General features: G+C 46.6%; 1 protein-coding gene across 1 annotated transcript; it reads right to left on the bottom strand.

The window, feature by feature from the left end:
* Positions 1-44,023: 44,023 nt before the first annotated feature.
* LOC135330355 (ankyrin repeat and MYND domain-containing protein 1-like) lies at positions 44,024-68,172 on the bottom strand. The gene is made up of 16 exons (XM_064523526.1): positions 68,028-68,172; positions 65,103-65,249; positions 63,397-63,833; positions 62,417-62,633; positions 61,388-61,552; positions 59,940-59,998; positions 58,318-58,489; positions 57,713-57,853; positions 54,774-54,944; positions 53,966-54,073; positions 52,212-52,343; positions 51,247-51,360; positions 49,425-49,590; positions 48,520-48,586; positions 46,146-46,300; positions 44,024-45,952 (listed from the first exon to the last, which is right to left on the bottom strand). Exons 1-16 carry the CDS (start codon positions 68,127-68,129, stop codon positions 45,921-45,923), a joined length of 2,385 nt encoding a protein of 794 aa, XP_064379596.1. The 5' UTR covers positions 68,130-68,172; the 3' UTR covers positions 44,024-45,920.
* Positions 68,173-71,762: the final 3,590 nt, after the last annotated feature.

The following is a 71,762-nucleotide window of genomic DNA, read 5'->3' as shown; positions in this document are numbered from 1 at the left end:
AAAATATACAGCCGGGAGGGATAAAATTAGTACTAATGGGCTCATGTGTTGTGGCTGAGACACCAGAGCCAGAGACAACTAATCTGCAAATTCCCATAGGTTTAGAATCAGTTCCTGGGAAGTTATGGAGCTCTTGAGGAATGGATGGTGGACTGTTGAAATCAGCTAGCTGAGTCTCGATAAAAGCAAAGGGGGGATTGCCTGCCACGGTTAAACGATACCCTACCCCCAAAGAAGCCAAGAAGAGTATCTGAAAGCAAACGGATCACGATGTAAAACTGGGTCTCCTTAGGGTCTGTGAATCCCCATACAACACTCCGATTGTGCCAGTTAAAAAGCACGGGCGGGATTCTGATGGCGATCCAGAATACCAGTTTGTCCAAGATTTGCGAGCAATCGATCAACGTGTGGTGACCCCTCCCCCAGTAGTGCCTGATCCTTCCACAGTGCTTTTACAAATGCCACGTTGGGCAAAATGTTTCCCTGTAATTGACCTAACTGCTGCTTTCTTTAGGATCCCGCTTGAGGAAAGTAGTCAACCCTTGTTCGCCTTTACATGGAAAGGGCAACAGCGGACGTGGACACACCTCCCACAAGGGTTCACTGGCTCTCCCACCCTTTCCTCACAAGTGTTAAGGAATGATTTAAAAGATGTAGAATTACCGGGTGGGTCAACTCTCAGGCAATATGTAGATGGTTTACTGATAGCGAGTAAGGATGAGGATACCTGTATAATGGACTCTGCATATCTGTGTCCTACTTTAACAGAAAAAGGGTCACCGGGCATCTCCGTCTAAACTCCAGCTGTGTCAAAAAGAGGTAGAGTACTTGGGGTTCATTCTAAGAGAAGGGCAACGACTCCCAGAGACCCAGAGAGAGTAAATGCTATCATAAAACTCCCCCGTGCAGTAACACAGAAACAGTTAGGAGGATTCCTTGGATCTGGGGGATTGTTGCAGACCATGGGTTCCTGGGTTGGGAGAATTAGCAAAACCCCTGACAGAGGCCACTAGAAATGAAGCAGCAGAACCCATTGCGTGGGGCCTCGAAAGAGAGCAAGCTTTTAGAACTATGAAAGGAGCTTTGGCATCCGCGCCTGCTCTCGGGCTCCCAGAATATACAAAGCCCTTCAATTTATAGGTACATGAACGTAAGGGGATTGCCAGCAGAGTAATGAGGCAAAAAGTAGGACCCCACCAGAGACCGGTAGCATATTCTGCTCAGCTAGATTTGGTTGCAGCAGGGGCGCCATCCTGCACCAAATCGGTGGCAGCAACAGCGGCAATAGGGAGAGAGAAGCCGCCCTCTCATTCTGGGGCACCCTGTCACAGTTCATGTGCCGCACAAAGTGGAGATACTATTAAACGATATGCGACCCAGGCATTATGGCCACAACGGGCACACAGATACGAACTGATCCTCCTCATGGCAGATAATGTAGTCCTAAAAAGATGCAATACCCTGAATCCAGCAACTCTAATACCTCTGCCTGATGATGGAGAAAAACATCACCAATGTGAGCAGGTAATGCACACTTCCAGTAAGCCGAGAACCCATTTAACTGATGTTCCTTTGCAAAAACCGGATCTGGTTCTATTTGTAAACAGCTCATCCTGCTACCCACATGGACAACGTCAAACTGGGTGTGCTGTAGTCAGCCAAAAACGAGTAATGGAGGCCGAACTGCTTCCCACATGAATGAGTGTGCAAGGCGCAGAACTAGTAGCCTTGACACGTGCAGGGCACCTAGGAAAAGGAAGCAAGTTGACATCTACAGTGCCTCTCGATATGCCTTTGGGATATGTGAGGCAACTGGGATGTTATGGAAAAAACGAGGATTTTTTTTTTTTTTACATGATCAGGAAAGAAAACAGCTAGTGCAGAAGAAATACGTAATTGGCTGGAAGCAGTCCAAAGGCCCAAAGAAATTGCTGTAATACACTGCCCAGCCCATCCTAAAGACACTACAGAAATCAGTAAAGGAAATGCTTTAGCTGACGCCGCTGCAAAGGCTGCAGCCCATGAACCTCTGAGAGGCCGTGTGGTGGCACTTCCAAGGATGAACCAAAGTGAATGGCCAAATGTCATAGACCCCAGAACCATGTATGAGAAGGCCTGCTCCGTGGAAGAGAAGAAACAATGGGAACAAAGGGAAGTAGAACAAGATGATGATGGAATATTGTTATGGAAATTAGGCTTGTCGGCCACCATAACAGGGCTCGACCCTAGGTTCCCGCAGAAAAATTTTGGAGCCAAATCAAAACAAATTAAATATTAATGACGCGCGTGCAGTAATTACAGCTCGAGCTGGGTGCCTCCGAAGAGGGACCCTAACATAAACAAATCCTGGGCAATTATAGTTTTTTCAACTTACATTTCCCACCCCTCACATGGTAGTTAGACCAATAGTAATTTTTTGGTCTGGGGTCTCCTGCTCCTCATTGGGTCTCATCATCATTCTGAGGTAAGCTGTTTTTCTCCTTATTTTTGTTTTTTGCAGTCTCTGCTGACGGTTGTACCTCTGTTTTTGTGGGGTCTTACTGTTGTGTCTCAAGGTCCTGAGGAGGAGGTGATTCTAAATCATAACAATTAACACTGCCCCAGCAGTGAGCTAAGGCTTTGTCCCTCAAGGTCCTAATGCCCTGCACTGGTCTTACTTCAAAGCCTTGACGCCCTCCCTTTCGGAGTGTGAGACGCATTCCTGCAGACACCCTCCCTTTCGGAGTGTGAGACGCAGGAATGCAGACTGCTTGTAACTTCCTTATCTTCCTAGCTTGAACCAGCTCTGAGGCCCTTTTCTTACTGGACTAAGTAAAAAGTTCATTATTTTATCTGAGTGCAGCCTAAGGCTTCAGCAAATTTAGCTACTCATGCTAAGCAAGTTTTATATAAGTTGTGCTAAGCGGCTACCTCTAGACAGTTTCAGTTCGCTATTCTTTAACAAATATGGACAATTAGGGGGAAAACCAATTCTGCCTCTCCCCAAAATGCAGTTCCTACAGCTAGGTGGTTTCACGAGAAAGCTCATGGGGGAGCAGAGGCGGTAGCTAGGCAAGTACAGAAAGTCTGGGCCAGTGCAGGAATATACGTGGCTGCAAAAAGAACAGGACATTAGACGAAAGAATCGCAAAGGTATGCACACACAGTGGCCTAAAATGGCCAGAAGCCCTAAACTTTGCTCTGTGGGACGTACGAAATGCTCCAGAACAACCCGTAGGACTACCACCAGCTGAAATTCTCTGTGGGAGACCTTTAGCTATACGAGGGACTTCTATTCCAGCTAAGAGCAGCCTGTTAGACGGAAATGAACGACTAAGCCAGTGTGATCTAAGTATGCAAAAAAGGTTTGAAAATCTTAAAAAATATGCTCAGTGGTATCAGTCCCCACCACCTGAAATACAAGTGCCTGTTACACAGCCTGGGGATGAAGTTTTAGTTAAAGTATTTTTATGAAAATCCAAGTTAAAACCCAAATGGGACAGGCCATATACTGTCATACTATGTTCCAAGTTTGCTGTTAAAGTTAGACTGTACTTGTATATATTGGGAAAGGCTGTGTATGTATGAGAACCATTTGTAGTCTTATATTCGTAGAGAACATTGCTGTAAAGACAAGTAATCACTCAAATAGTTGCGTTGGTAACTTAGTTCTTCAGCTCCTGGTACGTCTTATCCATTGTTACAATCTAATTACACACTGAGTCAAGCTTGACTGCTTACCCCCATCGGAATGAATCTTACATTGGTGGAGAAACTACCGCAACGTGATGAGCTGCGTCAGCTGCTAGAGCGCATCCAAAACAATGGACAAAAAGCTCTAATCGCCACTCATCATGATACAGAGGAGATACAGGACGTCTTGGAAAGGGTGAAGCAGGACGGAGCACATCATGGTTGGGAAACTCCTCTGGGATGATCACCAACTGCAACAGGGATTCATACTCACGTGTTGTACCCAGGAGTAGTTGTGTTAAGTTTAACCATGTTATGCCTATTACTTATGATCATATTATACATAAGATTATGGAAAGTGATGGTATGCCTTGACAGCCTTTGAGAACTCTTGTCTAAAGGATTAGCAGGGATGCTTACCAGAAACAAAGGGAGGACTGTTAAAGAATATTGAGCTGGAACTGTCTAGAGGTAACAGCTTAGCGCAACTTATATAAACCTTGCTTAGCATGAGTAGCTAAATGCGCTGAAGCCTTAGGCTGCACTCAGATAACATGAGGAACTGTCAGCTAGTCCAGTAAGGAAGGGCGCCAGGGCCGGTGCAAGGTGGAAAGATAAGGAAGCTTACGAGGAAGCGAAGTCCATCAGCAGAAGCCACCACAATAAAGATAAGGCAAACCAGGCTGCCTAGAGACAGCAGTGGGAGCCACCGAAGAACACGAAGCCCCCAGAGCCAGATATGGTGATTGGTCTGAAGCTTTGCATGGGGTGTGGGGAGCTTAGCTTGTGAGGGTATAATTGCCCAGGGATTTCTTTGTTTGGGGTGCCTCTTGGGAGGCACCTAGCTCCAGCTGCAATTGCTGCACATGCATCATTAAATTGTATTAAATATGCTTTGATTTGGCTCTGAACTTCTCAGCGGGAACCTAGGGTCAGACCCTGTTATGGTGGCTGGCGAGCATAATTTTCCATAGCACTGTGTGCTTTGAAGAACTGGGACACCTGTGGTTTAGTTAAGTGATGGCTTGTAGTCCTGGCAAGAAGGTATTGGCCTGGACGTGTCTCTCTCTGAGAGAGGGGTGAGTGCTGGTGGCCCTGGTGATGAGGGCAACATCACCCTTGGGAAGGGCAGGAAGGAGAAAGGAAGGGCAGGGAGCTTCCTCCATTTTTCCTGTCCTCTGGTAGGTTTGGGATTTGTGGGCTGTGGTGGAGCAGCAGAGCTGAGTCTGCCCAGCTGCCCCTCCGGGTTTTCTAGCAGAAGCACTGACCCTGTCAAGCTGATGTTGAGTGATTCCCGAGTCGCAAAAGCTTGGGTGCAGGGGAGGCAGGAAAGGTCTGCGAGGAAAGAGTCGGTGGCCCAGAAGAACGTGCACAGGCAGGGAGGCAGCTTTATGCAAATGGTATTTCTGTCTTTCCTCATGTTTTGGCTTGTGCGTCCCCTGACTTCTACAATGACATCACGGGAGCGTGAAGGGCTCAGTTGTGCAAGCCTGGCCATAACTAGCACGCAGGGGGATTCTGTCGGTTCCCAGGCTCTGACGTGAATTGTCCTCCTGGAGACGAGTTTAATATGCCCGAGGTGCAAATACTTCTCTTCCTGCAGGACTGAAGCTTCCAATGGCAGGGAGGTGGCTTTGGAAGAAAGTCTGGATGTGCAGGCGCTGGCACAGTGTTTGTTTCTTCTCGGAGCTTGTTGCCTCCTTCTTTGCAGAGGCCAAGGCTGCTCTTCAGCTCTGAGGTACTTTGCTGTGGGCTCTGTTAGACTTGAGGAGGCAAAGAACGCCTCTGCCTCTGGAGGTGGCTGGGAAGGAGGCTCCTGTGCAGTGGGCTGGTCTGAGGGACTTCGTGGCATGATTCCGTTTCCTTCCTCTTCCTGGGAAATGCCATTTCCTTTCCTGTCATTTCCCTGTCCCCAGTGAGCGCTCCTCTGACTCCAAGCCAGTGTTCTTGGGTGTTCTCCCTTGCGGACTCCTTTGAGACGAGGGGGCAGGTGACCGGTTTAATTTTCCCCACCCCAGAGTTTTCAAGCTGGAACCATCTCCCATTGTTAGGGACTTGTTTTTCCTCAGAAGGCAGTTTGGTCTGTGTTCCTATTTCCCCCTTGCCGGGAGGCATTTCTTCTGCTTTGCCGCGGAGCAGTTGTTTGCAGATAAAAGCTGCGTTGCTCACTGCGTTCTGTTTTGGCTGCACGTTCAACAGCACGGGGGTTTAGGATGCTGGCCAGGCCCCTGTAGCTCTTGCTGACCAAAGGAGGCCAGCGTGGGCTTCTCTGGGTGTGTGCCCCCGAGAAAGGGGAGTGTGTGGGCAAAGACATGTGCTGCCTTGCAGGAAAGCGCAGAATTGCTTCAGTAGCAGTCTCAGTGCTCGCCTAGAGTGGCACAGTCACCTTGGCAGCTGTCCGGAGAGAGGACTTCCTCTCCCCAGACATCTGCCTACTTCCAGAACGTTGACTATCTGCATACCAGAGAATTAGGCCGTTGATGGTTATCTTGACACTACCCTTCTGCAACAAAGACATCCCCTTCTGTAGGTGAGCAGAAGGGACGGAGTCACGAATGCCCCAGTCCCGTCACACCTGCCCTCCAACTTGGCCTCTGGGCTTTCTCAGGACAGCCTCTCAAACTCCGCCTAAAACCATTTCAGTTCAACAGTCCTGTGTTATGTATCCCTACTGCTTGTCCGTGGGAAGTATGGTGCTGGAGGGAGGCTCACCTGCTGGGTTAGCCTCACATTGCTGTCTTCCTAGGAAGAATGTGAGAACAACTCCTGCAACTTGGCTTTGAAAGGCTTTGTAAAGGTCATTAACGCACCTTGGCTGGTCTCACGTGCTGCACAGGTGCCGAGCGGACTGAGAGCTGCAATAGCAGAGGCTTTGTGTCGGGCTTGCTCTGGCGATGCTTGGCTTGTGTGAACATGGTGGTTTAGGCAGGGGCCTCCCTGGGCCCAGCGAGTCTCTTGCATCATGTGACGCTGCTGCTCTTCCTCCTTTGGTCTCTGTGTAGGGCCAAGGGGTGTAAGTGCATCCCAAGAGGAAGAGGCGAGCAGGAGGAGGAAAGCATGTCAAGAACCCATCCTCTGCATGTGCACAGAGCTGCCAAAACTTGCTCACTTGTGCCAGCTGCCCCTTAGAAATGTCACCGGGTTCGCAGTACCCACTGCCCCCCTCTGCTGTTCTGCGGTGCTAGTTGCTGCTGTAGGAGCGGCCCAGCGCAAACAGGTCCTTTGGAAGCAAGCAGTGGTTTCAGGCTGGTTTGGCCGGCCTTGTTCCTGCAGCCTGGGACCATGTTGAGGTGTCCTGCTTGCGTGGCTTGGGTCCTGAGCGGTCTCCAAAGTCTTACGGGGTGGCCCGGCAGGTTTGGGGCAGTGGCGCAGGGGCAGTTCCCCTGCAGTCCCATCCTGGGAGCCCTAGGACAGGCTGGGGAGTCCCAGCAGGGCAAGGGCACCGCTCTGCTTAAAAGGCTGAGCTGGGTGTGCTGGAGACGCTGCAGTGTGTGAGCGACTGGTTTCTGCAGCTGCCTTCTCTGCTGTGGAGCTCTCTGGCAAGGGGGTGAAAACAACGATTTAGTACTTCCTCTCCTCCTGCAGTCACTTCTCTCATGCTGCGTTTTCTCCCCCCAGCTTTTCTGTACTCATTCCCTGCCTTGCTGGTTCTCAAATCCCTGCCAGCTCCCCTTAGCCCTTGGGGGAGGGAAAGCCCTGCCTCTGGAAACCTCCCTGCTTCTTCAGAAGCTTGGGCAGTCTCATCATTCTTTAAACCCCAGCAGTGCACAGCTCTACTCCTTACAGCTTGGGGATGGAGGAAACAGAGGCTCAAAGCAAACAAAAGTAACACAGGTAGCAGTATTTGGGTTTGAATTTAACTTTGCCAAAAGAAGAAAAGAAAACTGGTGTCCCTTCTGCTGCAGCAGGGTAGTTTCTAAATATTTATTGTTATATAATCCTTGGCTGCCTCAGCAACTGGACCAAAGTCCCTACCGGGGTCTTGGCCAGAGCCAGCTGCTTCCAGGGGGGCAGGAGGGAAATGCAGGCAGGGGGCTGGGGGGCCGGGGAGGCGGTTTGGGAGGGCGCCGGGCAGCACCAGGCACAGCGGGTGGCAGCGGCTGCATCTGGGCTGCAGCCACGGTCTGCTGGTGCCCAGGTGCTGGGGCAGTGCTGGGGGGCCGCGAGGGCCGTGGGGGGGGCGGGCGGGGCGGGCGGCTGCCCGCGCGTGAGGGCTCCGGTTCTCTGGGGCGCCAGGGTGGGCGGGCCGGTCTTCCAGGTGCGCGTGGCGGCCGCTGGTGTTGCGTCCGGCTCTCCGGAGCACCGGGGCGGGTGGGCCGGTTGTCCTGGCGCGAGAGGCGGCCGCCGGCATCTGGTCTGGATCTCTGGGCTGCGCGGAGGTTCCTGCGGGGAGAGGTGGCTGTTCAGGACAGGCGGGCTGTGGGTCCCAGGGCAGAGGAGAGCCTGGACCTGCCAGGGCTGCAGCAGCCCCGCGGCGTGGACGGGCTCCGAGGGCCGCAGCTCTGGGCCCCGTCGGCCGCCTGGCTGGGCCGGGCCGCAGCTGACGCGGGGGTGCCGGGGGAGCGGCGTGCAGCCCCCGTGGGGCCTGGCACCCTGCCCCTGAGTAGCAGCAGCGTGGTACTGAAAGCTACAAGTAGCAAACAGGGCACACTTGCACCCGCACAGCTTTGGTTTTGCTTCTCTGCACCAGCCACCCAAGCCCAGGGGCCTCTCAAGTCCTTCTTGGCCCATACCACATTGACCTGCCTTCTCTGCACATGCTGGGAAGGGGATCTACGTCTGAGAAACAGCAGACACTGAAGTACGTGCACAGTCTGCCAGAATCTAGGAGAGCTGCAGAGTCTCACTTCGCAGTGTGCCTGACAAAGACCAACACTCAACTTATAGTATTTGACTGACAGCGACTACTCAGGGGATCCTCGAGGAAACAAGATCACAACTTCTTCTGCCATGAATGCCCTTAACACGCTCTTTGCAATATGTATCCAAAGTACAAAATCACTGCCCGCGCTGAAAACACACTCGTTGGGAGTGTCCAGGTTCAGATGTTACAGCGTCCTTTCCCAGAGCCATGCCTAGAGCTGGGAAGGAGTCATCACCATCACCTGAGTTGCTCTGACAGCTAGACTAATTTGGAATTAATGGCATTAGATAACAAGGTGATTTCTCTTCCCAAATTCCCTCAGAGTGGACTGTAGCTACTGCAGTTCTTACTTGCTATGGCAATCTCACCCTTCTTTGTTTCTCTTCCTGACTTGGCTTTGCCTTCGTCTATGGCTGGGTCTTCTCTTTTAGCAACAGTGTCAGTATTAGGTAATACTGGCAACAGTAAGAATGGCTTTCAGAAAAGAATACTCATTGCTATGAACTAAGGGCTCAAATAGAAATTCTTACACCAGAAATCTCAACAGAGTACTGTCAGCAGCTAACTTTGCCCTCCAGAAGACTACATCTGTAAACTCTTCCTTACTAATAGCAGCTGTCTAATACAGAATTTTGGGGAAAAAAACAGTGAACTCACCGTTTCCTCCTCCTCATCAGCCAAATAACTAGGCAACACAACGCTGCTCCAGCCAAGAGGATACCCAAGACCGTTGCAGTGCGTACCGTGCAATGCTTTCGTATGTCTTTTGGCTCTGCGGCAGCTGCACTTCTCCCACCAGCCAAACCTGGAGGAAATTACACAAGGCCATATGTTACTGTGTTCTGCACTGCTGATAATCTCACAGTCTGTTTGACATTCCCAGGAAATTTTCTTTTTCCCTTTCTTAGCATCTCTGAAGGAGGGAAATCTCGGGGACGGCAACACTTGCTTGGTTTCAGTAGCAGCAAAGTCCCCAAGTCATTGCAAATCAGCACGCTTTGGAGTCTCTCTTTAGCCTCTCAGCCTTGTTTACCTTCTGGGATGGCCATAATCCAGGCTTCCCAATTGGAGGGGTTTGCTCTCCCTTTCTGGCAATCCTTCACATCCCACAATCCCTTTGGTGCTCCCTCGCCCTTCTGAGGCTCAAAAGGGCTGTTTCACGGAGGCATCCTCTTGACACTTTGAGACAAGTCAGCCCACTGAACAAAACTCATCAGGCCAGAAGGAGAGCACACAGGGGTGCTCATCTGGTTTACCAGTAACTCCTCTGAGCGACGTGGACAAAAGCCATCCCGGGTCCAGGGAGTGCCACCCTGACTCTTCCCTCCCAGGTCAGCACACTTGCCCCAAGGGAAAAGAGTCCGGCTCTCTTGGGCTCCTGCTTCCATAGCCAGTGACACTGCTATTCCGGGCTACACCACGTCCCGGCTCCAACCGAAATGGTGGGTGCTGGCTGCGCTGCTCAGCCCAGCAGCCAGGGTGGGCACCTCTGCGGCAGCCTGCGGCAAAGACGACACCTGAACCTGGCTCTCTCCCTTTGCCTTTTCTCCAGCACAGGCACCACCTCCCCTTCCTTCGCCCTCTGGTCTTCCAAACACCACTCGTATGCTCCCAGTCTTCAGGACTCCTCTCTCACTTAGGCATCCCTGCAAGACTGCTCAGTACCTCGGTGCTTTGGAAAAAAGGCGTATTTCCTGTCGTGCAGGGCTTCTCCGGGCTGTGACACACTTGGAAGCGCTGTCAAGAATCAGAGAGAGGTAAAGCCTCAGCACTGCTCAGGCACACAGCATGCAGAAGGAGGCATGAGGTTCCCTCCAAACCCCTGCCCGGCCTGTGAATCAGGGCATCATTTAGGACCTCCTTTCACAGCAGGGATCCCACTTGGTACTCCTTTTGTGCCTAGGGCCTCTGGGGACTCCCTGCAAGTTCTGAGATGCAGGTGGGGCAGGAGGTCTAGTCGATTAAGAGTCGTGTTTCCTAACTTGCGCTCAATGTGGTTAAAACTGCCTCCTTCCCCAAACGGCAAAGCTCCGAAATCCCGGGGAGCTGCATGGTGTGGGAAGTGAGGCTATCTCATAGGACCCACAAAGGTTTATATGCACATGTCTGGCACACTAATTGCAATCATCTCCACACACCAGAGGCAAAAAACATCTTCAGAAAGCCGCTCCTGGCTTGCTTTAGAACACTTCCAATGCCCTAAGACTTTAACATTTGGCCGCTGACATGCTGTGCAGTAGCAGGCCCCAAGGGAAGAGCCTGCAGACACACAGGGCTTTTGATTTCCTACAGCGGATGACAATGGACAGCAAGTACCTGGCATGCCTGTTGCTTGAGTTGCCTCTCTCTCTTCATCAGAGGCTGGCAGGCTGTGACTGCCTCCTGCCGGAAAGGTCTCCTTCTCCAGGGTCTCCTGATGATTCTCTTTGGAAAGAAAGCCAGACAGCTTGATCAGAAGGAACTGATCCTCATCACTTCCGCATGGTATCTTCAGGAGGCAATCCTTTTCAAAAGGCTTCAGTAAAAAGCTCAGAAACAAAACCTGGCATTTCGGGGTGGGCACCTGCTCACTAGCCCAATGTGTCCTTTGTAGAGAAAAATCAAAGCGCACAAAATCTTCCAGATAACCAATACAGGCAGCAACACCTGCTGTACGGGTGAGGAGACGAGACAATTGCATGGGAACCTCTCATTCTCATGCCACTTGGTGCCTTTTTGAGAATTGGCAAGTTGACATTGAATCCTTTCCTTCAAAGAGGGCAGGAAAAACCTGTAGCCGGTTCAGCTGGGGAAAAAGGCCTCCTGAGGACCAAGGCTCATCATGCCAACTCCACCACACAGTACGCGTAACAGTCACATACGGTACACTGAGCCCCAAGCTCTTGCCACTGTATTCAGGGCGCATTCACAAACGTGCTGCAGCCTCAGCATCTTTGTCACCAGCAAGGCCTGGAGGAAAGGAGACAATCCCATACATCCCTGGCTTCTGCAGGACTGATAATCTCACTGCGTGTTTGGGATTCCCAGGCAATTTTACATGCCGTGGTGTTATTATGGCTGATTCTGGTCTCTTGGCACCGGCGGACAAGAAAGCTCACTGACACTTCTCAGGGGCAAGAGCCCACCGGCCAGTGAAAGCCTGAACCAGCGCTGCCCCTACCTGTGCCCCTGGGCTTCAGGGAGGGCATGTGTGCTGGGCACCTTGGATTCCCCAGGAGGGCAATAAAAGAGGAAAAAAGAGAAAATACTAATAGAAGAATCAAAAGGAAAGGAAGACAGACTACTTACCCCTGAGATCTCCCTGAGGCTCGAGCAGAGGCTCCAGCCCCTGAGAAGCTGCAGAAGCTTCAGTGACTTGAGGGACATCTGTAATTACACACGGAGGAGAAAAGGGTAGAATACCTGGGGCAATACACGTGTTTGTAAAGGAACTCCAGTGCACTGAAAGGGATGTTGCCATGCCCTGGGTAGGTCTAGATTCGCACAGCGGCCGAGGGGCCTGCCTGACCTTTGGCTAGGCACACGGCGCCTCTCACAGTAAACCAAGAGTCACGCCTCACCTCTGGGATTCCCCAGAGACTAATTGCAAGCATCTCCACACACCAGAGACAAAAGTCATCTTCAGAAAGCCGCTCCCGCCTTGCTTTAGGACACTTCCCACACTCTAGCACCTTAACGTTAACAAACGCGGCGAAGAACACGCTTCTGGAAGAGACCCTCAACAAGCTCTGCGGCTTGCCAATGCCTGCAAGGTGTGACGTGGTGCGTCACTGCGGCGAGGCTCTGATCCATCCCTTTCTCCTGCGTAAGCCACAGCTTATCCATAGCTGTTTCTAAAACCTCACGTTTACAATGATCTCCCTTAACACAGAGCGAAATCTACCCACCAGCTGCTCTCTCGAAGTCCTTCAAGATGTCCTGAAGGAGTTTAGAATATTTCTCAGACGACTTTCCTCTCTGGGCCTTGTACTTTCTGCGCTGAGGACCTAAACAAAGTATTAAGTTAAATTGCACATGAACAACATCCGCACAAGTAAATGCTGCTTCTTTCAAATAACCCAAAAGAGTAGGCAAAGAGTCACGACTCACCTGTACGATTCCCCACAGACACTGCCTGGCCATCCAGACGAGAGGCTGCATAGCCATCTCCTGCGGCCACATCTGCAACCAAAGAGACGAGCAGAGCTCTCGTTACCTATTTCCATATGCTGCTTCAGATTTGAATGGTAGCGAATGAGCATGGAATGTCTCATTACAGCAAGGCACTCGTCTTGCCCTTCCGCTCCTGAGTCTTTGGCAAACACTTATCGGGTGCCTGCACAGGCACCACGTGGCTACAAATCCAAGCATGCTGGGAAAGGATGCCCTGGAGTTCACCTGAGCTCTAAGCTCAACCCCAACAAGCCTGCTGGCTTTGCTGCAGGCACTGGAAAAGCACAAGGCTGGAGCAGCCAGGCAAAGCACCCACCGCAGATCTCTGAAGCCCTCCCAAAGCCCGCTCTGCTCTTTTGCAGGCATGAGCCTCGGCCAAGGACTGAAGCTACACGGCCCACGAACACAACTCTGAAACCACAGGCTCCTCCCAGGAAGGGAATACATCTCCACCACTTACTCCTGGCATGCTGCTGAGGCTCAGAAGTGGGATCCAGCTGAGAAGCTGGAAGGCCCCTGCCTGCAGGAAGGCCTGTAAGCAAACACAGACAAGACAAGTTTTCATTATGTGCTGCAACATACTTCCACAGAAGTGCTTGAACCACCTGCAGAGGAAGTAGGAAGTACAAGTTCACAGGAACAAAATAGTACATAGGAAGTTCTTATTCTTCCAGGGACATAAAAATTGATTACATACCCCTGGGAAGACCTGCAGGCTCAAGAACGGGATGCAGCTGAGAAACTGGAGAACCCTCAACTACAGCCACATCTGTAACCAAACACAGATGGGAGCAGTTCTCATCATGTATTTCCATAAACAACTTCGGATTTGAAGGGTGGTGAATGACGGGGAACATATAATTACACCATACTTCTGCTCATGTGCACCTTGCAAACGCTTAGCGGGTGTCTGCAGTGGCATCGTATGGCCATAAATCTAAGCAGGCACAGAGCTGCTGCGGGAAAGCACACCCCGGAGTTCACACAAGCTGTAAACTCAACCCCAGCAAGCCCGCTGGCTTTGCAGCAGGCTTTGGAAGCAGCACAAAGACCCTGCAAGGCAAAGCACCCCGGGACACATCTCTCAAGGCCTCCCGAGTCCCACTCTGCTCTTCTGTGCCTCTGAGCACCAGCCAACGACTTATTCAGTTACACTCACCACCAGGAAAAGCTGGAAACGTAAAAGCTTCTTCTACAAAGCAAATACATATTCAGTACTTACCCTGGGGATCGTCCCGAGGGTCAGGAAGAGGAAACAGCCAAAATGCTGGATCACCAAAGCCTACAGGCAGAGCAGAAACCCAACACAGAGGTGGCAAGTTTTCCTTAGAAGCTGCTACCAACTTCTTCACAAAGCAGTTGTAATGAATGGAAGGGGGGTCACGTCATCACATGGGACATATATGTAGGTCAATAGTCCCAAAGCTGTGGATGGGCAGAGAGGACCTTTTGCCTGGCAGCTCTCAAAGGAAAGAAATGCTCACAACTTACCCCTGGGACTCCCCTGCGGCTGTAAAGCCCTTGGACCCCAGAGGAAGTATGAAGCACAATTTCATGGGAGCAAAATAGCACAAGGAAAGTTCTTGTTCTTTCAGGGAAGTAAAAACTGACTACGTACCCCTGGGAAGACCTGGAGGCTCGGCAACGGGATGCAGCTGAGAAGCTGGACAATCCTCAGCTTCAGCCACATCTGTAAGCAACCACCGATGGGAGCAGTTCTCATCATGTATTGCCACAGGCAGCCCCCAAGCACCCCCAAGACAAACAAACACGCGGCCCCTCGGCCCCTTCTTCCGCGGAGCTCTCTAAGCTCCACCAAGGAAGCCAGCGCTCTGCAAAGGGGCAACCCTCAGCGCCGGAGGACACGAAGCAGCATTCGCACTGCGGGGGCACGAGAGCTCCCCGGCCAGCGCCAGGCCAAAGCGGCGCCAGGAAAGGCACGCTTCTGCTCTTGCCAGGGAAGCTCAGGTCCCCCGAGGACTCACCTCCAGCCTGTCCGCGAGGCTCGGCGCCGGCGTCCGGCCACGCAGCTGGATCGCCATCGCCGCCGGGCACCGCTGCAACCGCCCGCGGGGACAACAGCTCCCGTCAGCCAGCGCCAGGCGCCGCTCCAGGCACAGCTCTCGCCCCCGGCCCCCGCCGCCCCCCAGCGCACCCCCCTCCCCGCGGCCCCACGAGCCTCGCCCAGCCGCTCCCGGCCCCCGACGCCGCCTCCCGCCGCCCCGGCCGCTCGCCAGCCGGCCCCGCCGCCCCCAGCCTGCCGCGCCGCCTCCGCCTCCGCCTCCGCCTCCGGCGCCGCCCGCCCGCCCGCCCTACCTGGGCCCGGCGCTGCCCGCGGAGCAGCCCGGCTGTCCCGGGCACGCAGCGCCGCCAGGAGCCCGAGCAGCAGCAGCAGGCGCCGCCCGGCGCCGGACGCCCCCCGCGCTCGCACCATGCTGCCCGGCGCCAGCAGCCGCCCCCCGCCGGCGCCCTCGAGCAACGCGCGCGCGGAGCGGCGTCTGCGGGGCGCGGCGCGGCACAGCCCCGCGCAAAACCCCGCCCTGCAGCACCCCGCCCTGCACCGCCCCGCAGCACGACGCAGCGCAGAGCCCCGCACTGCACCGCAGCGCAGCGCAGCGCAGCGCAGCGCAACACCGCGCAGCACGACGCAGCGCAGCGCAGCGCGGGGCCCCTCTGTGAGCTCAGGGCGCGGCGCGGCGCAGCGCGGGGCCCCTCTGTGAGCTCAGGGGCGCCCTCCGCGCGGGAGGCGCAGGGGGCCGCGCACCCCCGCCGCGGCCCGCGCTCCCTCCGCGCGCCGGCGCCGGCGCCGCCCTGTGCGGGCAGCCCGGGCATGCTGGCGGCCGGGGGTGCTGCTGCCGCCCTCGAGGAGCCCCTCGGGGGCAGCCCGGCTCTCTGCCCACACGCTCGCGCCCCTGCGCTCGCCTCGCTGCTCGGCAGCTCCGCGCCAGCGCCTGCTCCGGCCTCGCTCGCTGCTCTCCTTCGCGCCCCGCTGCCGCCGCTCTGCCCCAGCGCCGGCGCCAGCTCTGCGCTTCTGGAGCTGGCCCGGGGGCAGCTGCTGACAGGCGGGGGGGCTCCAGGGCCAAGCCTGTGCCCCAGCTCTCCTCCCCCGCCCCGCTGGGACTCTGCCTGCTAAAGCCCTAAAGAAACACTACATCAAAATGCTGTATTTCTCCGTACGTGTTGCCAGTTTGGCAAAAGAATTGGAGGTGCATCTATCCCTAACTGAACTGTCCTCCATAAAACACAAAAAATCACTCCCACAGGTCCAAAAGCCCCACGCCCGGGTGAAGACCCTTCCCCGAGCATGTGTAGTAGTAAATTGGTGTGTAAGCAGTAGTATAATTGTCTGTACATTACTCTCCAATCAGTGTAAAAGGGAAAGTTGCAAACCTTGCAATGTGTTTGTAAAAATGCTACTTGAAAAGGCGGGGGGTGTGCTTGATTTGTGGGAAACTGTTACAAGACAGCCCTGGGAAGCTCAGAAAGAATGTTCAAACTAGGTAGTTTAGGATAACTTCTATTTTCTGAAAAGAAGCATTCTTTAATCAAGGGCATCCTAGAACTGCTAAAGCCCTAAAAGAAACATTAAATCAAAATGTTTTATTTCTAGGTACGTATTGCCAATTTGGCAAAAGAACTGGAGGTCCACGTATCCCTAACTGAAGACCTTGGGACCTGGACTGTCAATTATTGAACTCAAGCTGTCTAGAGGTAGCCGCTTCGCACAACTTCTATAAAACTTGCTTAGCATGACTAGCTGAATTTGCTGGAGCCTTAGGCCGCACTCCTAGTCCAGTGAGAAAGGGCCCCGGAGCTGGTGGAGGCTGGAAAAATGAGGGAGTTACAAGCAGGTTGCATTCCTGCGCTTCACACTCCGAAAGGGAGGATGTCAAGGCTTTGAAATAAGGCCTGCTTGGGCGCCAGGAGCCTGGGAGACAAAGCCTCCTCTCACTGCGGGAGCAGTGTTCATTAGGAGGTCTGGACTATCTCCTCCTCGTCAGGACCTTGGGAGATAACACCTGCTGTCCCTGCTGGGGCAGTGTCAATTGCTGGAATGACCATCTCCTCCTCAGGACCTTGAGAGACAGGGGCGGGACCCGGGCAATGAAGAAATCCCTGACCAACCAGTGCAAAAGGGAAAGTTGCAAACCTGGCAATGTGTTTGTCTTGATGCTACTTGAAAAGCTGGAGGCGGGTGCTTGATTTGTGGGAAACCACCGAGCACCCAGGCTTGCGCAGCTCTGAGCTAAATAAGCCAATGTCTCTGCTGAGCGTGTAATTATTGGCTTATTGCACACCGGGCAACGAATCCGCGTTTTGGACAACACTCCTGGTGGCTTTGGGTGCTCTCTCTCTCAGCAAGGAGGAGGTGCTGACGCCCTCACATGTATCCTGGCCCCGGAGGCTGGGCTTTGTGAGCATGGCTTGTGTGTCTTGCCAGCCTCCCCTCTTTATGTTGATGCCCATTCCCAAACCGTATGAACACCCGGGATTGTAATGCTTTAAAGGAGTAATGGCAGGCAGTAAAGTCAAGCTTGCTCTTTTCCTATCAGTAACCTGAAGAAGGAATGCAAACGCTTCCTGGTCACCAATGTTAAGGAATTTCTGCTCTTTGGCAAACGCTGGTGCAGGCGAAACACTCCTCTTTGTGCTGTAGTTAAAGAATATTGAACCAAAGGTGTCTAGAGTAAACCACTTAACACAACTTACATAAACCTTGCTTAGCATGAGTAGCTGAATTTGCTGAAATCTTAGGCCGATAACGCAGATAACGTGATGAACCACATTGGCCAAATGTTTCCCTGTAATTGACCTAACTGCCGCTTCCTTGAGTGGATTCGAGTCCCGTCTCGATCCGGCCGGAACGGGGAGTGCGCAGCCGGGTCAGCGTAAGGCGCACCGCCAGACTGTAGAGACAGAAATCTGGAGTCGCTGTGACTGGTGTGAGTGTGAACAGTCCTGTGAGTGTGTGAGTGCGTATAACCTGGGAAGCGAAGGGGGCACCCGTCGGCTGCTAAAGCTGCCCACTGCGACGGGACTGCAGTCCTAGCAGTCAAAGCCTCGGGTGGTGTGAGTGCGGTTCCGAGAGAGAGAGAGAAAGTGTGATCACAGCAGCTGCAGGCAGGTATTGTGGGGGGGAGAGGAAAGAAAAAGAAAAAAAAGGCATATCTGATCACCATAGGATGCACTTTTCAGGAACTCAATGTGGGAAATAATTCTGGCCTAGAGAAGGGGTGGCCCTTGGCTGAAATTTTGCAAAACTGGAGTAAGACTGATGGTAGTAAGAATCAAAGGAAAAAAGGGTTGATCCAAGTATGTCAGGAGGATTGGCCGTTGGTGACTAAGGAGGGTAACCCGGCAGAAGGATGGCCGCCGCAGGGAGCCTTTGATCATCAGGAGTGAACAGTGAATCCTGTGGAAATTGGGGTAAATTCCTGGGATATAGATTTGGATGTCAGGGGGCAGATAGTGGCAAGTCTAGAAGGTCTAGAAGTGCCCTATCTAGTGGATACCGGAGCTACTCTTTCCCTTTTGAGTTTTGAGCCTAAAGGATGCAAATCGTCAGATGAAATAATAGTACAAGGAGAGATGGGAAAAGGCAAATGAGCGTTAACTAAGCCCTTATTGCTCACTGTTGGAGGTAAAGGAGTGTGGGGACATTTCATGATTTCCACAGATTCACCCTCTTGCCTTTTAGGGAGAGATCTCCCGCAAGCCTTGGATACTCAGATCTGCTTACAGCCAGGAGGGATAAAATATACAGCCGGGAGGGATAAAATTAGTACTAATGGGCTCATGTGTTGTGGCTGAGACACCAGAGCCAGAGACAACTAATCTGCAAATTCCCATAGGTTTAGAATCAGTTCCTGGGAAGTTATGGAGCTCTTGAGGAATGGATGGTGGACTGTTGAAATCAGCTAGCTGAGTCTCGATAAAAGCAAAGGGGGGATTGCCTGCCACGGTTAAACGATACCCTACCCCCAAAGAAGCCAAGAAGAGTATCTGAAAGCAAACGGATCACGATGTAAAACTGGGTCTCCTTAGGGTCTGTGAATCCCCATACAACACTCCGATTGTGCCAGTTAAAAAGCACGGGCGGGATTCTGATGGCGATCCAGAATACCAGTTTGTCCAAGATTTGCGAGCAATCGATCAACGTGTGGTGACCCCTCCCCCAGTAGTGCCTGATCCTTCCACAGTGCTTTTACAAATGCCACGTTGGGCAAAATGTTTCCCTGTAATTGACCTAACTGCTGCTTTCTTTAGGATCCCGCTTGAGGAAAGTAGTCAACCCTTGTTCGCCTTTACATGGAAAGGGCAACAGCGGACGTGGACACACCTCCCACAAGGGTTCACTGGCTCTCCCACCCTTTCCTCACAAGTGTTAAGGAATGATTTAAAAGATGTAGAATTACCGGGTGGGTCAACTCTCAGGCAATATGTAGATGGTTTACTGATAGCGAGTAAGGATGAGGATACCTGTATAATGGACTCTGCATATCTGTGTCCTACTTTAACAGAAAAAGGGTCACCGGGCATCTCCGTCTAAACTCCAGCTGTGTCAAAAAGAGGTAGAGTACTTGGGGTTCATTCTAAGAGAAGGGCAACGACTCCCAGAGACCCAGAGAGAGTAAATGCTATCATAAAACTCCCCCGTGCAGTAACACAGAAACAGTTAGGAGGATTCCTTGGATCTGGGGGATTGTTGCAGACCATGGGTTCCTGGGTTGGGAGAATTAGCAAAACCCCTGACAGAGGCCACTAGAAATGAAGCAGCAGAACCCATTGCGTGGGGCCTCGAAAGAGAGCAAGCTTTTAGAACTATGAAAGGAGCTTTGGCATCCGCGCCTGCTCTCGGGCTCCCAGAATATACAAAGCCCTTCAATTTATAGGTACATGAACGTAAGGGGATTGCCAGCAGAGTAATGAGGCAAAAAGTAGGACCCCCACCAGAGACCGGTAGCATATTCTGCTCAGCTAGATTTGGTTGCAGCAGGGGCGCCATCCTGCACCAAATCGGTGGCAGCAACAGCGGCAATAGGGAGAGAGAAGCCGCCCTCTCATTCTGGGGCACCCTGTCACAGTTCATGTGCCGCACAAAGTGGAGATACTATTAAACGATATGCGACCCAGGCATTATGGCCACAACGGGCACACAGATACGAACTGATCCTCCTCATGGCAGATAATGTAGTCCTAAAAAGATGCAATACCCTGAATCCAGCAACTCTAATACCTCTGCCTGATGATGGAGAAAAACATCACCAATGTGAGCAGGTAATGCACACTTCCAGTAAGCCGAGAACCCATTTAACTGATGTTCCTTTGCAAAAACCGGATCTGGTTCTATTTGTAAACAGCTCATCCTGCTACCCACATGGACAACGTCAAACTGGGTGTGCTGTAGTCAGCCAAAAACGAGTAATGGAGGCCGAACTGCTTCCCACATGAATGAGTGTGCAAGGCGCAGAACTAGTAGCCTTGACACGTGCAGGGCACCTAGGAAAAGGAAGCAAGTTGACATCTACAGTGCCTCTCGATATGCCTTTGGGATATGTGAGGCAACTGGGATGTTATGGAAAAAACGAGGATTTTTTTTTTTTTTACATGATCAGGAAAGAAAACAGCTAGTGCAGAAGAAATACGTAATTGGCTGGAAGCAGTCCAAAGGCCCAAAGAAATTGCTGTAATACACTGCCCAGCCCATCCTAAAGACACTACAGAAATCAGTAAAGGAAATGCTTTAGCTGACGCCGCTGCAAAGGCTGCAGCCCATGAACCTCTGAGAGGCCGTGTGGTGGCACTTCCAAGGATGAACCAAAGTGAATGGCCAAATGTCATAGACCCCAGAACCATGTATGAGAAGGCCTGCTCCGTGGAAGAGAAGAAACAATGGGAACAAAGGGAAGTAGAACAAGATGATGATGGAATATTGTTATGGAAATTAGGCTTGTCGGCCACCATAACAGGGCTCGACCCTAGGTTCCCGCAGAAAAATTTTGGAGCCAAATCAAAACAAATTAAATATTAATGACGCGCGTGCAGTAATTACAGCTCGAGCTGGGTGCCTCCGAAGAGGGACCCTAACATAAACAAATCCTGGGCAATTATAGTTTTTTCAACTTACATTTCCCACCCCTCACATGGTAGTTAGACCAATAGTAATTTTTTGGTCTGGGGTCTCCTGCTCCTCATTGGGTCTCATCATCATTCTGAGGTAAGCTGTTTTTCTCCTTATTTTTGTTTTTTGCAGTCTCTGCTGACGGTTGTACCTCTGTTTTTGTGGGGTCTTACTGTTGTGTCTCAAGGTCCTGAGGAGGAGGTGATTCTAAATCATAACAATTAACACTGCCCCAGCAGTGAGCTAAGGCTTTGTCCCTCAAGGTCCTAATGCCCTGCACTGGTCTTACTTCAAAGCCTTGACGCCCTCCCTTTCGGAGTGTGAGACGCATTCCTGCAGACACCCTCCCTTTCGGAGTGTGAGACGCAGGAATGCAGACTGCTTGTAACTTCCTTATCTTCCTAGCTTGAACCAGCTCTGAGGCCCTTTTCTTACTGGACTAAGTAAAAGTTCATTATTTTATCTAAGTGCGGCCTAAGGCTTCAGCAAATTTAGCTACTCATGCTAAGCAAGTTTTATATAAGTTGTGCTAAGCGGCTACCTCTAGACAGTTTCAGTTCGCTATTCTTTAACAAATATGGACAATTAGGGGGAAAACCAATTCTGCCTCTCCCCAAAATGCAGTTCCTACAGCTAGGTGGTTTCACGAGAAAGCTCATGGGGGAGCAGAGGCGGTAGCTAGGCAAGTACAGAAAGTCTGGGCCAGTGCAGGAATATACGTGGCTGCAAAAAGAACAGGACATTAGACGAAAGAATCGCAAAGGTATGCACACACAGTGGCCTAAAATGGCCAGAAGCCCTAAACTTTGCTCTGTGGGACGTACGAAATGCTCCAGAACAACCCGTAGGACTACCACCAGCTGAAATTCTCTGTGGTAGACCTTTAGGGACTTCTATTCCAGCTAAGAGCAGCCTGTTAGACGGAAATGAACGACTAAGCCAGTGTGATCTAAGTATGCAAAAAAGGTTTGAAAATCTTAAAAAATATGCTCAGTGGTATCAGTCCCCACCACCTGAAATACAAGTGCCTGTTACACAGCCTGGGGATGAAGTTTTAGTTAAAGTATTTTTATGAAAATCCAAGTTAAAACCCAAATGGGACAGGCCATATACTGTCATACTATGTTCCAAGTTTGCTGTTAAAGTTAGACTGTACTTGTACTTGTATATATTGGGAAAGGCTGTGTATGTATGAGAACCCTTTGTAGTCTTATATTCATAGTGGACATTGCTGTAAAGACAAGTAATCACTCAAATAGTTGTGTTGGTAACTTAGTTCTTCAGCTCCTGGTACGTCTTATCCATTGTTACAATCTAATTACACACTGAGTCAAGCTTGACTGCTTACCCCCATCGGAATGGATCTTACATTGGTGAAGAAACTACGGCAACGTGATGAGCTGCATCAGCTGCTAGAGCGCATCCAAAACAATGGACAAAAAGCTCTAATCACCACTCATCATGATACAGAGGAGATACAGGACGTCTTGGAAAGGGTGAAGCAGGACGGAGCACATCATGGTCGGGAAACTCCTCTGGGATGATCACCAACTGCAACAGGGATTCATACTCACGTGTTGTACCCAGGAGTAGTTGTGTTAAGTTTAACCATGTTATGCCTATTACTTATGATCATATTATACATAAGATTATGGAAAGTGATGGTATGCCTTGACAGCCTTTGAGAACTCTTGTCTAAAGGATTAGCAGGGATGCTTACCAGAAACAAAGGGAGGACTGTTAAAGAATATTGAGCTGGAACTGTCTAGAGGTAACAGCTTAGCACAACTTATATAAACCTTGCTTAGCATGAGTAGCTAAATTTGCTGAAGCCTTAGGCTGCATTCAGATAACATGAGGAACTGTCAGCTAGTCCAGTAAGGAAGGGCCCTAAGGCCGGTACAAGGTGGAAAGATAAGGAAGCTTACGAGGAAGCTAAGTCCATCAGCAGAAGCCGCCACAATAAAGATAAGGCAAATCAGGCTGCCTAGAGACAGCAGTGGGAGCCACCGAAGAACACGAAGCCCCCAGAGCCAGATATGGTGATTGGTCTGAAGCTTTGCATGGGGTGTGGGGAGCTTAGCTTGTGAGGGTATAATTGCCCAGGGATTTCTTTGTTTGGGGTGCCTCTTGGGAGGCAGCCAGCTCGAGCTGCAATTGCTGCACATGCATCATTAAATTGTATTGAATTTGCTCTGATTTGGCTCTGAACTTCTCAGCGGGAACCTAGGGTCAGACCCTGTTATGGTGGCTGGCGAGCATAATTTTCCATAGCACTGTGTGCTTTGAAGAACTGGGACACCTGTGGTTTAGTTAAGTGATGGCTTGTAGTCCTGGCAAGAAGGTATTGGCCTGGACGTGTCTCTCTGAGAGAGGGGTGAGTGTTGGTGGCCCTGGTGATGAGGGCAACATCACCTTTGGGAAGGGCAGGAAAGAGAAAGGAAGGGCAGGGAGCTTCCTCCATTTTTCCTGTCCTCTGGTAGGTTTGGGATTTGTGGGCTGTGGTGGAGCAGCAGAGCTAAGTCTGCCCAGCCGCCCCCCGAGTTTTCTAGCAGAAGCACTGACCCTGTCAAGGTGATGTTGAGTGATTCCCGAGTCGCAAAAGCTTGGGTGCAGGGTGTTGGGGACCAAGATTGAATGATGCTGTGTAGGACAGCAGAGGATCTCTAAGGCAGAAAGTAATGAAGTGGTAACTATGATTTGTGCCCCGAATGTGTGCACGTGAGTTGCCACTGATCATGTGTCTTCCTGCCTACGTGTCAGCAGCTGCGGTGGGCCTGTCCTGCTGGCCTGTCCTGCCCGCCTGCTAGGCATCAGAAGACACCTTACCCACCTATCACAAGACGCCACAATGCCAAGCAGATACTTGGAGGAGTGGCTGAGTTGATGGCTATATAACCAGCCACTGTGTTTTCCAGAAAGGCATTTTGCACTACACTTCTTGAGGTCCGTGTCGTCGTATGCCACAAATGGCGCCTGAATCAGGATTCCAAAAACAGAAGCCTGAAAAATAGAGTCAAGGAACTTCCGAATGGAAGTACTGAAGAATGAAGCAGGAAAGACAGAACCAATAAATCCGGTGGCATAGCCCAGCTGAACGTCAGGACGGTTGATAGTTGAGCGCTCCCATCACCACCACGGAACGGCAGGTGAGCAGCTGGGAACTATGGGGCAATCTCTTACAAGGGATCACAGAAGTTATATGGAAGTATTACAGAAAGTCTTAAAGACTCATGGGTTTCAGAATGTTGCCCAGCATTCGCTAATGACTCTGTTAGTGTGGACTCGGGATAATTGTCCCTGGTTCCCGCAGGAGGGAACGCTAAGCGTTGCGGTGTGGGAACAAATTGGGGACGAGCTGCGGCGGCAGAGGGATGATAAGGCGAAGAAACTTTTAGTGACTTGGCAACAGGTCTTTTCCACCCTCCTCCGCTTGCAAGCAGTAAACGCGGCTGAACTTTTGCCCTACGCAGCAACGGCCGGTGAGAGCACCGTAAGGTCCTCGATAATACCCGGACCGGACTCCGAGTGTGACGACTCATTTAATTCAGGGTCGAATGATCTGGACCAGGAGGCGGACTTTCATCCACCCCCTACTACGCACTGCGGTGTCCAGCCCACGGCCCCTCCGGAACCACCCCCCGCCTGGCACCGCCCCCCTCCGGAACCACCCCCCGCCTGGCACCGCCCCCCGGGACCGCCCTCCCCTCAAGAGGCGGGGCTGCCCACGAACGCGGACCGCCCGCAGCCCCCCTCCGCCGTCCCGGCTTCCTGGGGAAGAGCTGTTGGCCCGACGCCAGCGCTAGCGCAGTGCTGTGGTGCGCTAGAGCTTTGCCGCCAGGAGGCGCTGCGAAGCGGAGACTCGGACATTCTCCACGCCCTCCCGGGGCGATAGCAGGCAGGGCAACCCACTGCATGGGAGCAGCTGCCTTATGAGGCGGTGAAAGGAGTCAGGAACTCGGTTGAGGATTACGGCCTCCAGTCAGCTTACACCATGAACTGATTTCAAGCTATCGCCGAGGGTTAACCTATGGGGACACTCCAACCTGGGATCCCGCCACCAGCAATGTTACCTGAATCATGGCCTCTTGTTGTTATTGATCGTAAGGGTTGTTTTTTCACTATACCGTTACATCCAGCAGATGCACCACGATTTGCATTTACGGTTCCAGCGATCAACAATCAGGAGTCTACACTTTGCTTTCACTGGACGGTATTGCCTCAGGGGATGCTAAGTAGTCCGACAATATGCCAAATGTTTGTGGCTCGAGCTATCCTCCCTATTCGCAGAGCATATCCCAGTGCTTTAATTTATCACTATGTGGATGATATTTTGATCTCCGCATCCTCGAGGGATGCTGTTCAAACGGTAGTCAAAGAGTTGCGGAAATCTTTGAGTGCTAATGGTCTGTGTATAGCCGAGGAAAAGGTCCAAGTGCAAGCGCCTTGGAAGTATTTAGGGTGGAAAATTACAGACACTGCTATTCTGCCGCAGCCTTTGCGGGTAGCATCTGATATTAAAACCCTAAATGACTTGCAGAAACTACTTGGCACCATTAACTGGGTGCGACCTTATCTTGGCATTACCACACAGGATCTAGCCCCTCTCTTTGCTCTGCTAAAGGGAGAGTCAGACTTAGCATCATCCCGAACATTAACTCCTGAAGCACTGCACGCCCTACAACGGGTGTCCGCAGCTATTCAAAATCGACAGATTCATCGCATCTCTCCAATGTTTCCAGTTCGCCTGATTCTGATTTATAGTGTCTTTCAACCTTACGCTCTCTTATGCCAATGGGTTTCAGGTGACATTGATCCCTTAAGAATTCTGGAGTGGGTGTTTCTAGCACATGCTTTCTCGAGGACCGTGACCACTGGGATAGAGATGATGGTGCTGCTTATTCAGAAAGGGCGCCATCGTTTGCAAAGCCTTTTGGCGCAAGATCCGGCTAGTATCTCTATCGCACTGGCCAAGCAGGACTTCAACTGCATGTCAAGGGTTCTACACAGATAGTGTTACCCATTATCCCTCGTTTGGAAGATTGAAGTATGTTCACGTCTCTGTAGATACCTTTTCCCATTACGCTGTCGCTACTGCCCATGTTGGGGAGAAGAGCCGTGATGTTTGTCATCACTGGCTTGCCTGTTTCGCCGTAATGGGGGTTCCTGCTCAAATTAAGACTGACAATGGTCCCGCATACACGGCACAACGAACACGGGCATTTCTTCAAGCTTGGGGGGTCACTCATGTGACCGGAATTCCCCATTCCCCAGCTGGCCAGGCAATAGTGGAACGTACCCATCGTACCCTGAAAGAAAAGCTTGAGAAACAAAAAAGGGGAAATAGCCCTGGCGCTTCCCCACAAGAGCAACTCTGGAAGGCTCTGTATGTTCTTATCTTCTTAAACCGATATACGGACCAGAGTGCAGTTAATAAGCATCTCTCATGTCCTACAGGGCGAGAACAACCTCGAGATCGCTACAGGGACCTGGAGACAGGTCAGTGGAGTGAACCGGTGGATCTAATAACGTGGGGGAAAGGTTACGCTTGTGTTTCCACAGGTAACGGACTTCACTGGATACCTGTACGACTGATTCGACCTGTTGGTGTGTTCCTCGGGATGCCGGGTGAGGGCTGGGAGCCAGTTGAGATGAACCCATCTTGGGGTATTTTCGGCGGTGTTTGTCTGCCTTGTGCAGGATCGCTGTTGATTTGCAGAGGCTTATTGCATTGATGAGATATAGATAGAATATAGGCTGATAAGTTATAGATAGAATATAGGATAAGTTATAGATAGAATATAACTGCACTGATAAGTTATGGATAGACTGTAAGTGCACTGATAAGTTGTGGATTAGATAGAATTAGAGTGGAAGCCTTTTAAGGGATAGGATTGGACGTTAGGCTTGGGGCATAAGTTAAGAAGGCACTGACGTGTGAATTGGTAATCTTGGTAAGATCTCTAATCCTTGTTATCTGTCTCCCCTACCTGACAAGCTTTGAGTTTAATAAATAAAAAGAGGGGATATGTTGGGGACCAAGACTGAGTGATGCTGTGTAGGACAGCAGAGGATCTCTAAGGCAGAAAGTAATGATCTGGTAACTATGAAGTTGCCAGTGATCATGTGTCTTCCTGCCTGTGTCAGCAGTCACGGTGTGCCTTCCTGCCTACGTGTCAGCAGCTGCGGTGGGCCTGTCCTGCTGGCCTGTCCTGCCCGCCTGCTAGGCATCAGAAGACACCTTACCCACCTATCACAAGATGCCACAATGCCAAGAAGATACTTGGAGGAGTGGCTGAGCTGGTGGCTATATAACCAGCCATTGTGTTTTCAATACAGGCTTTTTTGCACCATTCTTCTTGTGGTCCATGTCATCGAATGCCACACTGCACGCTTTAGAAATGAAGCCTTTGACTTTTCATCAACTCAGCTTGGCTTCTTGTCCGCTAGCCACTGCCTCTGGTTTCTTCACACCGGCTCTCCTTGCACCTCCAAATTGGCAGAGCAGGCTTTGGACTCAGAGATGCCTTCCCACTGCGGATGTGAGAAGACAGGATCCCCTGGGTGAAAACACTTCTGAGGTCTCCCTTTCAGCTCCAGACCTTTCCTGTGGTCATAATCAAGATTTTAGTCTGAAGTCAGTCAAGACCTCAGCTGTGAAGTTCCTGTCAAAGAGGCATTTCTTTGGGGTTGGTGGGGGGTGCTTGGCTACACTTGCGTCTGCTGCCTTTCTTGGTTGGAAGTGCACTGAGTGGTTATGAGCTTGCTGACTCAGAGCCTGACGTATCTATCATTTGCTTTGCAGAGTTCAATAACATCTGGACTTGTACATCCTATTACCTTAGTCTACAGCTCATGCTGTACCAGGTGGGACTTGCCTCCTGTTCCTCCCCTCATACCCTGGTGGTTTCAGTCCTCTTAATATCCCCATGTCATGCAGTGCCATGATTCTTTCTGTCCTTTGGAAGCCAGAAAATGCCCCAGAAGGACACTGTGGTTGACTAATGTGCCACAGACCAGCTTCCCTGTCAATTGAGATAAAAGTGGAAGTCCAAGCGCAGTTTCAGAAAGTGATGGACACTTTCTGGAGCTTCTCTAGTCCCTGCAGAGAGAGCGGAAAGGCCCTTAGGTCTCCTCTAGTCAATGGATAATTGCTCAGCTTTTACTACACCAAACAGTTCTTAGAGGGTGAAGAAGAGGAAGAGGAAAAACTCCAGACTCTGTAGGCCTTTGCCAAAGCTCTCCAAAGTGCCCAGGTCAGGTACAACCTCAGTCAGTTTTTCCATCACAAGAATGCTTCGTATTAGACTTTCTCTTTCTTTTCAGCCTGTCAGAATTGCTGGACTGGGGACATTTGCTGTTGTTAGAGAGCGAGTACAGAATAGAAAGAATGACCTGGTGGTTGTTGAGAGACCAGTGTTTCGTCTTTCAAGGGCTATTGCAAAGGCTTATGATCTCCCATATGACAACAAAGATATTCCTGGTAAGAAGAAAAACCCCTTTGCTCACTCTTGCAGCTGTGTCTGGAGCGATCCTCTCCTTTCAAAGCACCCCACCTTCTCTCTGCTGTGACCATCAGCCTGGTGTCCCCTGGGGAGAGGACACTGACACAAACAGTGGAGACATTTGCAGATAAACTTGGGGGGGTGGGGAGGGGAGAGGGAGAGGAATTCTAAGGGCTGTTGTGAAGTCCTGCTGTTTTCCTTCTTCATTCCAGCCATTTGACATGGCATGGCTAATCTTCTTCAAACCCAGAGTATATGGCCTGAGAGAAGAGATGCAATGGGCAAGCATCCTCCCCCTTGTCATGGGGACTGTCTCCATCCTCCCTGCTAGTCGTGCTGTCCTGTGTACTGTTCGTACCACAGGGCTGAGAGGCTTTCTTCCTATTTCTGTGTTGAAGAAATCATTGCTGTCCCCTTGGCATCTCAATTGTAAGAGAGCTTTGAACTTCCTCCAGGAAGGGATTACAGCACTTACTTTCAGGGAAATTACCAGAGGTACCAACCAACCTATACTCTGTATCACCTCTAGTCCTAGCAGATGCTGACTCTTTAGTTTATTCTGTTTAGCATTTCAGTAACGCTTTCTTCCTCTTGCACTATTTTCCAGATCATAACCACATTGAGCAACTGCAGTATGCTCGGATTGCCTCAGACATCTCCGTTTCTCAGAGGACAGTGGAGGGTTGCATAGAAAAGACCATGCGTCTTTTCTCTCTCTGCATAGAGAATGGCAAGAATGTTGCCTTTGTTTTAAATGATGTCGGCATGCTTGTTATCCAGGGAAAAGATGTGAAAATAAGATTTTATAAAGACTTTCTGAAAAGGCTGAATGGGACTGAAAAGATGCTAGAAGCTCTTCTTGGAGTAAGATTTCCATTTTTCTAGTACTACTTGGAGTTCTTTTGCACTTCTCTTAAAGGACAAGAGAACTCATAGCTCCTCTTTCCAAAAGAGGTCTAGCTTCTGGGGCTAGACATGGACTATAGCTCTCTGTAAAGGCCTTCTCTCACATTCAGAGGTCTTGGCAGCAGCAGGATGTAAGAAAAGCTGTACTGGGTCCAATCAAAGACCCCGTGAGCCCACTCCCATCCCCAAGAAAAAGCCTAAGGGAAAGAGCCTAAGAAAAAGCTCTTTGGGCACCAGCAGAAAAGCTGGTGGGCTTTTCAAAAGCAGAAAAGCTATTTGGGCTGGTGCCACTCTGAGTTAACAGCATCAGGTGACCTTGCTGCTTATTAATGAGTTTCTGCTTTGGCCATGTTTGGGATTCTGAGGTAGTGAGTTTGGCAATTTCACCATCTGCTACACACAAACATTTCTGAGCCCCTGTTAGAAAATGCATGCCTAATCATTTCATGGGACAGCCCTGAGTTCTTGTGTCAGGAGAACTCATCATGCCCCCCTCACCTTCTCCCTGTCCAGCACGTCTTTCACAGCTGCTTCTTGCCTTGGGCGAGACCCAGAGGCACCGGCAGACATGAGCTCCTCATTCCCTCTGAGGGAGGAATGATTTACCCCAAGACGTGCAGCCAGGCTGCAGCACAGCCCTGGTTCCCAGCTCTGTCTCTCCCACCTGGCTCACTCTCTGGGGTCTTGTCAGCATGTTTTCTGGGCCTTTGCTCCAGTAGGTCCCCATCCAAGATCCGGACCCCCTCAGATATTTGGCACTCCCAGGTCTTAACAACTGTGCAAAGGAAAAGGAAGGACTATGCCTCTCTGTAACTCCAAGCTGCAGATGCAGTCATTTGCATCCTAGGAGAGACTTGGGGTTAAGCCCATATCTGAGTCCTTTGTTCTCCATTCAGGAACAGTCACAACAAGCCAAAAGACAAAAGCCAACACCCAGAAACCCCAGCTAATCAAATCTGCTTGCCTTCTTGGACTTCTCCATTAGAAAAGAATGGGCCTCCTGACTGAATCTCATGATTCTTGCCCTCAGAAAAAAGCCTGGTGATGCTATTACCCATTCCAAATTATCTATTTAACAGCTTCTCTTTGCTATTACTGTTATTATTGTTAATAATGAAGGAGCACTTGGTGACAGGGTTTCAGAGGGACAGGAGCAGGAGAGTGGCTTGCTGCCTCTGTGAGCAAGAAGACAATTTCCTTGGCATCATCTCACATGTCTCTGTCTCTATTGCAGATGCCAGAGATGAGGGATTCAGTCCTGTCAGGCACTGAGACTGTGGCTTCCCAGATCCGCTCTGGCAGTGTCATTGTCTTCCCACAGTGAGTATGTTGGGTTCAGCAGCCCCTGGCTGACCAAGCCAGGACCTTCTCAGCTTGCGTCTGGTTGTGCTGTCTTGCCAGGGCTTGTGAAGTCCTCTCAGGAAGTTATTCAGAACTAATCAGCAGTGGACCTCTATGATGCATCTCACAGTTTCTGGATATAGTCTAGAGTAATGCTGCATATTCTGCTCTCTTACCAGAGATTTTACATTAGCTCCCTAATATCTTTGTGACCAGATTATTAACACAAGGTGCAAAGCAAATATGGAGCTCTTATTCAAACTGGAGTCTTCTGGTTTCCAGGTATGAACTCCAGATTGTGCAGCCTGCCATCAAAGGACCCGCAGAGCTCACTGAAGAACAGGAGGAGGAGAAGGATGATAATGGCAACAAAAAAGGTAGTGGAACGGTTGACACCTGGGTGGTGTTTGGACATTCTCCTCACTAATGGGACATTATAGCCAAGGCTACAATGCAAGGCATAGGCAACTTCATTTCATTTTGAAAGTTGGGAATTCCAGTCCTGCTTTCTTAATTGTTCACAAACATACAAGTATCTTTGGGCTGAACACACCAAAAGAGTGAACTTGCACACACGAGATCTTTAGAGAGATCCCAAAGTCTGTGCCCTTCATGGGAATTTCTCCCTCCTTCCCCGCAAGGCTCCATTTAGTCACCAGCATTTCTCAGCAAGGCCTCCCCCTGCTTTTCACAATATAGACAAGAGAAGCCAGTAGTACCAGAATTCCCCAGGGAATAACATTACCCTTTAGAAATTAAGAGTTGGACAACATCCAGTGTCAGGAAAGGCCTAAAACCTCATGGGAAACATGGCTGCAGGGGGATGGCTTGGTGCAGTTTCATCACATGTATGCACACCTGCCCAGCATTCCTGTTAGAATGGGCACAAAGATGCTGTTTGAAGAGTTCTCTGCTTTCTTGCTTGCAGGGGCTCTTCCTGACAATCGCCTTCTCTCCAGAGAGAGGCATGCTCCACCCAAAAAGACTTCTATCCATAAGGAGGAAGACAAGATGCACAAAACCAGGGGAAAAGGGCTTCCTGACAGGTCAGACTTGGGGGAAAATGGATGTGGGGGACCCTGTGCTCTTATTCTTTTTAGGAATAAGAAGTTTCCTTCAGACACAATGTCTGGGCTAACTCTGGCAGGCTATTACCATGTGGTACAGATGCTAAAGTTTCCTTGTTGGGTAATCAGAGCATTAATGCAACTGCCAGGAGGGATCTGTGGTATTAGAGCCTTGAAATAACAGACAGGAGCCTCCATTCCCATGACTCTGGCCTTCTTCTTGATCTACCAAGAGAAGGCCTAAACCTGGGCATCCTGAGCTTTCCTAGGGAGTGTTGTGCCACACCTGATGTTGCAGCTTGGGGTTATCTCTTTCTCTGTATTTGAAAGTACTTGGTCGAATGCAACCAATCTTCCTGCAGAGCTAGCTGCCTTCTGCTGCAGGGGCAGGGGCACACCTTGGGAGACCAAACTGGAAAACAAACTCGTCCTCTACTCATACAGATGCCTTCTATTCTACCTTTTTAGTCCACCACCACCAATCCAGTGGAGCTCAGTGAAGAAAGTGGAAGCCAAAAAGAAAGAAATCCCTCGTGCTGGACCAAAACTTGTAAACTTTATTGCTGAAGCTATTAAGACAAAAGAGCAGGTATATAATAGGGAGTGATGCAATGTTTGCGTAGTAGTTTATTGTAGAAAAGCACAGTTGTGCAGCCATTGACTCTGAAAAGATGTCGCAGTGTGTGCTCATTTGTACATTAAGTGACTTCTCCTGGAGTCTACTTTAAAAGATGGGGGTTACTGTATGTTTAGAATCTGCTCTTCACTTCTGTTGTCTCATGAAACACATTAGAACACCTTCCTTGCCGCTATTCATAATGGAGTTCAAAATCAAAATGCCAGGCTTTTCTGGGATAGGAAATAGGAGTTTTTTAGATCATTGGTTAGTTCACACCTTGGTTGAGCCCACGATAATTCAGGAGCAAAACACAGCTGACAAAAAGGGGCAGAAAAGAGAGTGAGAAATCAATAATAATAATGAATATAAAAACAAAAGCAGATGAGACTGACATTGCTGCTGTTACATTTCTGTGGCCCTCCAGAGAAGAATCCTCCAGGTTAAGAAACGACACCAAAGAGGTCTCCATGAACTTCAAGCTGTAGAAAGACAGGAGAAGAAAGAATGGCAGAAGAAAGAGAAAGACAGAAGGAAAGAAAAGGAAAAATTGGCACCACCGATCCCTGGGAGAGGAAAGGATAAGCTACAGAGGGCCACGGTACTGGCAGCATTTTAAACTAGACAGGAAAAAAACATCTCTCTCCTACAGAGGAGCTTGAGATTTCAGGCTATTTCAAGTATTCATGGAACTGTTACTGCAAAATGGCAGGAGTCTCATGAGAAAGGGTCAATTGGGCGATGCAGTGAAACCCTGGTCAGACTCCAGCATCCAACTCCTGGGGCAGGCGGAGGTCCTTCTTCTGGTTCCCCCTCTACTGCCACAGTATCCTGGCCAGAATTCACCCCTGGGATCTGTACGCTGGCAAACAGCCCTGTGTCTTTGCAGCATGCTTGTCTGAGATTCTCCCTTCCTTTGCAGAAACCCACTGTTCCTTGGGGCACCACGCAAATCCCTTCTGCCAGCATGAGGAGGAAGGTGACCAGCCCAGATCTCATAGAGAGAATGATGGGGAACTGGAAAGAGGATGGCGAATCATCCTCAGAGAAGGAGGGTGACAACTCGCTGGAGATACCGCCAAAAAGGTAAGTATGGAGCAAGTCATGCCAAGGCCTGGGGCAGCTGAGTAGCACTGACCCATCTGCAGGGTCAAGGATCCAAATCCCTGATCCATGGCTCTCCTCTGAGCTGTCACGCCATGGGGAGACCTGGGGTCAGGAGCCCCCAACTCCAGGTGCCTTTCTGCAGCCCAAAGCAAATGCCTAAACCTCATCCTGCGTTGAAGAGTGCTGTGGGCACCAGTGAGACTCTGTGTGCAGGGCCTGGGGAAGGTGAGAGGCAGGAAGGTTTCAACCAGAGCATGAGAGAGGGTTTCTCCCTGCTTTTGCAGGCACATTTCTCCTAGGAAAACGCAGGCATTGCTCGCAGCAGTGACATCTCTGGTGAAGGTCACGCAGGGACAGACAAGAGAGATCAGTAGACAGAGGGATCATGAAGAGGAGGCTCAAGTGAGTAAAGAGCTATCTGCTGCACTGGGGTGTCCCTCTCTCCTTCCACTTCCAGCAGCACCTAGAGGGACTTCTCCTGGCACCTCCCGTGGGAGGGACAGCAGCACACTTCTGAGCCTGTGGCCTTGGTCAGACAGTCCTTAACTGAAGGGGAAGTTGCTGATGACTCAGAATAAGATTTCCGCTTTGGACATAGGTGGCTGAAGACATAAGGATTTGTCCAACGTTCGGCTCTCCATTTTCAGACTGGCAAGCCTGTCCTACCCTCTCAGAGTACAGACACCAAGACCCTTTGCCCTGGGGGTTGATACCTATTCACTCCATCGCAGGTACTGCCTGACTCAGTTCCCACTTGACTCAGCCCCCGACTGATTAGTTGCACTGGGGACTTCTCACAGGCTTGGGCAGGAGTGCCTGTGCCGTATCACAGAGACCACTGAAATGCTGCTCAAAGCGGCTCCATTAATACCTGGCCTGCATTAGGCCTGCTGTATTTCCTTGCTTTCTTTCTGTACCTAAAACTGAACTTCTTTTCACTTCTCAGGGCTAGAGAGCCAGTCCAGCACAATGTGAACCAGCAACTGCCAGCTGTGCTGCCAAAGCGTTCTTGTGTTGAATAAAACCAAATCTCCAAATTGTTGTGCATCTGTCCTTGGCAAGGTGTGCATTGCTCTGCACTGAGCAATATGCGAGCTTTGCAGGGTCAGGAAAAGGACAGCTCAGAGACAGGGAATGTGTTTCAGTCCCTGCTCTGGGGGCAGTTTAAAGGGTCATTACATAATTCTTCTGCTGGAGCCACATTCTTCGTGGTTAAGGAAAATCCCTCTCTTTCCTGCTCCTTTGCCCCAGAGAGGGGAGGAGTCGAGAGCTGCAACTGCAGTAGTGCAGGAGGGACTGTGAGGTTGGCATGAAGAGTGTGTGCGCGGAGGTTTCTTCTCCCCATACCTTCCTCAGCAACTGAGCTCAAGGCGGAGCGGTGTCACTCGAGCTTGTGCAGGATGGGGCTTTCAGACCCAATGAAAAGGGTCTCTCCTCATGGCCTGTTCTGTGCCCCAGGAGAGAGCTAGAAGAAACATGAGCTTCTAATGGGAGTCAAGGCAATACAGATTGCCCTGCTCGGGGGCTAAAGTCCAGCTTCAGGAAGATAACCCAGGCTTGGAAAGGCTCTGGCCTCAAATAGCATGTCTTGTTTGACTGCAGCATCTACTTTGTCCCTAACATGGCAGTCCTCGTGTAGCATCACATGGCAAAGTGTGGACATAGCTTTCCACAGCCTTATGGGTTCCCTTTTCTGGACAGCCAGCTGTGGAGCCTCCTCTGCTTGCCTCAATGCCTCTCTGCCTTGGGAGCGAAACAGAGGAACTGAGGGTGCCTCAGACTAACACCATGGAGTGCTGAGGAACACAAACATACCACTACCATAGGGAAGCTGCTTAACTAAATCAGCAGGTGTGTTACTGACACCACTGATCTGCAACTTCTCTGTGTTTGAAAGATGACGGAGCATCACTGGTATTCATCCTAGAAAGAGGTAAACTTAAGATTCGTGCAAGGCCAATAAACCTGCTGTTTTCATTCATCACCTGCCCAGCGTGCCGGGAGATGGTCTAGACAGTCAGAACAACAATCTAGAGGTAGAGATGGACATTACCAAACCGGATATACCTTTCACCATCAAATCATGCAGTGAAAGATCAGCTAACTTGTCAGCACTAACATCAGGAGCAATATGGATTTCCAGGTGGCAAGTGAGCTTAGTAGAACTCCCAAGGGGTAGGAGTGCACTACAGGCAGACTTGAGCGGCTGATTTCTGAGCAACAACCAGAAAAGTCCTGTCACACTCCATCTCTCAGCCATGCAGAACTGAAGACAGAGAGGTAAGCAGGGTCCTCACATGTTTCTCCCCATGCTTTGATGTAAGCATCAACATTTAATAGGCTTAAAAGTTCACCTGGTAACAGTACCCGTGTGGCCGTGTGCACATTCTTGCTACAGATGAAATGGTAGGCAATGATGGAGAATACATAGGAACAGAAGAAAATGATGGGAAAAGAATGATAGGGAATATACTGGGAATAGGCAGGAATGATGGAGAAATCAGAGAGTAGAAATTATGGGGAGAAGAAGGCAATGATAGGGAACAGATGGCATAATAGGGAATGGCAGTGAATAGATGGGGAATAGAGACAGAAGTGCATCTGCTTAAAGCAAAGATAGACTTTATTTTGCTATTCCATGCCCCCCACCAACAGGCTGTTCAACATCTATAAACAATAAATAGATGTGCTCTCAAAGTGTTTAATGACCCTCAGTCTTACTTAAAACATAAAAAACTATGGCACAAAAGAGCAGGCTGAAAGAAAGACAATTCTAAATCCACTACTCTGTCTTTCTGGTTCTCACTTTACAGAGATGGCACATGTTTGTTCATTTTCTTCTCTAGATTATTAAGCCCCAACAAAAAACCCTTTAAAGAAATAAGAATTTTAAAAGCAAAATACCAAGAATCACCATCCTGAAGCAACTGCTCCTTCCCTACCCACTCCTGTTCCCTATAACTTCCCTTCAAAGCAACAAATCCAAAGCAAGCGAGAATCCCTTGATACGGCACATGGCACTCAATAAGAGATTTCTGTGGGGCAGGAACTGTTTATCATGGAAAGTTCTCAAGTAGGTTAATAGCAAACTCTCTGCACGAGAAGGCAGTGACAAGGACATTATTTTTGAAACTTTCTGTATGAATCTGTTTGAATCTTTTCTATAGCAAAATATTGACCTGAGTAACTTTTTTCTAACTCCAAATCTCTGTTTCCCCCCCCTCCCCCCAAGAAGAGCTTTAACGCTCCTCTCTGTTTTGCTTTTGCATGCAAGGTTTCTGTGGAGCTGGTTGTGGTAATCATATAACCACAGAATCACAGAATTGTTGAGGTTGGAAGGACCCTCTAGGAGTCTGTAGTCCATCCCCCTGACTCAAAGCAGGGTCAGCGAGAGCTCAGGACCTTGTCCAGTTGGGCTTTGAATATCTCCAGGAATGGAGACTCCATGGCCTCTCTGGGCAACCTCTTCCCATGTTTGATCACCCTCACAGGAAAAAAAGATTTTTATTATGTTCAAGTGGAATTTCCTGTCTTTCAATTCCTGCCCATTGCTTCTTGTCCTGCCACTGGGTGCCACGGAGAAGAGTGAGGCTCCAGCTTGTTTACTCCCTCCCATCAGGTATTTATACACATTGATAAGATCCCCCTGGGCCTTCTCAGAGCTAAACAATCCCAGATCTCTCAGCCTCTCCTTGCACGAGAGATGCTCCAGTTCCTTAATCCTCTTTGTGGTCCTTCGCTGGGCTTGCTCCAGTAGCTCCATGTCTGCCTTGTACTGTGGAGCCCAGAACTGGACACAGCACTTCAGATGTGGTCTGACCTGTGCTGAACAGAGGGGAAGGATCACCTCCATTGGCCTGCTGGCAACGCTCTTTCTAATGCTGCCCACGATGCTGTTGGCCTGCTTTGCTGCAAAGGCACATTGCTGGTCATGTTCAGCTTGTTGTCCACCAGGACCCTCAAGTCATTTTCTGCAAAGTTGCTCTTCAGCAGGTTGGCCCCCAGCATGTACTGAACTTCTGGACTCCTCTCCAGGGCTGCATCCCATGGGTTTCTTCCAAGCAGGGCCCTGAACAGGCCAGAGTCTGCACTCCTGAAGCCCAGGGTTGTGATTCTGCTTTTTGCCTTGCTCCTTCCTTGCAGGATCCTGAACTCCATCATCCTGTGGTTGCTGTTGCCAAGGCTGCCCACAGCTTCCACATCTCTGACCAGTCCTGCCTTGTTTGTAAGTACAAGGTCTAGCAGACTGCCTCTCCTCGCTGGCTCCTCAATCACCTGAATCAGGAAGTTGTCACTGATGCACTCCAGGAACCTCTTGGCTTGCTTGTGCCCTGCTGTGTTGTTCCTGCGGCAGATATCAGGGTAGTTAAAGTCCCCCATGAGGACCAGGGCCGGTGAACATGAGGCTTCTTCCAGTTTTCTGAAGAAGGCTTCATCTGCTCCACAGAATCACAGAATGATAGAGGTTGGAAGGCACCTCTGGAGATCATCTAGTCCAACACCCCCCCCTCGCCCGCTCAAGCAGGGTCACCTACAGCACGTTGCCCAGGACCCTGTCCACACAGCTTTTGAACATCTCCAAGGATGGGGAATCCACAGCCTTTCTGGGCTACCTGTTCCAGTGCTCAGTCACCCTCACAGGAAAGAAGTTTCTCCTTATGTCCTGACGGAACTTCCTGTGTTTCCGTTTGTGCCTGTTGACTCTTGTCCTATCACTGGACACCACTGAAAAGAGTCTGGTCCCACCCTCCTGACACCCTCCCTTCAGATATTTAAACACATTCATAAGGTTCCCCCTCTGTCTTCTCTTCTCCAGGCTCAACAGGCACAGCTCTCTCAGCCTTTCTTCCTATAAGACACGCTCTAGTCCCTTCACCATCTTAGTAGCCCTTCGTTGCGCTTGCTCCCGTAGCTCCATGTCTCATATTGGAGAGCCCAGAACTGGATACGGTACTCCAGATGCAGCCTCACCAGGGCTGAGTAGAGGGGGAGGGTTACCTCCCTCCACCTGCAGGCAACGCTCTTCCTAATGCAGACCATGATGCTGTTGGCCTCTTTTTCTGCAAAGGCACACTGCTGGCTCTTGTTCCACTTGCTGTCCACCAGGAACTGCCAGGTCCTTCTCTGCAGAGCTGCTTTGCAGCACATCAGGCCCCAGCCTCTACTGGTGCCTGGGGTTATTCCTCCCCAGGGGCAGGACTCTGCATTTCCCTTTGTTGAACGTCATGAGGTTCCCCTCTGCCCATCTGTCCAGCCTCTCGAGGTCCCTCTGAATGGCAGCGCAGCCCTCTGGTGTATCATCCTCTCCTCTCCATCATCAGCAAACTTGCTGAGGGTGCCCTCTGTCCCTTCATCCAGGTCTCTGATGACTAAGTTGAACAGGATTGGAGCCAGTATTGACCCCTGGGGGAACACCACTAGCTACAGGGCTCCAGCTAGACTTTGCGACACTCATCACAACCCTCTGAGCTCTGCCTTTCAGCCAGCTTTCAGTCCACCTCACTGTGCTCATCTCACCCCTACTGCATCAGCTTGCCTAGAGGATGTTACGAGAGACAGTATCCAAAGCCTTCCTGAAGTCAAGGGAGACGACATCCCCTGCTCTGCCCTCATCTCCCCAGCCAGTCATTCCATCACAGAAGGCCATCAGATTGGCTAAGCATGCTTTCCCCTTGTGAACTGGCATCCCCTTGTGCTGACATCTCCCAATCACCTTCTTGTCCTTCATATGCTTGGAGATGGTATCCACAATGAGCTGCTCCATCACCTTCCCAGGGATCGTGTTGGGTCCCTGGGCCCTCCTTCTTGCCCTTTTTGAAGATTGGAGTGACATTTGCTTTCTTCCAGTCCTCAGGTACCTCTCTTGCTCTCCATGTCCTTTCAAAGATGGTTGAGAGTGGCCTTGCAATGACATTGGCCAGCTCCCTCAGCACTCATGGGTGAATCCCATCAAGGCCCATGGACCTGTGGATGTCAAGTTTGGTTAAATGATCTCTAACCTGAGCCTCCTTAACCAAGTCTTCCTTTCTCCAGACTTTCTCCCTTGTCTCCAGGGTTTGGGATTCCTCAGGGCTGGTCTTAGCAGTGAAGACTGAAGCAAGAAATACATTCAGTATCTTTGCCTTCTCTCTGCTTCTTCCTGATCAGGTGGTCTGTAGCAGACACTCACAACAACATTGCCTATATTGGTCTGCCCATTAATCCTGACCCATAAGCTCTCAGCTGGCTCATCTCCCTTCTGTAGGCAGGGCTTCATGCATTCCAGTTGTCGTCTCACATAGAGGGCAACTCCCTCTCCTCACTTTCCCAGCCTGTCCTTCCTAAACAGCCTGTATTCATCCATTGTAGCGCTCTAGTTGTATGAGCTATCCCACCATGTCCTGATGATCCCAATGAGAACATAGCCCTGTAACTGCATGCACACCTAATTCCTCCTGCTTGTTCCTTATGCTGCATGCATTAGTGTAAAGATCCTTCTGAGAGGCACTCAGTTCAACCTACTTCCCAGGAAAAGGATAAGAGCTTCCCCCGCAATGCTGTCCTTTTTGTACTTTCTTACTTATGTGTGTGCACTTGGGGTGAACCTCATTCTGCCCTGTTCTGTTAATTTTGAGGATTCTCATCTACACCACCCTGCAGCTTTTGCTTGCCAACCCAGTCCAGCACTTTCCCACTTGACTGTGGGTTGTCATCTCCCTCCCCCATCTTTCCTAGTTTTCTCACCAGGTTGGTCAGTCTGTTGGCAAAAATGAAAAACATCTTTGCAGGTGGATTCCATCTCGTCTTATCAGTCCTCAATTCTCAAAAAGGGTCCTGTGGTTTCAAAGCCAAATCCCTGTCATCAACACAGCTGCATAACCAGGTGCTGAATGTCAGGATCCATCCACTCCTCCTTAAGCCTCTTCCCTTCACCAGTAGTATCAAGGAGAAAACCACCTAGCCCCCCATGACCTCACTCCTCCCCCCCAGAGCCATGTAGTCACTCTTGGTACATTCAAAGACTCCTGATAGGATCATCAGTTTGCATGTGAATGAGCAGAAAGGGGTAATAGTCCAAGGACTGGACAAGCCTCAGCAACCTCTCTACAGCATCCCAGATCTGAGCCCCCAGCAAGCAGCGAACCTCCCTAGACAGCAAGTCTGTTTTGCAGATGGGCCCTCCGTCCCCCACGGGAGGGAATATATGTAATGAAGTTTAATTATGGGCCATACTGGTTTAAAAATAAATATACATTGCATTAGACCAGTAAAACCAATGGGGAGTTTGATACATTTTTAATAGTAAATATATCTACTTAATACCTAACTTGTATGTACCCCCCATTCCCAGGTTGGTTTCAATGAATCTAGTAGAATTACCTGTCCTTTAGCTCATATGTAGCATCTTGGAAAGACTTTGGCTTTAGTTTCTCAAAACTTGTCAGATTAGGTCATTTTTAACCTCACTAGAAGTGGAGTACAAGGCAGAATGTATACAATCCTATAAAAATGTTGCCCATACAATAGTAGGTGTGACTTGAAACAAGTTAGTCATCCTTCCTGTGATGCTGTCTTCCACCCTTCCTAACTTTACTTTTTCTTCTCTTTCACCTTTCATCTTTCTCTTCTCTTCTTTTTTCCCCCTTTTTGCCAATGGCATCCTTTTTGCATGCCGCACTGCTTGCATTCAGAGGTGCTTGACCTCTACTCTTCTCTGCAAAATAAACCACCATATTTGTGTAGGTGACCTTTGTTTTCCTAGGAACAATAAACTAGATATAGGTACAAGACTTAAAATGTTCCTATTGTGGCTCAGTTTATCAAGTGTGATGTCAACAGACAGACCAACTCTATCTTAGACAGCAGTGGCTACCTACTTACCTACGTATAACTTCCTAGACAACAATGACCACATACAGGAGTGTAAGGGATACTTGTTTCTTCTTGTAAATACATTTAAGAGTGTCTTAATACTGTGGTTAAAGCTGACTATTAGTTACTTCAGGACTCAATTAACCATTGAGAGTTTTTCTCCTAGGGCACAAAATAAATGCTAATTACACTGCCATCAAGTCAAAAGGAAGAGGAAGAGGGAGAAAAAGTAAAGAGAAAAGAGAAAGGAACTGAAAAGGAAAGGTCCTGAAAAGGTGGGGTGAGGGGAAGTTCAGAGGTTCTCAGAGTAACAGACTGAACTGCTCAAACTGATCTGAGTTGGGGAATTTCAGGTCATCTTCGATGAAAGACAACCATGGGAGAGGAAAAAGAAATAAAACAACCCCCACACCTCCCCTAAAAATCCCTGGCACCTTAAAATTAAAAAAGAAGGAAGACACTGGTTAAAAAGAAAAGTTTATTACCAAGAAAAAATCTTAGTACATGAACACACTCACACTTGTTCCACGAATTCTGAAAAATGTTTCCTAGCTGTACTGCTGACTTTATGCTGAAAAACGGACTTAAATTGTACATTACATAACAGTGCCCTGACGGTTCGGTCACAGAGCTTCTGTACTGCTCCACTGAATGCAACACAACAGGCATATGCACAGCTTCAAGAGGACGACACAACTGTGCTTGAAAGGGTGTCACCCAGAACTGCCAAAAACCAGGAACTAAGGAGGAGCAGTGAGAAGACTGAAGAGAGACAGTAAGGCCTCTTAAATTTACTGCTATGCCTTCTGAATAGATACAGGGCATAAAAGATGCCAAGAACAGATTCAGCAGTTTAAAAAAATGTTTCACAGATTATCTGGATAACCTTCTGATGGTACTTATATAATACATACCTTGGGGTTAATTAAAAAAAGAGCTTTTAGAGCTCTGTTTTTGTTTAGAAGCAGCTCTAGAAACAGTTGTTTCTCACTCCATTTATCTCCAACAGCTTTATAGGAGCTGCAGTGGAAGTTCCCAAGAAACTGGACCTCTATTAAAGGCCCTCCACACAGATTTTTTTTTTAATCAAGTAAACATTTGGTTAATACAGGAATAACCATGTGCCTTTACTAGTCATGATATAAATCCCTAGTCTAAATAAGCTTGCGTATTCTGCCAGCTGTAATCATTGCAGAAACTTAACACAGCTTTTGGACAGATAACAGATCAGAAATCTAATCTGTCATCCCCACACCGAATGAAACATATTAATTGACCTTCCCTCAAGCTCAGACTGTCTTGGCCATAGATTTAGATACTAGATCATCTTGAGCAGCAATAAAACAATATGGAAAGACACTGTGGAATACACAGTAGACAAGATATTATGAACAATTAAAAGGGATTATACACTTCTACAGAAATACATGCATTAGTGTGAGAAAGCTGCTGAAGAGGCGGGGGAATTACTTAACATATTTACCAAAAAACCCCAGTAGTTGGAGAATACTTTATACAGGTCAGAAATTTACAAAGATTTAATACTTATATATTAAAAGAGTAAAAATAAGAATCTGATCTTTATAAACTATTCTGTGGGTTTTCAGGTTTGTTTGATCATTTTTTCTTCAACAAAGGAGCCTGACAGCATTTCAGGGCTCTGTTGTTAGCACTGTTTAGCTGGAATGACTTGACCAGCTTTCTGAGCTTTGACACTTAGGAAAAAACCCACAACCAAAACATTATAGGGCATTTAAACAGTGTTGGAAGGATCTTCTGGATGTTATTTTTGATGCGAAAAGTAGAGGTAAAGAGTACACTAGCAAGTTCTTGCAGTCCCTGCTCTCTGGAAAAGTCTTTTTTAACTGATGGACTGGAAGTGGTCTATCCACCACTAAAGTCTATCTACCAAACCAGTGTGTAGTGTGTAGCTGCTATACTTCACAGTATATTCAGGACTGTGTTTCTACATCTCCTTCAAAATACTTTCAAAAACATATTAAGTCTGCTGACAGAGATGGTTCCAGTGTGTAGCATCTAGGTCACCATTTCAAGTGTCCCCAGGCTGACAGAAGGCCAAAACTATCAATCTGTTACTCTGTGATATGATAATGACCATTCGCACTTCACAGATACAACATGTCTAAACTGGGCCTGTCCTTTCTATCTCCTTCCATTCCTTCTATCGCCTTTCTGTATGCTTTTCTGTCTTTCTGCTCCCTTAGGTGTTCAATTTCTTTCTAGTCCCTGCATTGTGTATCATTCTCTTCTACTCCCCGTCATTCCCATCTATTCAGAACTATTCCTCATAATTTCTTTCTATTCCTAGCTATTCCTTACTATACCCCCTTCTATTCTGCATCTATTCCCTGCAATTTCCTATTATTCCATCTGTTCCCCATCATTTCTACTCCCTAATTTCCCCCATCATTCCCATCTATTCCCAGTATATTCCCTATCATTCTCTATTTCCCATTATTTCCTTCTCTTCCCACGTATTCTCCACCATTGCCTTCCATCTGTAGCAAGAATGTGCACATGGGCTGTATAGTTATCATTAGCCAGTGAACTTTTAACTGTGTTATTTTGGTGCATCCCTTGCAGCCAAGGACGCCCCTGTTTTGCATAACTGGTCACCAGATGGTCTGGCAGGGTTCATATGCTTGGAGATGGTGTCCAAGAGAAGCTGCTCCAACAAAACAGTTCAAACAGTCCATCATAACTTTTTTTAAGAACAAAAGCTTTCCATTAATTTTAAATAATCATTTTCTTCAATGTCAGTTTTCTTTTTTCTTTTTTCTTTTTCTTTTTTTTTTTTTTTGTTCATGTAAACAAAAGTGAGGAACTAGAACTCCAGAAAACAGGAAGAGTTTTGAAGAGGAAGATATGGATGGCAGCTGTTAACAGTCACAATTCAGCAGTGAAGACTCAACACCTCACTCACCCAAGCTCTAACTACTGAGTTGCTCAGATGTTCAAAAGCAAAAGGGAAGGACAATGCCATTTAAGCAGTAAGTGCTTCTGCCAGGCTCTATCTTTAGAAGCTCAGTCTTTCATTTTGGTTTCAAGAAAATAAATAGCATGACTTGAAATACACACATCAAGGATTCTTTCATCTGTCAGTAGTTCCAGAATGGATTAACCATTGAAAACAATTTGACTAAGGAACACCTTGTGAGCAAAGACATTTTCACTGGAAGGTATGTATATATTGATTTCATTAGTCAAACAAGCTCAAATGCCTCATTGGTCTAGGAGTTTTATCAGATATCTGATCCTTTCATATTTTAGGAAAATTCCTAATCTTTTCTCAAGTCAAATCTTTTAACATAAATAAGCAATATATTGCCATTAAAGTGGTAAAATCTCTGCTGTCTGTGGGTTGGGCTATAATTTATCAGATCTGACCTGTGCCCTTCAGCTTTATTTGCTGCTTCTGCAGCATCTATCAAGGCACATTCTGCTCCGAACATGTTTTTTTATTATCACTTCATTATTCTTCTCTATCACTTTGAGGATGATGCAAAAATTAAGCTGAGTGGAGTAGCTGCTACTTTGTCTCCATTCCAGTGTCCTGCTTTGACTGGCCCATGATGGTTGCTTAGAGAAGTCAGCATGCCTGTCAGGGTGCAGGACAGTCAGCAACACACTGTGTGCTTAAAGACAGAGTCTGACCGAACTCAAGCTGGTTGGTTACCCTTCTGTGGCATGCACCGTGCCGTTTTTCCAGAAGCCTCTACCATTCCCCCAGATCATTTTTATTGTTTTCTAGTGGTTCCGATTCACAGTCTTCAGGACTTCCCTTTCTAAGTCTGTTCCCATTTCCATCCCAAACATATGAAAAAATAGTAGTAAAAACAGAGTGTTCTGTATACACGTGTTGCAGTTCTCATACATCAAATGCTGTAAAAGCAGAAGTGTGTAAGTGGGTGAAAGGTAGCTTCCAGAAAAGAGTGAAACTCAAAAGCTTTAATTATATGCAGGAGTGTAACAAAACTTTATGAAAGGAACAGGAAGAAGAAAAAGCACTTGATTAAGGTGCAAGGGAAATCTCCCGTTATTAAGAACAGTTTCATTTATTCCCATATAATCTGGGAAGTACACCACTGATATCTTATCTTGGGAAAACCGCTAGAAGATGTTTAGAACCCATACGGATAAGCATGTATGCTTCATATAAATCATCTCCAGTTGGACAGGCCTCACTCCCTTCACAGGTTTTACAAGTACCCAGATTTAAAAGACCCATCCTGGACCGACTTTTTAGTGGCTGGACAGCCACTAAAAGACAGATCAGCCTCAGAATGGCAGCAGTTCCTTATTTATCTTCACATTTCAGATTCCTCATTGTGGCTCATATGCGAGCATCTCATATGGTGACAGCACTTTAATTTCTTGTATAAATCCACTATGCCAGTCTTCTACTGCTGTGTAGTGTGTGCATGTGTATAACGTGTATAATGTCCTTTTTTTTGTCAATGACAAATGCTGCAGTTTACCTGAACCACAGTAGGGTGGTATCAATGATTCAATGCACAAAGGTCAGAAATCTCGTAGATTTCTATTCTAATATGCAGATAGAGGTAAAGTTTGTACTGAAAGCCCCGTTCCTCCTAGCTTGTTAGATGTATTGAGGTTCTTCAGCTTGGAAAGTTGTATATTTATGATTTCAGTAATGAACATTAGTCTTCAGGAGCATCTTCCTTTTGTTCTGTGCTCACCTGAAAGATTCTTCTCTCTTGAAACTGACTGTAATGACACATTAGTAGCTCTCTTAAAGCTGATGGTTTTACAGACACAGCTATTCAAGGGAATAACTGAATTTTTTTTGTTTAAATTGTAACCAAAACACATTTTACTGAGCCATTACAAGGAAGACATTCCAGCTCAGTAAAACATGCACAAACAACTGTACACACATACTAGTGACTGTCAGACCTACCCAGCAATCCCGAACACTCATGCCTATGCCGCTCCTTCCAGGATTTCCTTCTGCAAGCTTCACTGCAAGTGAAGATTTCATGGCAATGAATGCAAGATGTCAGCTGAACACCAACAGAACGTCCGCACTGATAGCAGTATTTAAAAAACGGTGTCCTAGAACAAAGGCAGTTATAAAAAAAAAGCACAATATTGTTTGTTTGAAGTTTTTTCTTAGTCTGACAACGTTTGTTCATCACAGTAAAATTATATCAAAATGGCTCACAATATAGAAATATAAATGTCGTAATATTCACGGATAAAGAAACAGGAGACCCTGCAGCTTATCCTAGGAGTATTTGGGGACCGGGCTGCACACCAGCCCCTAGAAAAGTCAAACGTCCTAGTGAGGAACACTCCCAAGCCTTTACCAAATCAACATCTGCATCCTAGTGCATGGTGTGCTTCAGTTTGCTCGTAACAACCGAGTCTGGAGGTATTCACTTTCAAACTGGCAGGCAGGGCAGACAATATGCGGCCAGAAATAAAGCCAAGCAGGCAGACTTAAAAAAACTGACAGAACCTACTGGAATATTGCAGAGGCAAACAGGGCTACAGCCAGGTCCCTGCAACACAGCAAAGCTGGAAGAAGCAGCAAAGAGTGCTTAGGCAAAGATTTTCAGTGGGACTGGGAAGTAGAATGTTACTAAGTGCAAATTGGCCTATGTACCTATATCCTTTTCAGAGCATTTAAGAATCCCTTACAGCACCGATTTCCCTAATGTGGTCTGAGCCAAATTGTTCTGCACTTATGAAATTTGACCACAACATAAAGCCAAAGGTGATTTCATGCAATAGATTCATTCATGTGTTAGTATAATTTTAAAGAGCTAAGAGGCATCAGAGGCAACACTGGATGCATTACACTTAACACCAAATCAGATTTTATAGCATTCTAGTCATGTGACATGGATTCCATTAAATGCCTTGCTAAGGGAGGTAGCAGGCAATGACCCAGACAACTCCTGTCAGTATCCAGTCAAAGCACAGCCACAGTCCAACAGAGGTCTTTACAAAAACAATTCATCCAACTTGAATTGGAAACTGCAGCAACTTTTCTGCAGAGTCCCCAGAAGAGAAAAAGACCAAGGATCAGTTCCCTGAGAGTAACAAATGTTCTATGAGAGGATAGCTACAGTGTGGGCACAGTGGTAGTCAGCAGAGGATAAGCCACAGCTAAATAGGAACAATGATATCAAGGAACTCCAGTTACTGTACAGATAAGCTGGTAAATTGTTCCCATCCTTCCATGGAGCCAAGAACAGAGGGTGGCAAACAAGGAGCTTGGGTAGAATCAGGCCTTTGCAGGGAAAGAGTTTCAGGAGAGAGTGGCAGGATCCCTGAAATAATAAGTTGTCTACCAGTTGCTGTCTCCTTTGGCTGTAAATTTAAAGGCCTGTCCAATTACAAATCATAACCTTGCATATTTGCCTAGGGCTGTATGTTGAGAACATGATACAAGTCTTGCACTTGGAAGTTTATGGGAAATTCCCATTCTTGGGCTATAGTGACCAGACAGGCAGCTGTTGAAACTAATTGAGAAAACAAAACTTGCACAATTCTGGCAAAGGAAATGGCTAGCAATTTTCACTGAGATCTCATCTCTGCCTGCAAGTCATCCCTAACATCTATTTGTAAAACGTTTGTGTGCTGCTTTAACCTTCCAGATTTCATTTTAGTTCTTGGTTTACATTCTTCCGGCTATTTCTGCATCTTATGCTACTGTTGATCCATTTTGGTTCAGCAGAAATACTACCTCACAACTTATGCCCGCGAAAAGTGCCTCAGTTCCTGACCATGATTCAAATTCTCACTTGATTCAAATACTGAGACAAAGTTCAGGATGATGAGAGTGCCTTGCTCAGAAGAAACTGATGACAGAGTACAGTATCCTTGAGCCAACTATTTCCTCCGTAACTCAAACCGCTGAGAATGCTACAATTCCAAGACTAATGTTCAAACTCTAGAAGTCTTTCCTGATTTAGAGACCAGAAATGCAAGCCACAAAACTTGTCTGTGTCCATTTCTTAGTATTTGTAAGCTACCCTAAGCCACTGATGTCATGAATTAGCTTAAGATACCAGGCCACACTGCTTATCACGAGAAGACTGAATATTATGCAGACTCTCCTGGCAGAGTCTGAAGCTGAAAAGGAATGATGTGATCAGAACAGAGGAAGAAGCTGTCTGTAGCTGACAAGACTGGACACACTAAAGAGGAAACAATTAGAAAAGAAAAAACATGGTAGGGTGACATTAAGCCTGGTGAGGAAAAAACAGGACATAATATTTTTGGCTAAGAACAGTCAACACTTGCATGCAGTGTCTTCCACCTACCTCACTTCTTTCGCATGATGGCTCCCCGATTTCTTCTTTGAAGCAGATGTACGAATATTTGAATCCACTACACCAACATAAAGAAGGGGGGAAAAAAAATCAGCATTCCTACTTAGGATCTGAGAATTAGAATACTAGTCACAAGACACCTTTCCTTAAAACTCTGCTTAGCCACAGGACAGTTGTTGATCAACTGGGCAAACATAATCAATATGATGATGTGTATCAGACACACTAAAACAACATCCTTCTTGAAAGTAAGATTATGAAAAATGTGAGACATAATAGTTCTAGGTAACATTGCCTTCTACTCCTCATTTGGATATTTTTCACAGTGAATATATGAAACATTTTTCAGATTATAGTGGTATTGGGAGATCTAGAGTCTAAGCCTGGCTTCACCATGTATTTGAGCACTACTCAGGAAGTCATTCAAATGACCTTAATTTACATATTTATTGTCACCACTCTAGGAGTAGAAGAGCATTAATACAGTGGGAATCCCAGGAAAGGACCTGGGAGCAAGTTACCACGGGGAATGGACATATGCTAGCTGTCCACAGTCACCATTGAATGCACACTGCTACCTGCACCAAATACAAAGCAATTCAAAGGTCCATCTGTGAAAGAGGAACAAGCTCACTCAATTACTCCATAACACGTGGTAACAGATCTTGTATAGGAATTCACGAGGAAGCAGTGCATAGGCACTAAGCCTATATTCAAAATTTCCTTCACAGTGACTTGTTCATTCTCTTTAACGTTTGTAGAACCCCTACATCTCCTCACTGCTTATGTAGGACTGGTTTTGAGAAAGAGCTATCCTTTCAGACAACAATACTGGAACTAATAACAGTAAATTTCCTCTCCACACCAGGCAGTGCCACCCTTAAGCTTGAACTAACATTTCTTGGATCTTCGCAGCTCTTCCTGATTCCATTCTTTCTCTTTCAGGATGACACGCTCACGGAGCTTCCCAGTAATGTGTTCCATCAGTGATTGGCGTTTTTGAAAAATCTCCCGCTCAGATGCTGTCAGTACATCGTATGGTGTGTGAGCAATTCTCCTATCCTGCAACACACCAGGAGTTAATACGCTAATGTATGGGAGAACAAATCTAACAAGTAAGTGTTTCAAGTCAAACCAGTCTAAAAGCACAGTATCATCTCTGCTTAATCCTGGCACAGGAGATGTCCATATTAAACAGTCTAGTTGTTCCGATTATCTGTTCAGTGAGTGCTCAACAAGTTAACTAAAACAATTTTTCTTCAAGGGAGAAGCTGCCGTCATTTTGCAGGGCTCTCCTCCTCTCCCAGCACTTCTGGGAACACAGGAAAGCTTCCTGAAAATGGAAAGACTGCTAGAGGGCACTGTTTGGCCACTATTAAGTTTCTCTGTTTCCCACACTGCTCCCTATTAGTGCCAGCAAGGAGCATATTAAACCCAAGATGCAAAAGCCTAAGGCAGACCAGAGCAAGACAGGAAAGAAGTAAGATACCTGGAGTATGCTGACCAAGGCTGGCCAGTGATTACAACTGCTAATTGTTTAAATTGCATTTCCTATTTGAGGATCAGTTGCGATTGCAAGCCAAAGAATAACAATTTTACTATCTACACGGAACACTGCAGCGGGATGCAGAAAACCACATTAGCTCCAAGTAGGCTGCTCTGCCAGTGAGATGCAGTGATGGATCCCACAGTCACAGGACTGTAGTAGCAATGAGCTGTACCCCACCTTAGGAATGGAGGTACCATGTTGCACTTTCTCAAGTAGCTTGAATGTGGCTGCTCTACTGCAAGGTGCCCAAGACTCACCATTACTTTTGTTCTTTTCAGAACATCTACTGTTTATGTCCCAGAGGCAAGCAATCTGCAGTATAACTTGGCTTTCCTTCCCATCCCTGCAGTTTCCTAGTTTAATATATTAAGTAATTCTCTATCTATTTTTTGCATTATTCAACAAATGATTCTCTCAAGAACCAAACCACTTAATCTCTGACGCTGCTAAGAAACAAAGATTCTTTGTCATGTAAACTTTCTTATTCACAATAAAGCTACCAAAAAAAGTTACTTATATGACCCAAAGGCAGATTCATTTCTAATTAGAAACTGTTACAGCATCGCAGACCATTTCAAAATTTTTTTTAAACAAATATATCCCCCGCCCCCCCCCCCAAAAAAAAAAAACTGGGCAGAAAATTCTTAGTTATACTTCATAGGAAGATTCTTTTTATAAGGGGTTAAATAATGATTAAGGATGACTTTAATAAGTGGTTAACCCTTTATTTTGAAGTTTGACTGATCAGTAATTTATTATCATAGCTTATAACATACCTAAATTTATTATCTACTATACATATATATATCTCATAACAGCTTTTCCTGTTTTGATTGTAGCCTCATGGAAACGCACGTTACTTCCGTTTTTAATGGCTGGATGTAGAATTACAGCTAACTCTTTACAAACCAATTATGAACAGAATCTTACTATAAAATGTGACAACAAGGATTGCCTTCACAGGCAAAACTACTAGAGGTATTCAGTCTTCGGGTGGTTATAAGTTTGGCAGCAAATGAAATGAGTCTCAAGACAAATGAAGGGAAAAGTAAATTTTCAGTGAAAGCTTCTGAAGAAGGCCCTAGACAAATCCTAAGGACACAAAAGGCTGTTTGTTCTGATGAATGCAAAGAACACGGTATCTTCAGTTACGGGAACTGAAGTCATACCTGAAAATATTCAAAATAGGCATAGTCGACAGCTGTTCCCACTGCTTTTTGCTGTCCTTCCCTAAGAGTAACTGGTGCAAGGATATCCGCGCCAGCTTCAAGCAGCTTATCAACCTGAAAAAAGAAAGCAAAACATTTGACATCCAGCTTTCTAACTATACTGTGTCCATGCCACAGTTAGAGACAGGGCTGAATATCAGAGCTTAACCTCGATTTGTGTGGCTACTCTGTGTACCAAATTGTGCATTTCTTCTGCCACTGGAGAGCCGTTGATGGACTGTTAAATCTACATGTGTTTTGTAAATAAAACCTCCTTGGAGGCATTTGCTATTTGTTTCTGGATATCTCACAACCTAATCTTGCAGCAACAGATGAAGCACGGACAACTAGTGACGCGGGGTAGAACAGAACCCGGCTGGAGAAATCACCTCCTCTCCTAGTGCTCCTCAACTGCAGTTTTCCTCCCCTCCATTCTCAATGAGGTCAGCTCTGTGCTTTATGGGACGAGGGAAAAATGTCCAGTTTTCACAAGGCCAAATGCTTCCATTGAGCTCATCATAGGTGAGAAAGTGCACTTTATCAACTACTTTATATAGCACAATCAAATGCAATGCATCTTTCTTCATGTGGATGCCAGCTGTGTTTACAAACAAGGTAACAGTCAGATCTGACAGGGCCATGGGCAACCCCCCATCTGCTTTAAATGCAGTGTTTCCTCTTCTACACAAGGAGGTTGCCATCACCTTCACTCAAACATGAAAACGAATTTCCTTACAAAACCTCTATTCCTTAGGAGACAAACAAATAGCATTGGGAAGAGACACAAATGAATTGTTCTGCAAAAAAAAAAAAAAAAAAAAATCAGCTTGCCCATTAAAGAGAAATGGAACTCAACACACCTGATAAAAATTACTGCTTTTCCTGAAGTTAAAAACAACAAAAAAAAAAACCCACATTTCTCTCACCAAAGCAATCCTCTGTGCTTTTGTTCTCTTCTGTTCATATGTGGTACTGACAGCTGTACAGAGGGCACTTCTTACTGCTCTGCTTAATGGCAGATTTGGATCAGCCCCATGTTTGAGGAGTTCGACCACTGCCTGCAAATGCAACAGATAATTGCTGGAGATGCATTTTGACAGTTCCACAGCAGAAAAGCGATACCCCAGCCAGACCAAGATGCTATAGGGTAGGTTTCATAAAATATACTAAAACCACCTATGTTTTACCATAAAGATAAGGATTAGAGAGGTTGAACATTTATGGTCTATTAGATCATCACTCCATTGAATGTTAGCCTCTGAGAGGGGCAGGAGAAGCAGTAGAATGTGTTGGATATGGGACTTTCCATTCCGTGGGAAGTCCTGAAATTTCATCTTTTCTGTACAAACAAATCAAAGATGCAGTAAACTCCTTTTTCCAGAAAAATACCTAAATTGTCTTTTAAAAGAAACAAAGATAACATAAGGAAAAATGTTCTGGTTCAAACATTTGATACAGAATCTATTTTCTACTGTATTTGGCTGCATCCATTTCTACTGTATCTACTTTCGCAGTCCATCCTGTAGCTCCCTATTATATTGTATCCAGATGACTGATAACTTTCTACTGAAATAAATATAGCTAGAAAGTAACAATACACAGTAGATCTTTTCCATTATGATCTACCATTAATCCTAACACACAGTATAAAACTTGCAGTGACAGAACAAGAGGTAAAATTTTGATTTCATCAGTAACACTGAAAGTGGCTTCCCCTTGCTTTGTTCACATCTGCATTTCCAAGACAATGCCTGACTGAATTATTAGCGTGCTTTTACACAGGAGAAAGTAACCCGAGAAACAGAAATTAGACCCAAACCCTGCCCCTATCAGCTTATTACCTGAACCACTAGGCTACACAGTCACGCTTGCTCCCTTCCAATTGTTCTTCCCCTGGCCTTGTGCTGGCTGGTTGCCTGCACAACGGCTGAGCTTAGTGGGCAGCCTGGGTGCAACTCTTACCCCCTCACTCTCCTCCCTTGTTTTCCACAAAGAAGATGAACCAGGAGCCTGGAGCTGTATTCCAAGAGGAGCAGAGCACTGCAGACACACCACTTTGTCACCATTACCTGTTTTGCTTGTACACTTTCTCTCGCAGCATGCTGGCTGCTGTGGACCCACTCTTAAGGGCCTTGTCTGAGCAGAAGGCAGGCCATTCCCTGCTCAGGGAAGGTAGGTGCTGACTTCACATATTGCACTCTACTGTGTGAGCTGTAAGCCTCCTCTGTGCAGTGCTGAGCCCCGTAATGCCCAGATCCTTTCCAAGTGTGATCACTGATCTTTTCCTAGAAAAGCATACTCCTTACCCTCAAAGAGCTACATTTTTTTTCTTATATCCAGAAGCAAAGTGTTTTAACATTTGGCTGGGATGATTTGAGTGGGGAGGTAGCCTGTAAGAGAACTGCATGTTCTTGTGATTCATAAAAATGGATACTCTTCTCTGAATGCTATACCCTTCTGAATCTTACCAAATATTTCTAGCTATCACTGTCATACTACAGGGCTCCTCTAGTTCAGCTCATGCAACATCCACAGGTTTGAAAGAAAAGCAAATTTAGTACTTTCACTGGGAATGAATTATGGCAAACATAACTAGTTACCCAAGTCTGCCTGTCATCAGAGAAGGCAGAGACAAATGGAGGAGTACAACACGCGTAAAGAGGAACTCAAAGATGCTCACCAAATCATTCCCACTGGCGATTGCTAAGGAAAGTGGTGAATGGCCACTCCACAGTGTGTTTGGATTTGCCTTATGCATTAAAAGGAGGCGGATAACATCTCTGGAATGCTGTGTAGGCAGGTGCAGAAAAAGGTGGAATTAGATCATAATAATGTGAACTTTTAAATATAATATATATGTAACAATAATGAACAAAATGAGCAGCATAAAACACGTCCAAGCCTTTCACCTAAGCTATGATCCTATAGCAAAAATATACCTCCATTTTCTCATGGCTAAGAACCCCAAGCATGGTAGTGTTATGCATAAACCTCTCCATCAGATTACCAAATCTCATTAACCCTGCTGCCAAAGGGTATACGTAAGCTTGCCTCTGAAGAAGTACATCTCCTCTCTCAAAAACCTCTCCTTCCTCCAAGTGCACACCTCGTAAATCTGCTAGAAGAATGTTACTACGGTAAAAACCCAAATGCTCAAAGGTTAGCACATGAGAAAACTCAGACTGTCCAGCTTCAAATTGGCCTCGTGAATAGTAAAACTTAATGGCCAAGTCACTAATGGAAACTTAAGCAGAGGAATTTCCTGTGTTAAACAGAATTCTAAAGACTTAAGAAATATTTTTTTCTCAAGTGCTAATGGGTTTTTAATCCGTACAACACTAATAATTCACAAGGTAAGGAGTTTATCCTGGGAATTCAATCAGCTCCTTACAGAGGGATGAAAAGTATTCATTCCCCAGATATGTCATTTGGGGAGTTTAGCTTATAAGTACTCTCTATGAGCAGAACCTCGGATGCCATGCTCTTACCTCACAGTTATCCTCTCTTTCGCATGCAATATGCAATGCACTCCTTCCACCTTCTTCTGGAACAGGACCAAAATAGGAGGAGAAGTACCCTTTTGGTGGTCCTGCTTCATTCTTCAGGTGCACAGTGACACCACGGGACAACTGGGTTTCTCTGGTTTGAGGCAGAGGAACCTAAGTGAAATTATGTGAACATTTGTAACATAGCTCAGAGACATACAGAAGAAAATAAACTGCTTGGTCACCCATTGCTCTGGATGTCAATCATGGACGAGACTTGTTCAGCCTCACCAAAACAATGGCCACCCTTTTTCTACTTCCTTCTTTACATTCAGATTCCATCTGCCTAAATCATCTTCAGCACTGCACATTAAGAAATTTGATTCCACTGGAGGAATCCAGGGAAGGAAAATTTTACAGACAGAATTTAATAACTTTTACTGGGCCAAATGATACAGTGAGGGGTGGGAAGAAAGAAGCAAGCTATCAGGCAAAAAGGGTCTTCACTCAAGTTCATTCACATGTCATTCATTTAAGGTGCATGAATATAGGCTTACCAGACCAATATAAAAAAATAAAAAATGGTATGTCAGAAAGTAATATAGCCTGCACTGCATCTGGGCATTTTATAACTGCATACTGTTTGCAAATAGGTACCAAGTCATCCTGATTGCTACTAAAGGAGAAAGTACTGCAATACAAACTGAAGAAGCTATCTAAACCTCCCTGGACTGCAAACAGACATTCACCTTAGCCACTGTCATGACAAGACAAATCTTATCTTTCCTGTTACACAAGCCAACTCATTTTTCAAGTGACTAGGACCTGATGGGATGTCAGGGAGCCCATCAATGTCATTGCAAGGTCACTCAATTATCTTTGAAATGTCATGGCAACCAGGTGAGGTTCCTGAGGACTGGAAGAAAGCAAATGTCACTCCTATATTCGGGAAGGGCAAGAAGGAGGATCTGCAGAATTACAAGTACGTCAGCCTCATTTCAATCCCTGGGAAGGTGATGAAGCACATCCTCTGAGAAGCCATTTCCAAAAATACTAAGGAAAAGAAAGTGAATGGGAGTCGTCAGCTTGGATTTACAAAGGGGAAATCGAGCCTGAACAACTTGATAGCCTTCTACAAGGACATGACCAGTTTGGTGAAAGATGGGAGAGCAGTGGATGTCATTTACCTTGATGTCAGTAAGGCTGTCAAAACTTTTTCCCACAACGTCTGCATAGACAAGCTCCTAAAGTATGGCTTACATAAATGGACAGTGAGGACTGAAAACTAGCTGAACTACCGGATTCAAAGGGTTATGATCAGTGGCATGAAGTTCAGCCGAGGGCCAGTCACCAGTGGTGCACCTACAGGGGTCAATACAAGGACAATACTGGTTAAGTTGTTTACTACTGTTTACTAATTGACCTGGATGAAGGGATAGAGTGCACCCTCAGCAAGTTTGCTGATGATCCCAAACTGGGAGGAGTGGCTGATACACCAGAGGGCTGCACTGCCATTCAGAGGGACCTCGAGAGACTGGACAGATGGGCAGAGGGGAACCTCATGAAGTTCAACAAAGGGAAGTGCAGAGTCCTGCCCCTGGGAAGGAATAACCCCAGGCACCAGTATATGCTGGGGGCTGACCTACTGGAAAGTAGCTCTGCAGAAAAGGACCTGGGGGTCCTGGTGGACAAGCTGAACATGACCAGTAACGTGCCTTTGCAGCAAAGCAGGCCAACAGCATCGTGGGCAGCATTAGAAAGAGCATTGCCAGCAGGCCAATGGAGGTGATCCTTCCCCTCTGTTCAGCCCAGGTCAGACCACATCTGTGTGTCTAGTTCTGGACTCCCCTGGAGCAAGTCCAGCAAAGGACCACAAAGAGGATTAAGGAACTGGAGCATCTCTCGTGCAAGGAGAGGCTGAGAGATCTGGGATTGTTTAGCCTTGAGAAGAGAAGGCTCGGGGGATCTTATCAATGTGTATAAATACCTGATGGGAGGGAGTAAACAAGCTGGAGCCTTACTCTTCTCAGTGGCACCCAGTGGCAGGACAAGAAGCAATGGGCAGGAATTGAAAGACAGGAAATTCCACTTGAACATAATAAAAATCTTTTTTCCCTGTGAGGGTGATCAAACACGGGAAGAGGTTGCCCAGAGAGGCCATGGAGTCTCCATTCCTGGAGATATTCAAAGCCCAACTGGACAAGGTCCTGAGCAACTTGCTCTCATTGACCCTCCTTTGAGCTGGGGTTTTGGACCAGACGATCTTCAGAGGTCCCTTCCAAACTCTCAACTGTTTGGTAATTCTGTGAAATGATTTAAGTACTATAACGTAAAGTAATTCCTCAGGTAACAAATGCCAAAAAGAGCACTTTTCGCTGGTATAACTCCATCACAAGTAGACAATTATCATAAAAAATGGCAACCCTAACCAAAAAGTTCTGTACTACCAAAAAAGTTTACTGCAGAGCTATCTTTCTGTAACTCTGGGGGCACAGTGAATGCTGCAGGAATCCAGCAGAAAGAGTCTGTGTTCAAGGAAAACAAAACAAAACAAAAACAAGTAGGCAGGCTCCATGGAGATGAAACAAGCAGGTCCCATCATGTGTCTGTTTCTGACAGTGGTCCTATGTTCACTGCTCTCATTATACCTTCAGGCATTTATACTAGACTGCCCACAAGAGACTTTTAACCTCTGCCTTAAACGAGGCATGACAGCAAAAATGTTCTGGGGCATCAAAACACATGGATGTGTTTACTGTAACCCAATAATACAGACCTCCAGTGGCTTTTTTTTTTTTTTTTTTTTTTTTTTAAGGACCATAGTTATTCCAATAGGATGCAAAAATTTCACGGAAATCAAGCAGGCAGGAAGCTCAACTCCCTGCTTATGTATTGTGCAGCCTTCAAGAGCTGCAAGAAGCTGAGCTCACAAAGCAACATACCTGGTCTGGACCATATACCTCATTTCCATCTTCTGCCCTTGCATCAAGATCTGGTGCAGAATGCAGGAGGTACTGTGTTATCTGGACTCCTTCCTCCCCAGGAATAGATACAGCTATGTGGAGAGGGGTTAAACCCCCAAACTGAAAAAAGAAACATAGCATTAAGACTCCTGTTTATCGCAACTTAAAACAGTACCAAATATTTTCAACAGAATAATCCCAGCTTCTTCTTCCCACATACTGTGTCTCACTTTCAGCCACCATGAACCTACAAACTGAGTTACGGGACAGTGGAAAGCTCAAGGTACCAGATACACAACGTACCAAAATCACAACAGCTGTTACCAACTTGAGGAGCAGCTTCACAAGCATTCCCCAGTCATGCATGGGCTTGGCAACAAGAAAACATAATGAGGAAGGAAAACTCAGGGAATAAGGAGCTTTGAGTTCTTTCTATAAAATAGTTCTTTGAACAGGATAATCACTTTAAACAGCTTTTTGTCCGTTCTAAACCTGGTTCTTACTTGCAGATTTTACAGCAGGACACAGAAGCTGCTGCACTCATCTAGAATCCTACATCATTATCAATTATAATGCAATAAAACCTTGGATGGAAGCCGCACATCAGTCCTGGCTCCCCTTTCTAAGAGGAGTTTCACTGCTTCTGCATCTGCAGCTTTAACGGCAAGGAAGAGAAGGGGTGCTGGTATCCAGCATGCATTGGGATCTGCACCTCGGTGAAGCAGCAGCTGGATTGTTGCCCATCTCTTCTGCTGTCTAAAGTTGACATGGAAAATACCAGAATCACTCATTAGCATCTTGCAAAAAACCTCTAAATGATGGTGAACTAAGATGACTCCCAGGTGCAGACATTAAAAATGGCATTTGGCAGAGACAAGACTTCATTCTTTAGAGCAGTGTCACAACAACTGCCGTGCTCCACCCAGGCAACAATATTATTACCTGAAGAGGACATCTCACCCCTCCAAACTAAAAAGGCAGCACTTAAAAGCAGTTCCTTCGGGTTGCATGGGAATGGATAGGCAAAGTAAGGTTCCCTGCATCTCCACTGTTCACTCATGTGTCACTTCTAAACGTTTAGTGTGAGACTTGTTTAATGACAGAAACAGACTGACTCCTCCTTCCTGTCATCTAAGACTGTTTGGAAGGTTCTTTCCTCTATCGTACTTCATTCATCCATCCCAAGAAAACAGAGATACTTTTTCTGTGTTTCCCTTAACCAAAGCTGGAACAAGAGCTATGCTGGACTAGGACAGTGTATTTCAGCAGGCTGATGATTCCATCTGTATTTCCATGGAGGCAAAATACACATGCACACCCCTAAAAAAGAAACCTAACACCATCTAAAAAAGCAAACAGTCCTTGGATATCACCCAGAAACTCTACCACATAGTGATCTGGGCAGAGGCTCCTCTTTTCTCACATGGCATTAACTCATTTTTACTCACAAGCCCTACATTCAGTGCATCTTTATATTCCAATGAAAAACATGCAACGCACACACAATATTCATGAGAGAAGCAAGGGAGGTGGCAAGATGTGCCACAAAAGCCAAATGCAAGGGATGAAGGGCAAGAAGGCCAACAGGGAATTTTCATTGTGGGAATTCTAAGACGTCAAAGTGACCTACGCTGGCATAAAACCCAACACAAAAATTTCATCATCTTTGGGGACTGCTCTGGAGGCAAAACAAAAGGCAAGATGTGGCCCTTTGGGGGATCCATAAAAGCAAGACAAAAAGACTACATTTCAGGCCACGCGGCTAAACAGACACCTGTAGAAAACAACCAGCACGGTCAAATGTAGTCAAAACTTCAAAGAGTAAGCTGAATATATTCTTATCTTTCCTCATATCCACACTACACTGCAGGTGTGCATAGCAGACTGTGACAAGCTGCAAAGTATGCAATCAGGAAAGCTTGTCTTGTTCAAGCATGAGGTCCTTAGCTTGAACTACACTTTCCAGCGTCACTCTTCACACTCTGCCAACCTGAATTATAACAGAGCATATAAACGAGTGGCTTCTACTGATATGAACACAAGATTTCTATAGTTAAGCAAACAAAAATATACTGACATCTGACTAGCTTTTCCTGCAATAGCTGCACCCTTCTGTGAAATATGTGAAATACTAATTGTTGCCTTCTATGTTCAAAGAGACTTAGGAGACTCTGTCTCCCATTCATAGGGCATAAGTGAGACTTACTCTGAGATTACGCCTTCAGACACATTAGCTGTTTCTGACGGTTCTGATTGTTCGTTCTGCTTGAAGATTAAAAAAATAAAAGAAAGTAGTTACAAAAATGAAAAACCACACTTTCAATGGGTGAGTCAGCATATTCAGTCATCAGAACAATAATACAAGTAATAACAGTAATACAAGAGCATGTAATAATAATGGAATTCAGTTAACAACAGATAGGGAAATCATTTAGAAGTAATTTGTAACTGTTTTTTTAAAAAATAAACCAAATAACTGAACATTTTCTTGCTCAATTTCCTTTGTGAGTAAAACATGCTTACAAGACTCTTACAGATTTTCAACCTGCATTATTTTGCACGAGAATGTAGAACTAGGACCTCCAAGACCACTGTTTCCAAATCTTCTGGATTCGTATTCAACTCAGAGGAAAAGAGAAAGCAAAGCACATTTTCCTTTCTGAATCTTAGAGACCGTGACAGAAACAAATCCTGTTTATTCCTAATTTCCTTTTCTCACTCCAAAATGAGAAGTAATAGTTTCACACTGATTTTCTGTGAATCTCTGAGCATCTGCTTTATATACATCTCTCTCTCTCTCTTTCTTTCCTTCCCACAGAAGTCTTGCAACTTTGGTAACGGGCCACCACTTAAACATACTCTTGGAACTTGAACAGGTATTTTACAGCAACCAAAAACTATTCTGTAGTTCATTTCCAACAAGTTTCTTGAGGGCATTTAGACCTGTGTAGCCTCTTCTGACAGCCTCAGCAACATCCTTACATTTCTACCACACAGTCCCTACCTGCCTAGGCCCCTCTTTGATTCCTTCTATCTTCTCAGACTGTTTGGAGATTCCTGACCCTCTGCTTCACCCTTGTTATCATCTCCTTCCCCACTGCATGGTTTGTACTCTTACAAAATATGTATCATGCTCCTCCACAGGACAATTTAAAGCAGGTACTTCTCTTTTTGGCAGGAGGAAGCCTAGGGTCATGAGTCTTCCTTTGTAAACACTCCCTAAGGGTCAAGAGACTCCTCTGACAGTTGAATTGCTTCTTGCTTGACACTTCAACCATGCCAGCAGGACTCTGTGCTATCGGAACCACCTAAATCCTCTTGTCCTGCTGGGATGCTTTCGTAATTCCCACCAGTTGCCCGCTGCATCTTCACTGTCTTAAATACCTAGCAGACGTGGCCTCACATCTGTGCTATTAATACAGTGCCCTATTTCAACTGCAGAGTAAGCTTGTTTCTGCACTGGAGCTTGGTCATTTGAAGTAGGACTTAGTAGTGAGAGCAGAGAATACTCTGCATCCTCAGAGTGCAAGATGCACAAAAGTTCTGGCTTTTTCCTAGGGAGTCAACACAGTAAAGTAATTCCGAAAAGTAAACTTACAGCTTGAGACGAGAATATATCATGATTCTGACATTTTAGATTAGAAATAAACCAACCTTGCAGCTGTGCAAGTTCCTCTCAGCAATATTACCCTTAAAAGATTCTGCTGGATAATACAGAATAAAGCACATGGAGAGAGCAGATAATCCTTCATCACTACACTTATTCACATCAGCTCCACTATCGAGAAGAAGATTGACAATATCGTTGTGGGAATTAACCTGTAGAGGAGAAAATGCTTCAGGATGTTATTTTATTTTGTAAACATCTGTACTTGCACATACACTCACGCACTTGCAGATTTCTACATGGAAAGAATAGGCAGCAGTTTGAAAGTAGTGACAGCCAACACTGTTGAACTAATTCAGGTTTATATTTGCCACACAATAAAAACGCGATACTGAACCATGTCTTACGGGGTTCAGAATGTGTACCTTGGAGCATCCTCAAGTATATCCCTGACCTTCCTCTCTTTTTTATAACAATTTCTACCAGATTTCACAGGAACTCAGTGAGGATTCACACACAGAAAGAGGCTAAAAGTGATTGAGATGACTGTAGGGGAAATATAGTGCCCTAAATTATTATCTAAATTTTGCTGGACTTTACAATGAATGCCAGCTATTCAGGTAGCTGAAAAGGGCACAAAGAAAAGGGGAGGTCATCCTCCCCTACAGCAAGTCATGCATGCACAGTTTCTAACCACCACCCCTTGCCAGCAAAAACAAAATAACCCTGTCTGAATGTGATTACGACTGGACAAGAAAAAAACAGTAATAAGGACAGGGTCATACCCAAGAACGCAGATCTAGTCCACTGCATAATCACAAACGGAAAACAAACTTGACAGCTGAAATAATCTCTAATGTTTACTGAAGTGCTTCTTTTTGTAGATTATTATTTACTGTGGGGTTTGGCATGATACCATTCATTACAGATATTCCTCATGCCACACCTGCTCTTTTGTTGTTTACTGAACATTCCCTTCACACTTACTATGTAATGGAACAAGAGAAAAATCTAATCCAGGCTACTACACCAGGAATTTCTCATCATATGGTAAAGAGTCATTCTCAGAGTCTTACAGCGGCAGCAGCAAGTGCTGTGTATCCATGTTTGTCTGCTACGTCCGGATGAGCAAGCTCATCCCTCAGAATCGTATAGACCCCATCAAAGTCTCCTTTTGCCGCTTTCTGAATTAACTGCTCTGAGGCAAGTTCTTTGGGGCCTGGAGGCCCATAAGTACTGCGGACTCCACTGAGAATGAAGTTGACGTCTGAAGTAAACTCTGCTTCACAGAACCTAGCAAAGGAGAAAAAAGCACTGATGCATTTAAGCAGCTAGGTACTCTTAGGCCGCTAATGCAATTAAAGAAAAAACACATCAAGAGCAAAACATGCTGCTGGGTAAGATGCAAAAATATGAACAGCTATCATTTTAAGAACTATTTCAGATAGTATAAGTTTGCTTAAATTACAGGCAGAAAGGCAAACTAGTCTAGGGGCTGCTGGCAGCAGCACACAGATTTTGGCTACAGAAGAGTCCATAAATATCCAGCCATCCAACACCTATAAAATTAGAAAGCAAAATCTAACTGCCAAGTGTTTCTACAAACAGAATATTTAGCATGCACATTCATATCTGTTTAGTATCTGATTTATATAACCAGCTTTAGCTATGGCTATAAAATACACACATGTGGCACGTGTTCCCAGCAACAAAGCAAACCAAAACATACTCTGCCTGCCCAAAGAACATCTCCATGTACAAGTATCAAGCTACACATAAACCTAAGGCTCAGTGGGCAGTTACAAGTAGCTGCAGACTTGCTGCAGCATGTTTTCTATAGCCTTGAAGTAGAATAAGAGTTAAGACAACCACAGAAAGGTACCATTGGTATCGCAAATTGTTTGTTTCATTTAAAAAATTCCTCATTGGCAACCTGTCATCTCAAGACTATAAAAAAAACTTTTGGAGAGCAGCTGCAATCATGCAACTTATATTTGAAAATAATAGATATGATTTATAAAAATCCATACATAAAAAACAAATGATCAACAGCTACCTGTGCTTATAAACATGCATCTGCATTCTGACCAGTAAGGGGGTTACATTTGCAACAGGCCAAGGTTCTTCCTCAGGCAGCTTGGAGGTATTCTGAAAATATGAAGCATCACACTCTTTCAGAAAGGTGCAAGTCAAAGTAAGATGATCTGTGTTATGGGAATAGGCAAAAACTCCTTCAGGCAAAATATCCTTGTCATCAAAGGGGAGACGTTTATAGCTACGGAGAAATGGGTCCCCCTCAACAGAAATATACTTCCTTTGAGAACTGGCATCAACATATCTGAAGTGTTCTGGATGATCCGAGACAGAAAAATAACCAGGTACTTCAGTACACAGTTTAATTAGATGATTCCTCAGCCACAAGCCAACATCCTGACAGCCATCTGGATAGCTCTCAATTCCCGGTCCAAATCGCTCATCAGATTTGTACAGCCCCTTAAGAAACGAGTAAGCTCGTTAGTATCAATCAGAGATCAAACAAGTTATACAATTAAAGTCTGGCTTCTATCTCAACTGTTCTGCCTGCATCTTATTGGTCCATTTCTTATTGGCAGAGTAATAACTGCTGAAGCCATTCTGTACTACAAAGCCTTCACAGTCAGTTTGATTCATTTAATGACAAACACATTAACTTTTCCAGTACAAGAACAGTGGAAGGCCCTAAATTTAACTACATTGGGATGTTATGTTTAGATGAAATTTCACGTAGATTTTAGCCTGAGCAGGATTCTGATTCAAGGCATATTCACACAAGGCTATCACAACCTCAAAACAGCTATTTGGAACACAAATTAACTGCTTCACTCATTGAACTGTTTAGCTATGGAGATAAAGAACCAGGAAAAAGCACTATGACTGGCAAGAATAAAATTTCAAGTTTGATTATAACCTGAGGGTGTTCTATTTTTCCCTTAGTTTCAGATTATACATGATCTATTCAAATTAAAGTTCTCCGAAATCCATAATTAGTGCCACATTATCAACATTCAGCAAGAATGTTATGTTCTTGTTGGCCAACTTAATGCAAAGGCTGTATGTTGTTTTGTTATATCTTTTGGATTATCTGATGAAGCACTGTTTCCTATTGCAGAGATACCCATGTATCAGTATGAGGGGAGGGCTGCCCTACGCTGGGCACTTTTCAGATACACCTCCTTCTTCTTTGAAAACAAAGAATTATAAACTCTTAGAAAACAAGTTTTCTAGCTTCTACTAGTAGCAGCAGGCCTGGAAATGATACAAAAGAGACAACTAGCTATCTCGATACTCCAGAATGCTCTTTGTCTCCACAGTTTCTTCAAATGCAGTATTTTTCAGTTTCATATTGCTGGCTTCTTAATATGTCTGTTGAGAGTACTGACTAGCTAATGAGTTCTTCATCTAGCAAGGGGAGTAAATACTGAAGACTTCTACATTAGAAACTGGAAAAAGACACTCTTCCAGGCATCAGATTTTCAGTTCTAGACAGGCAATATCACATTATCTCCTTCAATATTTCCCTAAGCAAAAGTTGTGTACAGTAGAAGTTGAGTAGTTCAAGAGAGCAATCTAGCTTACTGGAGACTGAGGCATGACACTTTTGCTCTAAACAACCCAAACACTAATGGAGCTGCCTGAAAAAAAAACCACTCAAATTTTCCTGTACTCATGCTGACTTTGAAAGGCAGGGAAATCATGGTAACAGCACAACATTTTTCCAGTTACCTGAAATTTTCTGCCGTCCTTCCATTCCCAAGTCCCATAGCCTTCTACGTGGCTGAGATAAAACGCTCCAATGAATTTGGAACCATCAGGCCAGTAGCATATCCCTTTCCCATGGCGATGGTCCATGTACAACTGTCCCGTGTATCTCTGTAATCCACCACAAAGAGAAGGGACAGTAAGAATGATACCGTTCAGAGGACAGAAATGAATTTTTAATTGCCTCCTTAATGTAACAGAGCAGCACTAACATGGTGCAGGAAACTGAGGATGAAACTGTTATACAGTTAAGAAAGACTAGGCAAAATCTCAACTTCACTGTAGTCACTGTCTTCAAAACTCCACCAAGATTTTACCAGTTGCCACAGCAGCTCTTCCATCATGTAGCAATCATGATGGAAGATCATACTATTTTAGCAGTGTTTATATCATTGATATGTTGCCAAATGATGCAGGCTAAACCAAGACCTATCAGTGTTCAACACCTCTCACAAAGACCTGTATCCCAATACACATTTGGTTGGGAAATTTTGCATCCGACAAAACAGGGCATTCAGCATAGCCATGAAAACACATATTTTGCTAAAAAACAAGCAGCCGAATACATAAAACCCAGTAAAACCAAACGAAAAACACCTAGCTAACATGCTTATAAATCAATTTTTTCATTACAGAAGGAAAGAACCTCCACACATAGAGAATATTCCTACTTCCAAATGACAAAACTCTGCTTGGAGAAAGAGCTATCACTCAAATAAATGCCCAACCCCTACCTTCTGATGAATTTTACTCACCCTCAACCTAACAACCCATACTCTTAAAGTACAATAAAATGCAGTCTGCAGTGAGTAGTCAACATAATTTTGTATTAAATACAATTATATTTATTTAAAATATAATTAATAAAATATAATAAATAAAATACAATTAACAATATACTATAAATAAAATATAACTAAAGATGTATAATAAATAAAATAATTATAATATTTAAATAAAACGATATATGTTTATTGCTGATCTCATGTGTCTTCAGCCCTGCCATAAGGTCTTTAATTTCCAGCTGCAGGTGAAGTCCCTGGAGATTACACCTTTGTGCACTACTTGCTAAAAAGATAAATTCGATTGCTACTCTAAAACTGGCACTTCTGACCCTCAGTAGAAAGTTCTGAAAAAACATCGTATCGTACGTAAACATAGTGCTGAACTGTATCAAGGTGACAGACGCTAAGTCAAAAGCTTGTCCATAATGCCTTTTGTCTTCAGTGAAGAAATCCTTAACTATCAGCCCACTCATCTGATGGATTTTGATTAAAATTTGATCAATCGTGATTGATTGTAGCCACAAACACTTTAAGGTATCCATTATTTTTAAGCAAAAAGACAGACATTTGGGGGACGTTTTATAGAAATTAATCAAAATTTTGTAATTGAAAAAAATTCCCATTTAAATCAAAACCTCAATTCCTTAAATGCTTTATTAAAGGCATTTATGTGTCTTCAGTGTTATTTCTCTTCAAATTAAATCACCTAAATATCCTAATCAATCATATAGCTTGTCTTTAATAAAAGCATAACTGAAGGGATAGGATGAACCCTATGGAGAACAAAGTAGCCCTGGTATTCTGTAGCATAAACTATGACTATTCTTAGTTTGAATAAACTATGACTATTCTTAGTTTGAAAGAAAAAAGGTGAAAAGTGCTAAGTAACTTCCCTAAGGCCTCGTCAGAGGATGGTGCCGTGGAGACTTTCATTTCTAGGTCACCAATGCAAATTCAGCCCAATCAACAAAACCTGAAAACTACTACCCTCTATCAAGTGAGTTGCCACAATAATCATCACCGAAGACAGGCAGCTGCTGCTACTGCTTCTGCCTGATGCGTGTTAGGACTTTTGCTTAGAACGCGCAGTTTGCCCCCAAAAGACAACAGTGAGGAGCAATGCCGAGGTCTTTATATTGCCAGAATTAAGGCTGTGTTTCTCTGCTAGACTGATTCTTGGGAGCATTGATAGGCAAATGGAGTTCCAGAGGAAGAGAAAAAGAGCTAATTTTAAATTTTCTATCTGCGCAATGGTATAACTCATAAGCGGAAAAAGAGATGTCCCACCGTGCAGACAACCGATCCCTAACGGATGATTTCGAGTTACGTTGCCGTGGCAGCTTTCCCTGACAATCAAAACGGCAGCTCAGTACTCACAGGTGGCGCAGAAGAGAAGAACCTCACAAGGGAACCGGAAACATTAGTCACTCCTCATGGTATTTTCACCATACAGGAAGATGCACTCACACTTCAGAGGTTAAACTTTGTACCAAAAGCTCACGGCAGCATCCCCTCCTCCCCTGCCGGCCTCCCGCTCTCCCCACTGGGGTCTGAGGCCACGTTCAGCCATCGACAGCGACCCAGGACTCGGCAACGGCATCACGGCAGCCATCTGCTTACCCTGAGCGTGAGGGCAGACCAAGTCCTTCGAAGCAGGGGGGCAAAAGCACGTTATCTGGGAACTTGTGTCCCGATTTGCATTTTAGCAGCAAATATATTATTAACCTGAACACAGAGCAACAGAATGCCCCCAAAGGGCAGCAAGGGCCAGCGCGCTGGCCGAGCAGGTGCTCGGATGTTGCAGGGGAGCTGGGAAAGCGCTCGCTTTACTAAGAAATAAGGCGAAACCGCCTAGTTTGCCCCAAACCCAGAGGCGAGAGGAGAGATGCAAGCCTAGGAAAAACCTGCATTTCAGAGACCCACCTCCTTGCCAAATGGACCGGTGGGGAACACGAAGGCAGAAAGCCCTGCACGGCGCGCTCCCACCGCCTGGCCCGGCTCCCCGGCCCGGCCCAGGCCGGGGGGCGGCGGCGGGGGGCCCCGCTTGCAGCCGGTTGCGCCAGGCAGGGCGCTCCCCGACGGCGGCTCCCCGCGGCCCGCGCACCTCGCCGCCCCCAGGCCCGCTGCCGTCGCCGGGCGCTGCCGCCTCCTCTGCGCCGCCCTCGGCCGCCGCCTGACTGGAAACCCGCTCGGCACCGGCCTCCATGGCGGCGGCCCCCGCCGACGGCTCCGCAGCGGCCGCGCTCCGCCTCGGCGGCGCCCGCGTTGCCGTGGAGACGGTAGCGGGGCGAGGGAGGCGGGGCCGCCGCCGGGCCCCGGCAGCGCCTCCGCAGCGGCCCGGAGGCCCCGGAGCGTCTGCAGCGAAGGCCTGAGGAGGAAAGGCCCGGAGAGTCCTCGCTTCGTGCAGCCTGGGGTGCCTTCTCCTCGCTTACAGTCTGCAGGGGGCCGAAGCTGCTCCGCAGGAGCCGGGGCGCGGCGTTTGCTGGGGCTGCCCCCACCTCCCGCACGGCTCCTGCAGGGCCAGCGGCTCTCCCCGCTGAGGCCTGCGCGCGCGCGCTCGCCTTCACCCTGCCGTGGCTAGCTCCTGAGGAGCAATTTCTGGGAAAGGCATCGTTCAAATATACTGCATCGCACAACCCCTTACGTTCTGCAGGGGAGAGATGAGAGGGGAATTGGCGCAACGCAGCCCAGCAGAGAAGAAGCACGGAGCGTCACGGGTGAGGTGGAAGGAGTCCCTACAGTTGGCGTATGGCAAACTGTTCCTGGAGCAGCCCGTCCCTTGACAGCCAGCCCCCGCCTGCCCGCCGCGGCTGGAGCCAGGCCCATCTCCCAGGCCGACCCTCAAACACTCCTGGCGAGCTCGCTCGACCTCATGCACACCGGCGTTACACCGCCAGCACCGCTTCGCAAGTGGTTGGTGAGCTCCACGCTTGCACGGTGAATAACAGCAAGAGCAGAGCTTCATCGTTACTTTAGCACGACCAGCTGTCGCCGAAATGCACCAAGTCTACATCGGTCTAAGTTACCACATGGCCAGAGCAGTGACCGCTTCAGAGCCACGGCTCTGAGACCTCTCGGCCTCCTAAAAGACTTGTTCGCCACGAGCACAGCAGCGACTCCCACCCTGCACCTACTCAGCACAGCCTGTTGCATTACTCTTCTAACCCGCCAGAATTCAGCCGCTGCTGGGCAGGTTTTGGTGGCACCAGTGCTCTTTTTTCCATCGTTGCTACCCAGACGCTTTGAAGCAGTTGAAAGCAGCCTAGCGTAGCAAATTTGGGTAGTTTACACTTCCTTGTCTTCTTTGGGGTTATTCTAATGCCCATGTCGTACAGTTTAAATTCATAATGCTTTGTCTACACCCAGAAGCCAGGAGGGTGGTCACATCCTTTCTTATCCCCTAAAGAGGGGTGGCATTTCAGGTAAAGCCATGGTGATTCTAAGCTGAGATCTGTGGGCAAGAGACATAAAAAAAAATGGGAGGTGGAATATCTTTTCCTCTTGACAAAGAACAAGCAGAGAAAGAAAACCCTCTGCCTACTCTTAAAGAGGCTTTTTTCTTGAACCAATAGGTGGTATAATTAGATGCCCTGGCATGCTAGAAAATATTGACAGTAACATCTCCAGATAACTTGGTTGCAGGGCTCCGTACCAGGAGAGCTTATCATGGGTTGGTTTTGTGTTTAAAAAAATCCTCACAAATGCCAGATTTTCCAGCATTATAAAAAGAGCCAGCTAATCAGTTTAAACCTCCCTTTCTTTATGAAGAAAGCACTGTCAGTCTGAAGCTAGTAAGTCAATTTATAGTAAGACAAATGGGGAACTTTTCCTTAAGTCTCGGCTAAGCACTACAGCCCATGAAAGAACTTTTATTTAAAAATCATTTGAGCTTTAAAAACTTTTGATCTGCATTTTTATTTATTGTTTGTGAAAAACTTACCAGTCTCTGGTTTAATTTCCAGGATTCCTCTTAGGCTGTACCTGCCAGAATTACTGAAGCCATAATCTCCGTGACAGAAATTCAGAATGTTGAATCAATAAGGAATAGAAACCAGTGCATTGTAATCTGAAAACAATAGACTGGACATGTAATACCAGGGTATGAAACATCCCGTACAGTAAGTGTACTTCAGATGTTTTTAAGTGGAAATGTACTCTCTAAATAGCTGGTAAATTCTGCTGAGCAGGCCGTCAGGTGTGAATCTTAGGTCACACAGCTCTCATATATCCCTGTGAGAAATGTGGAGTAGTTTCTATTGTAAGTTGTGATGGGAGGTTATCGTTTATTAGGAGTAAATTATGGATAAGATACTATTTGCAGAAAAAATACAGGACTGGAAGAGACCTTTTGGAATTGCATCCTATCATTTTTTCTTTTAACTATACTGTTCATGCTGCATCATAAAACTAGGTCCTTTGCCCCATTATTCCTGTTTAAAAAGTAGTAATGTCACAGCCCAGCCTGAATTATAAATGGTTTGTATATCCTTTTTCCTTCTGCTAACATCTCTTCCACTTTGAATTCCTCTTGCCTGGCCAAAATACCACACACAGTTCTGGGTGAAGTGCCTTCTATGTTTACATTTCCCTATTTTTTCATCTGCTACACCGTAGGATGGTTCCTGCTTATGTTTTATTCCTGAAGCTGTCTTGTGGCTCCTAAGCATCCAATGGTTAGCTAACACCTTTTCCTTGGAGGTGATCTCTGATATCTCCAGCTGTAAGAGTTCTTCTTTGCCCCCACATAACCAAATTGTCACTTGTTAGCACTGTGTTTTGTACCAATCATTCCATTTCCTTCCACTATGTTGGCAGGTGTCACCTGACTTAGTAGTGCCTCTCAGCTTTTTGTCATCAACAAACAGTCACGTACTCTTTTTGTGTCAAGACCAGAAATGAAAATGTTAACTAAAATCAGTCTGACACTTGATCCTCAAGGGAGTCCACTAGTCACCTGTATTCAACTATACAGCACTTTTTTCAGCATGGATATTTGTTGCTTTCATTTTTTTAGCTCCTCGTGCCCTCCCCATACCCATCGCTTACAGTTTTTTAGAAAGCTCCACTTTAACCAGAAGATTTTTTTCCATTGCAGTGCACCAACTCTTTTACTGAATTCCAGTGCGATTAGAGATAGTTGATCTTTCTTTTCAATGGAATCATTCACCCTATCAAAAAAGATATTAGTTGGGCACAATCTACCATGATAAACCCATGTCATATTTATTGTATTTTCAAAATACTCCCTATATACTCAGAGAAGATCAGGATCTTTATAAAACGCAGCCAGTCTCTTCTTTTTAATTCAGGCCAGTAGAGGGAGTGATGACTGCTATATGTAGAGTACACAAACAAACCCAAGAGAAAAAAATAGGACTCCGTCTGCCTGTCGACTGTCTGTCTCACTGCTAATAACCCTAACCATCAGCCTATAGAGTCATGCTTTTTCTAGCAGCCAGGATGATAGCAAGTCCAACCAGTAGAACTAACTTCATAGTCTGATGACAACTGCATTAGAGTGAGAGGTGGGAGAGGTGAGTTTGAACCCCGTCCCACTAAAGTTAGCTTTAAGGTCAGGTTTGCCACTTCTAGGATGAACACACTACAGAAGTATGACAATTCTTTCCTGTAATACCTCTTTAAAAAGAGTAAATAACAAAAGAAGTGCAAAGGTCGTTGAGATTTTCATCACAAAGTACCTGGGAAACTTCAAATAATGTATTAAGCAAAATGAATATTTTTCATTTTGATTAATTTTGTAAAATCATCTGTCCCTCAGAAGATGAGGGCCCTCCTGGGCCCTTATTCTAGGCAAGGTGCAACATGCCCTATTTCTTTT

Source organism: Dromaius novaehollandiae, chromosome 20 (assembly GCF_036370855.1).
Source record: "Dromaius novaehollandiae isolate bDroNov1 chromosome 20, bDroNov1.hap1, whole genome shotgun sequence".
NCBI lineage: Eukaryota > Metazoa > Chordata > Aves > Casuariiformes > Dromaiidae > Dromaius > Dromaius novaehollandiae.
The sequence above is the reverse complement of the archived record's forward strand: the minus strand, read 5'-3'. Positions and strand labels throughout refer to the sequence as shown.

Excerpts from the sequence above, each read along its gene's own strand:
- LOC135330355 (XM_064523526.1), bottom strand. The coding sequence starts at position 68,129 with ATGGAGGCCGGTGCCGAGCGGGTTTCCAGTCAGGCGGCGGCCGAGGGC. Across the intron at positions 54,074-54,773 it reads AAAGAGAGGATAACTGTGAG|CATTCCAGAGATGTTATCCG; the intron begins GTAAGAGCATGG and ends CTGCCTACACAG. Across the intron at positions 45,953-46,145 it reads TGAGTGTTCGGGATTGCTGG|TCAGTTTCAAGAGAGAAGAA; the intron begins GTAGGTCTGACA and ends GTGTCATTACAG.